This window comes from Haemaphysalis longicornis, unplaced genomic scaffold, assembly GCF_048455015.1.
Source record: "Haemaphysalis longicornis isolate Haplotype H1 unplaced genomic scaffold, Haemaphysalis longicornis Haplotype H1 scaffold_7, whole genome shotgun sequence".
Lineage (NCBI taxonomy): Eukaryota > Metazoa > Arthropoda > Arachnida > Ixodida > Ixodidae > Haemaphysalis > Haemaphysalis longicornis.
Genome location: NW_027526422.1, coordinates 179683074 through 179755162, shown reverse-complemented (window position 1 = coordinate 179755162; position 72089 = coordinate 179683074). Strand labels below are relative to the sequence as shown.

General features: G+C 46.4%; 1 protein-coding gene and 1 long non-coding RNA gene across 2 annotated transcripts; both read left to right on the top strand.

The window, feature by feature from the left end:
• Positions 1-25898: 25898 nt before the first annotated feature.
• LOC144145585 (uncharacterized) lies at positions 25899-57695 on the top strand. The gene is made up of 4 exons (XR_013317528.1): positions 25899-26369; positions 27253-27371; positions 31848-31942; positions 57217-57695. It is a non-coding gene; the product is annotated as an uncharacterized LOC144145585 (long non-coding RNA).
• An 11345-nt stretch (positions 57696-69040) lies between these two features.
• On the top strand, positions 69041-70517 carry LOC144146690 (uncharacterized). Its single transcript, XM_077678617.1, has 2 exons — positions 69041-69151; positions 69423-70517. Exons 1-2 carry the CDS (start codon positions 69041-69043, stop codon positions 70515-70517), a joined length of 1206 nt encoding a protein of 401 aa, XP_077534743.1.
• Positions 70518-72089: the final 1572 nt, after the last annotated feature.

Here is a 72089-nt window from a genome sequence, read left to right as displayed (position 1 = left end):
TTGTATGCAGGTGAGCTCCCTGCCGAGCTCAAAATATCCCCGGTGAATTTCCTTTCGTTTTCTGTCGCAAACCACAACCACCACCCACCTCTTCATCATATACGAACTTGGCAAGAAGGGTTCATAGCAAAGAAACAAGTGTATTATTTTTCATGTAAGAGAAAGTACCTGGTCGAGGTATGCCATTGGATGAATGTGTCCGGACAGTTTCTGGAGGGTGAAATTGTGGAAGCTCGTGAAACGATATCACACTGTCAAACCAAATGAGTGGCATGCATGTTGCAAGCACAAGGCACCGCAGACAAATCCTTTGGCCTGGTCATCACCAGAGACATAGTGAAGTGCTTGGAGAGTGTGGTGTTTGTTGCAAGGCAGCAAACCAATGTCTATGCACTCTTTGGTAAAGCTACTGGCATAGGAGGAACAGGGCACACATCCTTGTCAGCGAAATTTTACCTTTCCTCATAAACGTACCGGGGTATCTGCCACCTTGTCTGCTTTGCAATTTTATTCACGGTTGTGAGGACAGGTAGGCTGGCATTGTTGCCAGTAGTGATGGTCAACGCATTCAGTGCGGTTGATTTCCTAGCCGCATGCCGTATCTTGCCATTAGCCCACTTGTTGCCTTTTAATGCCCCAGGTGGGCAGGTACCCAAGAAATCGTAGCAAATGTGTTGGGTGAGAGTGTAAATTCTCGACGGTTGTAACGAAATCGCCAAGCATCTCCGGGTATGAGAATGCGGGTCCGCTCGTATTGGGAGGTATACCCGAACCGAGTCGGTAAATAGCAAAAGCTTTTGTGGTAGGTCGCTTAGCGCAAAAGTCATTTGGACCCACTTGGCGGCGACCACAAGAGCAATCAGTTCAAAGTTAAGGTGTGTCGACACCTGCGGTACTGTGAAGAAGAGCTGCATTGGCGATGCCATGAGTGGTGTCAACCCCGGCCACCGCAGAAATGTGCAATGGAACACTTTCCTGCCCATCTCCAGTATCACTTTTTCTTGGCAGCAAACTCTCTGCCCGGTCATTGAAAACAACATAATGAGTGAGTGACGACTAGTTCATGATGCTACAACTGCACACCTTAGCTCGTCATCTCTATCTTTTATTGTGGTCCCATGCTGCAGAAGAGTGGCGTACCATCCACCAGTGAAATCCTCGTGGCCCCTAGAGGGAGTGCAAAAGTTATACCAACAGTATAACTGTCTAACTGCACACCAACAGTGTACCGGTACAACATTGGCCTTCTTGCTCAAATTGATGCACTTTTTTGGGCCTGTATTATTCAACATGGAAAAGCACGTCATGGGTAACTTAAGTTATCATGCAGTGCAAGTCCTTACTTCATCTCATTCATCAGGCTTCGAGTATCTACTGGGGCACAAAAAAAGGAGTGGCAGCTCGTAACAGCATTAATTGATTCCGCATTCTCTTATTCACACCATGTTCTTACACACCATGTTCTTACACCCAGGCAAAGAGAGCAACTCGAGAAGATTAACCGCGAAGTTCTATGCGTTGTTAGTGACTTGCAAAGATACCACCCCCTAAAGATATATGCACATGGTGGCATGACTTTACTTGTGGAAATGTCTTAACCGCTGTCCAACGCTGCAACGTGAACCCCCATGCGTCGCATCTACACAGGGGTTCCCGCGAGGGGAGGTGGGAGTTTTTTAAATGCAGAGCATTTCTTTAACTCACGATGTCACCCGGCGTTGTTGGCGTTGGCGTGCCTCGGCGTCCGCAACAGCCGTTCCAGGTGCGCCCTCTCCCCCTCCACCACTCCTCCTCGCCTGCTCTCCGCTGCTTCTCGCGTGTTCTCTGCGTGCTCGGATCGCGTTCAGCAACAGGTGGGGCGCGCATGCGTCGTAGTTTGGCACGGGAGCAACAACAGTTGTGGCGTGATCGTGACGTAGTCGTGACGTGGTCATGGCGCGGTAGTGCCGTGATGGGGCGGTTCTCGGCGTTCGCTCTCGCTGTCAATTTCTTTCGAACCAGATAAAATCAGGTATGTGCGGGGCTGCTAACCACTTAATGACGACTCCTCACTAATTAAAATAATAATTATAACAACAACAATAACAACCAACAGCAACAACTGCAACAACATTAACGTAACCCAACCTACTTAACGTCGTGCGCCCCCCGAAAATGCTCTGCATTTGACCGTGCCCCTCGCGAGGGGGGTGTTTTCTGTGGTATGTACTGGTTAATGAGGCAGATAGCTTTTTTTACGGTTTCCAAAAAATGCACGAAGGAATAAATTTCGCGGTCGTCTTCGTACGACCAGGACTCTGGTACGACTGAAGGCGGCCTTTAATTTCGTTGCGTTCGCATTGCAATCTTTTTAGTCATTCCTCCGATTTTTTTTGTTCTCTTCTATGATGTCCACGATGCGTACAGTGGTTTGCATCTCTCATCAGTTGAATAGCTACTTTATATGCACCGTTATACGGAGAGCTCAGGAGCGAGCGCTGCTACATCGCCACTGCGAAGCTGCAGGGAACCTTCGCTGAGGCTTTCTTTCTCTAGGACCTCTACTTGCATTGACTATTCCCATTGCAAAAATATATCACAGGTGCTTTTGCGACGTTTTTCGAATTACAGCATGGTGCAGCGAGGACTTGCACTGCACAATAACTTAACTTAGCCATGACATGCTTTTCCATGTTGATTAATACAGACCCAAAAAAGTGCATCAATTTGAGCAAGAAGGGCAATGTTATACTGGTACACTGTTGGTGTGCAGTTATACAGTTATACTGTTGGTATAACTTCTGCACTCCCTCTAGGGGCCACGAGAATTTCACTGGTGGATGGTACGCCACTCTTCTGCAGCATGGGACCACAACCACAAAACTCTGAAAGACAGAGATGACGTGCTAAGGTGTGCAGTTGTAGCGTCATGAACTAGTTGTCAAGCGGGACCGGGGTAAGAAACGTTTTTCGAGAACTAAGCGTTGACCTACCACAGCTAGACCAGTTCATCAAGCTTTCTTACAACACAATTTTGAAAAGGCCTTTCCCATTCTCCTCTGACAAAAGTGAGACCGCATATTGCGAACAGTATTATCAGCAATTTGATAAAGCTCGATAATGCTCGCATTCACAGTATTTTGTTCTGCAAGTCAACGTTCAGTATTCTTGTTTTATGAAACTAAAAATGCATTACACAACCAAATTAAACTTGAACTAAGGCTCCTACTTTCCTTTATGGATGGAGCCAAATTTTATGCGCTGTGTGTCCGGCCGCTGATAAAACTAAGTTAAACTTAAATTACCCATATTCTACTGGGAAAAAAGCAATCATAGAGAAAAATGTCAGTTTTCCTCAGTCAGGTTATTCTTCATACATTATCACACGTGTATGCAATGGGGTTCAGGATCTGCTTTCATATAATTGAAAGAATCTGTGCTGGTCAAAAATTTTAAAAGTGCTCTTTTAGGCCCCGCCTTCATTACTTATTAGGACCACACCTTTTTTTACATAGTGGGTTTCACTTGGGTAACCTTTGATATAGTGTATTTATTATTTTATTTTTCCAAAGCCTGCCTTTGTCCTTCACTGGTTATTAGGACTACACTTCTTTTACATAGTCCACATATATTAAAATTGTGCACATGCACTCTGATGAGGTACTAAAAAGTATTTCCACATTGCTTACGAAACATGCAGTGAGGACTGTGACGACACCATGCCAAATTAAGGGTAGCATTCCCATCACAGCTGCACCCCTCTTGAATGAAGTTGTGCTGGCCCGATTTCTCCTGTCAAGTTGCTTTTGCTCTAATATAATAAATCCTTTGCTGCTGAATCACTCGTAAAATGCAGACCAGTAAACATAATGTTTAACCTTTAAAAATGACTGCGGTGCACACTATATTACAAATACCTTGGGGCACGTAACTCTGCTTGCATGCTTTAAACACGTGCTTAAAAGCCTGGAAATATTTATTAGAAACTTTGTCGCTGCAACATCACATTTGCATCGCTTTCTTTTCTTTGTCATTTAGTGCAAATTACTTCAACCGTCTTTTGTGCTGCACGGTCTGTGCGTCTTTTCGCTTTCATTTTTTGCATTACAGTGTGAATTATGTCAGCAAACAGACTAACACACACCACAACCTCCCTAGTATCAAGGTTCTGCATGGGTGGTGTGCACTTGTTCATGCATCATGTTCAGGCGTCACGCAGCACGCATTATTAAACTTTTGTTTCAAACAGTTTTGTAAATTTTTCGAACTAGGCACATTGCCCCTCAAAGCTCCCCGTTTCAGACCAAATCCTCCAAGTGCGTATGTGCCACGTAGAAAGGTACAACAATGATCACAACTTTTGTCCTAGCTGAGGTAGTACAGTTGTGTACAGAGTGATTTCAGCTGTGCTACCTCAGCACTATCGCACAATTCGGTTCCTACTTTTTTGTATGTTAACCGGGTGCCTTACGACATTTTTGTCGTGCTGAGTTTTTATAGCTTGTGGAAGTGCCACATGACTGACCGGTGTGCGAAACCCCTCCCCCCACCCCCGAGCCAACTAAGTCCATTTTCCGTGAACTGGCTGTATTGGTGGGGAGTGTTTATATGGACTGGACTGGCTGTATCGCTTGGACGTGTGTCTGCTTGCCTGAGTTTTGAAGGGTGACAAGCCGCAGTTGGCGTTTTATGTGCCTCTCCTTTGACACCTGTCAGCTTTTGTATTGCTCTTGGTCCCTATTTGTGATCATGAGTGTGCTTAAATTTTTCCTGTATTAAAGAAAAAAAGCACGGTTAGTAGAGCACCTGGCCGTTACAGTGCAGACCCAAAATCAAGTTTCAACAGATCAGCCGTGGCCATTTTCTTTAATTTACAACAACGGTGCCTTTTTGCAAAGTAGGGCACTTATGTCTTCCAATAAGAGGGTTAGGGTGTCGAACTTTTATGAATTCACACCATAAATACTCAAAATATAATGCAGACTACAGACAAGAATGTGGAATAAGCCTTCCTTGGCAAACTAAATTGAAAAAAAACCTTTATGCTATTATTATAGGACAGACTGAAGTGGGCATGCTTTGAAAAAATGAACAACACCCGTATCCTGTACATCCTGTTAAATTCTGATGCAAGGACAAGGTTTTGCTGTGTATGTACGATAGACTTGTCTTAATGCATGTGGAGTTGCATTTTACTAGCATCAAATCACAGAAAGAGTTATCGTGCCTTACCTTAAATAATTTAACTACACCGCCTGTCTTAGCACTTGCAAATGCATGTAACCACGAGCACTTATTTGAGCTGCAAATTTGCAGTACAGTATTGCTTATTAGTGAACCACAACTTCGCAGAAAGTGGCGTACCAGTCGACACTAGTGAGTTGTGCTCAGCCACTGTTTGTTTTCTTGCCTTGCACAGTGGCCCTTCAACTGTGCTGTACTCAATATGGGAAAAAAATTCTCTGACATGCATTTTTGTCCAAAACTGGAAAGGCTGTGCGAGGTTTTTATTTTTTACATTTTTTCTTTCAAAGCTGAAAGAGTAAATAGGGCCATCCGGGTCAGCTTGGTGGCATTCAGGCCAAGGAGATGCTCCACTATTGTGTAGAACCCCTTGGCCCCAGGCTGGTAGCACAGGTCAGCCACCCAGTGGAGGCAAAATGCAAAAAGGACTGCCTCCACTGGGTTGTCCACCTTTAACAGTTGGTCTTCCACCTGGACAGCACACGGCCCCGCCGTCTCGCCAGCAATGTCCATGATCGCTACGGGATGCTTGGCAAACATAGGTACCTGCAAGGAATGTTATTGTGCAAGGAAAAGATGGGTGATATCAGCAAAATTTCCATGTATATATGTGTCACTCACAAGCAGAGTGAGAGACCAAGAAGCACAGATCAATGCATGAAGCACGGGGAGTACAGATCTGCCCTTGAGAGTGAAGACTCTTTCCAATGCCGACACTGTTGCCAGGGGGACAAGTTATAGCACTGCTTGCTAGCTGTCGCTGCCTCAACAAGTTCTGCGATATTCCCCACCCCTTGAACGTGCTGTAGAAAAGAATCTGCAGCCAGTGCTAGCAGCGAAACAGGAGGAAATAGAAATGACTGCAGTAGTGAAAGGCTGACACAGGTGAATAACAAAAGGAGCGACAGGCAGCCAATGCCGCTGCTAAGTAAGCAAACATTACCACTGAGATGACTAGAGCGCCCAGCCCGGTTGGCATGGTGCACAAGGGTTGCACGAGAAGTGCCTTGTCACTCTGCTGGCTTCTGAAGCCGGAGCAAGGATTGCACATTTGGCAGAACCTCATGTATGCAGGGAACAGGAGGCGAGATGCTCTAACATTCTTAACATCTACCAACAAATTTTCAACTACGTTTTTAATGCAGCTGCTTAGTGTTGAAAACATGCGAATGAAGGCCAGCTGTGGACATTTAAAACATGCCAATATCTCAACACAAAGTGTTCTCTTTTTTTCAGCTACCACAAGCAAGATTGCCACCTTAAACGTTTTGCTAAAAGCTTTATTTGATGGTCAATGGGGTGGACTGGCATGCATAAAACTAAGGCAGAGGCAAAAGTCAACAATCTTTCTGTCGAGAAAAAATTAGGGACAAAATAGTTTAAAGAGTGCAGAAACCAGCTCAGGGTGAATGCTGCTTTGTGAAAGCATTAAAAGCACCACAGTTGTAATAAATTATCTATGTGATTGCAACTGGAGAGGTCTGGATGAACCTCGGAGTCTCCCAGACAGTTCTTGGCAGGGTGACCAGGAATGCCAGAGTTGTCATCACTGCAAAAGACACACACTGACCAAAGCGAGTCAATCAAGGCCAAATACTCGTGTAGGACCAGTTATGTTTTATACACAGATAATGCTCTCACACTGCCTCTCCTCCTGGTCCAATCTATCGGCCTTCTGAAGGAGATCTCTGGTGACTGGCTCGACTTTCTTGGCAGCCACATCGAGCACTGTAGGCATCAGGCGTGGTGCCAATTCAAGTATCGTTTCTATTGGGGCGTCCCCACCCATCCTCATGAACTCTCGAAAGATCTGAAATAAACACCAAAAGATGCAATGTAGCATGGAACAATCACCACAAAAGTTTATTATACCTCTTCTTTCGTGGAAAGTGCGGGATACTCTTCCAGAATTGTAGCCAACAGTGGGCGCTCCTCCGCAATCCATTTCCGTCTCGCCAGAAAGGTTCTCTCCATAGAGTCTGCAAGCCTAGCAGTGTTAGGGACGACCTTGCCAGCTTCCCTCTGCATTGCTGCAATATGTCCATTGATACTATGGACATCTTCCACACCTTCAACACTCCTTGCCAGCTCCTGCATGTAGGATTTAATCAAGTTGTTATTAAGGAAACACACTGGTGCAAGAAACTTTTTTTTTGCTTTCCAATCAATTTTGCGAAACTTCACGGGCTTGTTCAGTTGTTTTAGCTGATTTCAAATATCTAATTAGTTTTGATGTGAGGTAACTAGTTTCAGGATTAATTAAAAATATTCCTTGATTGTTCTTCAGAACAATAGCAAAAAAACTATTCAACAAAAGATTACCAGCAGGACATGAATAAATACCAGAAATTGTGGAAAATGAAATGTGCAAGCAGTTTTTTTAACTTACATACACGTTTACATCGATTCTAACTTCTAGGTTGGAACTACTCCTGCTAACCAATAAAAAATAACGCTAAATAAACTACTAAAACACAAAATGCGAAACCTCCTTCCCATATCACATGGTTTACACATTCAGCTTCACAGTGCAAAAGAAATTATCTTCCTAGCTGCACTACATGCTGGGATGTACCGCTTGAGAATTTCGAATCACGGCAATGCCACTAATGGCGAAAAAGTGAGGAATTATGGGAATTTTTTTTCTTTGTTGAAATCGGGCCTCTATGGCTTTTTAAGTACCTGGTATTGTTCCACGTATGAAATTTTCAGAGAAAAACTGTGCAAATCAAGAAAAAAGTGATACCATCAAAAACTGCTTTCTTGGCAATTTTGGCAATTATTATAGCTTAAGTGCCTTGTGTCCCTCCTTTTCTTTGTCCTCTGTTCAGCACTATTACTACAACAATAACAATATCTTATTGCATTTTACAATACAGACAGTAACGAAAAGGCTTTCTGCATAATTAGAGCAAACTGTCAATAAAGATGCCTCGCAAACAGATGCATGCAATTTCTACTCTTGCACGACGGGTTGACCTACAACTGGCTAGCCGATCAAAAGAAGCCCACGAAAATATGCAGATTCCTTATGGCCTCAGAACAACGTGCCACCCGTAGGCAGAAAACTAAAGGACATTATATTGTCATGGGACAGGACAATACCCGTGCCGGCATGGCCCAGCACTAGTGACGACAAGGAAGAAGATGGGTGCGAGGCGCAGCGAGCCCGGCCTCGGAACGCCTGCCTGTAAATATTCGTATAAATATATAACTTCATCGCCTCGTGGTTCGTGTCATCTGCTGCCACGTTACGTTTGGTGGAGTGTGCGGGTTTGCATCCCCATCCTGGCCCCAGCACCACATCGCATCGACGTGGACGCAGCCGCCAAGGACAACGGAGCCGCGCCGGGCCGCCCCAGCCCAGTCGAGACCAGAACAAGACGATGTCACCCTCCCCGTGTCCCCAGCCCGAAAGACCCGAATGAAGACCAGCCGAGACAAGCCAACGCAGACACGCCGACGATGTGTTCCCCCGCCCTTCCGTCCGACGTGGCTCAAGAACCTTCGTTGCTTCGTCACGGCTGACGCCATTGCTGCTTCTGGGCCAGGCATCATCATTCGTCACTGCATTTTTCATCTCATCCGCATTCAATCGAAAATTTGCCTCGTCGTCGACCGGGACGGAACGTAACATGGCGGCAGATGACACGAACCACGAGACGATGAAGTGATGTATTTACACGACTATTTACAGGCAGGCATTCCGAGGCCGGGCTTGCTGCGCCCCGCACCCATCTTCTTCCTTGTCGTCATTAGTGGTGGGCCATGCCGGCACGAGTATTGTCCGGTCCCGTGACAATATACACAGACCAATTTAGACAAGGGTCTGCAAAGTGATGTGATGTATTTACACGACTATTTACAGGCAGGCATTCCGAGGCCAGGCTTGCTGCGCCCCGCACCCATCTTCTTCCTTGTCGTCATTAGTGGTGGGCCATGCCGGCACGAGTATTGTCACGTCCCGTGACAATATACATAGACCAATTTAGACAAGGGTGTGGAATATCTCCTTAACACTCCTGAACTTTCGAGTGTCCTTTAAAGTATGTAATGACTCAGATGCCTCCACTGTTGTCTGCTGCCTACAAGCACCATTATGAAATTAAAGAAAGCTTTGAGACTATATTGAACGTACTGTGACATAAAACATGTGAAATGAGACATGACTTCTGTCACCTCACTTGCCTTTTTTCTTTTCTAGTGTAACAATATACATAAGGAAAATTTTGAATCTTATACCATCTGGTATGAGGGTGTCGCCAAACCCTGTCCCTCACTCCTAACCCCAACCTACATATGAGCAGTGGGTGGCAAAGCTGACCAGCTGTGACTTCTCCTCTCAGCGTAGCCTGGTGTAGAGGGCCCAGGTGGCCAGTGCAGGTCAGGGTATCCCAGACTAGAGGAAACATTTCACCAGGCGGGTGCCTCAGACATTAGCACCTAAGGCTTGCCTGAATAAAGTTTACGCCCGCTCCTTCTCCTTAGGATGCTGTCACAACACCTTTGAGCATGGTACAAAGCAGTCAGCCTTTTTGTGGTGCATATGTCTCCCAAGCATAAGAGTTCTGTTGCATGCACATTGTGCAGCAGCTGCATGCATGGTGCAGAATTTAATCCATGCTGAAGAAGCGTACCTTCAAATCACATCAGCCAGGAATTTTTTTTTACATTATGTGATAAAGCACGTACGCAAAGTATAACAGCCAGATTTTTGCGCATGCACGCCCATTCCGGCTTAGGTTGCTATCTTTCAACCTTTTTATCACATTACTCTTTTCGTTGGCAAATCTTAAACTGACTAACGCCCCTGCCCTTGTTATTCTTGTCCGTACAGATAATTAATGTTCATCCTAATGAGGTTTTAGCTTTATTCAACTACATTTCTGCTCACAGAAGGGAAACATCTAAAGCGATACGCTCACCTGGCGGCAGACCGCTTCGCTGTCTCAGGCTCTTCTGCAGCTCGCTCCGGTGCTTTAGTTGAGGCGTTGTCAATCTGTCTCTTCTGGCCAAACTTCTCTCTCTTTGCTGCCACCTCACCCTCATTCAACAGTTTGGACCGCTCAAATTTGCACTTGAAGCGCAAGGCTCGCTTCCAGTGGTCCTGCAGACATAGTGAAAATGTACTTTTCTTTCGTGTTCTGAACGAATCGCTTTCTTAAACATACTGCCTTGCTACCTAGGAATTTCACCTTTCCACCACACCAGGGTGGAAACTGAAGTGTTCTCAAAGGTAATGATCCCATCACAGAATATTTATCCTATTGTAAATGAACTTACACTGCAGAAACAGGAGTACACATTAAACTCAAGAATGCACGAAGAATTTCATCCGATGGTGACAATGAAATTTAACATCCCTCGTAAATGAATTTGACAGGGTAAAAAGAGTGAAAAGACAGGGACACAAGAAAGAAGACTTACATGCATGGGACTAGTGCCCATCCTGTGTATGTAATCTTTCTTATGTCACCATTTCTTCACTCTTTTTACCATGTCAATGTGTTATCACCAACTAGCCCAAATTTCTGCATAGGGTCTCACATAGGAATCACAATCTTTTCTTAATACTAAAATTGTGTCCCTACTAGAGCTGTGCACGGGCGGCAATTTCTAGGCGCATCCCTACCCGGCCCGATAGAGACACGGCCCAGGCCCAGCCCGGGCCCAAGAAATTTATAAAAATTGAGCCTGAACCCGGCCCGAGCACGACAAACTTCTAAAATATGAGCCCGAGCACGGCCCGAGCCCAGCAGAGTGTTGTTAAATATCATCCCTAGTCCGACAGGATATTAACATGAACTTGAAGAAGTTTGCTGTTAACCTAAAGAGCGTAAGCACAAAGCGAATACGACTACTTTAGATTTAAATTTCCTTTAAACTTGGACCGAACTTTGTACAACTTATCCTCACTTACAAGCTGTATTTTCGGTAGTCGTGTAATTTTATTTGCCACTTCATTTGCCAGCCTTCGAAATCAAGGCACACCCGAGGATACCTTAAATGATTCCGAGTAAGTGGATTTTTTTTATTATTTCAGTTCTTAAACAGATATTGCAGCTTTCGTTCTTCCATTCCTTGCTGAAATTTAGTCAGACAATGCGTCCGGTTTCACCATTTTATTTTTGTCTTTCCCTCTAGTTACGTTGGCAGCATGATTTTATCTGCGCTTCTGTTCTTTGTTGCCTTTACTCATGGCTCCAAAAAATTTCTTGCATGAAAAAATCATGGGCTCTGCTTAGAATATTGGTTCTTCCAACTGCACACACTGCGAAAACCAGGTCACGTTTGTTCTGTTTGTTTTAGTTTGAAAAGGAGAGAGAAAATACAATCATGTCGTAGTTTGTGGCTGGAGTGCCCTCGTTTTCTGGCCGGCTCTGTCCCACTAAGCTGATGGGACCCAGACGTTTTTTTTATTCATGTGAAGGCTTTCTAAGTGCAATCATCTTTTTATCACATCTTTTAATGGCGCGGTAGTGAATTAGCACTTCCTTTTTTTGTTTTATCTTTGCCTGAAATATCAACACGGAAACTTCATCTTGCCAACAATTTAGAATTTGCGGCACAGGATAGCTGGGCCTCAGGAACTGCCCGGTCCTCAGGAACTGCCCGGGCCGGATCAGACCGGCACGCTTCGACAAAATTTTGGTTCAAGCCTGAGCCCGGCCCGGGCCTGAGAAAATGTGTGCTAGAAAATGTGTGCTGAAAAAGAGCTACAACACTCGTGCTTTTGTGCACATCCAAGCACCTTTGAAATGTTAAATATAATCTTACAGTTTTGCTGGGTTGGCGACAGGAGGAGGAGGAGAAAGAGGAGGAGAAGGTGGAAGTCCAGTGGCTTCTGTCAGCCTCACCACTTTCATTTTGGAGCCCGAGGCGATCTTGGTGGTGTCATCATAATCAATATATTCTTGAAAATCTTCATCGAAGACCTGGAAAGTGTACACTAGCATAAATGGTCAGCAAAACCACTGTTTATACAGTGCAGTAAGCACCGACCAAAAGGACACTAAATAAATAATCGGTAAACAGTTTTAGTGACTAGTTGCCTTTTCTAATGCTAAGCAGTGGCAGCGCAAATGAGGCCGTGCGAGGAAATATTCAACAATAAAAACGTACTACGACCTGGCTTGCCGTGAAGGAGAGAAAAAAAAAAGTTTATCGGCGGCCGGGATCCGAACTCGTTGAAAGAAGCGCGCCTCGGTCGAGGATGTAACTAAACACACTACACCAAATTCGTCCATCCACACGCTCTGTTTCGTACGTTCTATAAAGTCTCGGTGAGGGGTGTTGTATGATGTTTTCACATTAAATGTAAGGCTGTGTCTAGCGTTCCGTCCAGACGGAACGGCAACTGTCACTAAAGTTCCGTCCAGAGGAAACACAACTCGCGTTGAGAGCAGTCTTTCTTGATTTTTACCTAACCGGCCAAACCGCTACAGCTCACTGACTAGCCAGAATCACTGATAATTATTAATCATTATTAATAAGACGGATCTCAAAGCCGCCACCCGACGCCCGCGTCCCAATAATTAAGAGAGAGCAGTCGGTCTTTATTTTTACCCAACCGGCCAAACCGCTTCCGCTCACTGACTATCCAGAGTTACTGTTAATTATTAATCACTGGTAATAATTACAGGAGGTCGGGCGTAACTGGGGATGGCTACGTCGGCCTTGGCTCCAGTGAGCGGGAGCGGTTCGGCCGCTTGAATAAAAAACCAAGAGCGACTGCTCTCATCGCGTGAATTGCAAAGCGGGCGTGAAGTATATCTATTACAAAACGCTAACCACGCCAGAAAAAAAAGTTTCAAGAATCGAACCAGGGACTACAGCGCCTCTGGACAGCGGCGGAACCGCTGCACCAAATCCCAGGACGAGAAATGGCGGCTAATCGGCTGGTTTTCATTTGGCGTTCCGTCTGGACGGACCAATGCCTGCCGCGTCACCCCAAAGCGTGCCCGCCTTGCCCTCTCCCACTGCGTCTGAATTCCGCGTGGTGGCGCCACTCACCGATCCTGCCGCTACCGATCTTCTCCCGCTAGGTGGCATGGTAGCAAACGATCCGCGAGCAAACCGTGCACTGAGCATTCCCTCTTCTTGGCAGTGAACGGTTCTTCCTGTTACGTATTTACTACAATACCTGCGAGCATACCTGCCGCTAAATTTGTGTAAGTAATACCTGCCCATTAAACAAGCGACGATGTTTTGCTCGTGAAATCTCAAACCGAAGAATACGATATTGTTGCCTCCCATTCTTCATCGTGCGGAATAAGGATCCGGATGTCTCCAACCATGAGTTTTCAGTGAACAAAGCCCTGAAAGCACAATGGGTAAAGAACATTTCTAGAAAGAACAGGGAGCCCAACTCAAAGTCCAGTACGTTACTCGATTGTCGGCAGTCTGCACTTTCGGCCGGAAGACTTTCAGAGTTGCAGGAAAAGATATATATGCATAGTATTTTCCCGCACTGTCCTTCGTACATGAGGCCGGCAGTGAAAAGAGAAGCAAGGAGCGATGTCAGCTCAAAAAAACAAAAAAGAAAGCGGGAATCCGCACCGGTAAGATCGGCAAGATATATCGAACGCAGCAGCTGGTGCGACTGCTGCATGCCATGAAGTTTCCTGACGCCATGCTTTCGGATCGTCGGTCGCTTACGAAGCCCCTCGAAGCATGCTTGAAACAGCGTTGAGCTCATCGCATCAATGCCAGTCTGCAGTGTGTGTCCCGACGAAGCTTTAGGTCATCGGCGATAGTTGGTGGAACTCATGTGTAGAAAGTTTATTAAGCCGCTGATGCAAACCACGCATTTTGATAAGACCGACAAGAATGCAGTGAGAAGGATTTATATTATACAAAGCCCCTCTCACGGAAAGTTCTGAAGCTTTGAAAATCATCCTTCCACTCCTATGTACTTCCAGTGTAACGTAACCAACTCGAACTTTTGTTTTCGCCATATATGCATGCATGCAAGCGTGCATACACGCATATATACTCGCAGTGTAATATAACAAGTCACCCTTTTGTTTTCACATGTTTCGTTTCTGTTCATTTATAATGGTTTTTAAGCTATCTGATGGCGTTTAATTTGTTTGAATATGTATCTATCTGATGGAGTTTAATTTGTTTGAATTTGTCATAAATGTATGTGTTGTCCGTCTGTCATATCGTTGCCCAATGCGACTGCACCGCTGCTGTTTCATGCGTGGAATAACGCAATTTTTCACAACATCGACGAGCAGCAAACTGTGTGGAAAAAGGATTACAGAAAGGTGTAGTAGTTGCTTATTAGAAGTAGCCCATAAATACGCCAAATAACGACAAAACCGATATACAATTGAAGCGGGCCGGTACACTGTACGGGCGAAACAAAATCTATTAATTCAATGATTGCTCAATAAAGCACTCTAGAAACGAGCGAAGTTGACTAAAATGACATCGAGAACACAGGCGAAGAAATTTTATCTTAGAATGTACTTCAGACGAAAACAAAATCGCGCACGAAAACCCGGTATGAGCTGACGCCGCAAGCGCCACCGAGGATCGGTCACTTACGCCACGGCGCGGTGGGTGAGTCAAATAGGCCGGCGATCTGGCAGCAATGGGAACTGGCGCGACGCCGTAGGCATCGTAGTAGTAACACTTCCTAATGTAAACACAAAAATCGTCTTGTGCGACTGGTGCATATAATAAGCAGAAGTCGCGCTAGATGCTTACGCGCTGAATCCACTACTAAAAAAGAAAACGATGCGGCCGCCGCAACCGAACACTAGGCATTTCTCATACAAGACGTGCGCTCAGTGCATGCAGCTTGTAAACGCGTACGCTGTCTACCGCCTAGATATTCTACGCGATAACGTGACCGAGTAGCAAAAATGCTTGTTAATACGTAGCTTTCCAGGGCTAGTGGTTAGAACAGTCAAGCCTATAGTAGCCACAAGAAATGTATTATGTGAACAACTAGCTTGCTTTACAGACGACGCGCGCAACATTAGCGCGCAAAATAGTGCGCGCAAAGCGCGCGCTGTTCCCCTGGTTTACTCCGTAAACACGCGCTTATTTACTAAGCTCGCGCAGTTAAACGGAAGACTTCGGAGGCACAGTTATAGACACTGAAGTTTTTTTTTTCGGGGGATGGTACACAAACCTGAATTAACACGGTGTCAGCAGGTTGAAGCTCCGGGAATTTTGAGAAAATGGCACTCTTCACATCTTCCAGCGAAGGTTCCAAGGAAATCATCAGTTTCCGGCAGAATTTGTCTAAAACCACTATACATTTGGACATTTCAGAACAAAGTAATTGGATTCAGGAAGTAATTTCATGAAATACAGCCGAACAGTTAGGCGAAGAGGCCAGGACGAGTATGTGAGCGGTTTATATATACAGACAGTCGTTCCATTTCACTTTTTCTAACCTAGTCGCCGAGTCATAACTCAAACTTATAATTATTAAACAGGAGTTTCTGGTAATATTTCTAAGGCCGTTTTGTTTTTCTAGCTTTTATTTCTTATATTTAATAGTTCAAGTTATAAGGAGCAACCTTTTCAGGTTGTAAAGCCGACTGTGCGGAATCAGATGCTGAGCGGCCTTAGAGGAATGTGCGCGGTAGATCTTATCGTCCCGCTTTGGCGTAAGGAAGAGTGAGTTCTTCCACGGAGAGAGAGAGGGGCGTGTCGTCTGGGGATGGAGGATGCGAAGTTCTGCTGGGGAGCTCCTACGGTGAGCATCGTTCCTGGCGGCCACTGCTCACCAAACGGTTTCACAAGGTCTGCTTGTTAAACTCACCTGTATTTATTGCCTCAGATGGCTTTGTTTATCTATTTTATGGCATAAAGGTTTATAAAACACCACAAAGACGAACTCCGTAGTTTAAAACCTGGTGGTTAAACAAAGTTGTAGGTGGCACTGTCTACAGCAGGAGTTGTCTGGGGAACTCGACCCGCCCCCGCGCTCTCCACTGGTTCCTCCTACGCGCTCCGCGCGACACTCGTTACCGTTATCTCTTCATCCTCTCGCCTTTTCTTTTTCGTTTTCTCTTTCCGTCTCTGTCTCTTTCGCACGATATGTTTTCCGGGCCGCTGTGGAGTGCTTGTGCTTTCCTCATTACGCGTCTATAAAGTTTTTATTTACATCTCGTTAGCCATGTGAGTGAACGGCAAGAGCAAGAGTGCAAATGACGCTCGCTCCTGTTCGTTTTCGACGACGTGAACGTCCCCTGCTTCCCTGCATCTCATCAAGCCACGCATCCCAGATATTTAGGATGTCGCTTGTCGACTGCCCAAGGTGTGCATTTCGAGGGACTTCAATAAGAAGGGTAGTGAACCACATGAGAGTGCACAGCTGTGAGGCAGACTTTCGTGTGGCATGCGGCAACGGTACCTGCGCGGCGTCGTTTCGAAGCTACTTTGAATACAAGCAACATGTGTACCGCGTGCACAGAAGTTCTGCGGGAATAGCACCACCGACTGCAAGTGGGTTCGCGGAGGAAAGCTCCACGTTTCCGTCTTCGCCCTCGCCTCCACCCACCTCGCGCTTATCGGAAGAAGCAGACGATATTTCCCATTACGGGCCCCTGAACGCCCAGACGACGAGCAATGACATCAGGAGACAACTTGTCCCTTTTTTATGTTAAAATAACCGAGAAGCTGAAGATTGTATACAGCACAGCTGAAGAGATATTCGCGGTCATGAGATCGCTCTTTCACCAACTCCTTGATGTTCGAATGCGGGAAAGAGTGAACGTCCTTCAGGAGGAAAACGTACCACCTTCGTCCATTGAGAAGGTGCAATCACTAATCAGGGCTGAAAACATCGTAGAAGACATTTTTTCTGGGCTCGAAAGTGTGCATCTCAGGAAGAAGTGTGTGAGTGAACATTTTGATTACACTGACGTAACTGAAGTGCATCTCCAGACTGGGAACTTCGCTGATTCGGTGAGCTACGTACAAGTACCCAACCTTCTGTCAACCTTTCTGCACTCAGAAGAAATGTTGGAATGTTTCATGCAGCCCAACTCAAGGTCACCACATATGCTGTCGGACATATTCGACGGTGGCTTCTTTAAAAACAGCTCACCAGTGACTCTAGTCACGACACAATATTGCTGCTGCTGTACACGGACGAGCTGGAAATAACAAACCCTCTTGGATGTGCTGCTGGAAAGCACAAAATTTTGGCAGTATATTTTTCTTCTGGAACTTGCACCCACGCCACCGCTCCAAACTGAATGCCATCCAACTTCTACTTCTGGCAACATACAAGGCTGTAATGCGGCATGGCTTGGAAAAAGTCGTGGCCCCACTAGTGGAAGGCTTGAACTTCGTCCACGAACATGGGATCAAGGGCAAAGACCTACATTTTTCTGTAGTGACTGTGGCAATCTGTGGAGGCAACCTCTCTATGCACCATCTGGCAGGCTGAAATGCTTGCTTCAGCAAAGGTCGCATTTGCCGTCATTGCTTAGTTCGGCATGCAGATCTGAAATGGCTGCGAAGTGAGGATGATTGCACTGAACGAACAAGCAGTGCACACAAGAGCCACCTGGAGGCATATGCCCTCGACCCAGACACGAATGGGTTTCTCTATGGCATTGCAAGTGTCCCTCCCCTGCAAGCAGTGAGTCAATTTCACATTTTCAGCCAACTTCCCCCTGATGCTATGCATGCCATTCTAGAAGGGGGGTTGCACGTGTGCTACGCCTTGTCCTGGCCGGCCTCATCAAAGACAAGGTTCTTTTCAAAACAGACGTCGACCAGGTTACAGCCTTCAATTATGGCTTTCATGATAGAAAGTCCAAGCCTGTCCCAGTAAAGGAGACGTTTTTATCAGGAAAGATAAACCTTAAAGGTACAGCTAGCCAGATATGGTGCCTCTTCAGACTACTGCCTCAACTGTTTGCAGACAAAATTCCTGAAGGAAACAATCACTCGAAGGTATATCTGTCTTATCGGCAAGTAGTCGACATCATCCTGGCTGAAAGGATTCCCAGGGACTGTGCTGCCTACCTCGAAGTTAAAGTTGCAGAATTCTTGGAGCTGTACAGAGTGCAGTACCCGTCAGCTGCTGTGACACCCAAATTCCAATATTTGGTGCACTGCCCGAAGTATTTGTTGCAGTTTGGGCCACCATGGCGGTTCTGGGGCATGCGGTTTGAAGCGAAGCACTCGTACTTTAAAAGCATCGCTTCTAAAGTGAACAACTTCCGCAACATATGCTGACTCACACTTTCAACGTGGCATCAGCTACTCCAAGCCTATGAACTCTCTGGGAGGATGTTCGACGGTCCACTCGAAACAACTGCAGCCAAGCCGTTGCAGGCAACAAGCCTTACACAGGAACAACAGGCAGCTGTTCCTGACATACCATCAGAGGCAGAGCTTTCCTCTGTGGCAACTGCTTGCTGGAACAGCTGCCACTACCGAGTCGGGGACGTCTTTGTGCACAGCATAGAACACGATGTTCCTCAGTTTCTCAAAATTGACAAACTTCTGGTTTACAGCAGCACATTAGTACTCCTTTGTCAGAAACTCACTACTCAGTATTGCAGTGAGCACAGGAGCTCTTATGTTGCGAAAGACGGCAATGGCTTTGTGGCAGTTATACCAGATCATGACTTTGACTACTACCCACTTGATCTCTACTACTACGCTGACTTGTGTGAAGTTGTGCCCCACTACGCAGTGCTTGAATGGTTTTTGTGTGTACAGATTGTTTTTTGGACCCATTATGCAGTTATTGGGTAGTTTTTGTGTGTACATATTGCTTGTTGTGGACCGATGCATTTTTGCTGAGTAGGTTATTTTTTGTTATAACCCCGTGTTTGTGTTGCAACTATGCACTGCCTTGCACGTCACGTTTGTTTTTTTCCGCTTGGTGGCAGTAGATTTTATTTTAAATGGTTCAAGCTTCATACCCTGCTACATTCTGAGATACAGCTAAGCACATCTTTCCTCAGTAATCGTTCTTGCTGTGTTATGTATAACCTTGTGTGTTCTGTGTATGTATTTTTCCTTTTTTTTCCTGTGTAATGCCCTGTGCACCAGACTGACATGAAAGTCAGAACTTAATTTTATCGAACATTGCCTTCTACTTATTTGTGCCAAAATGTTCAGATATTTTATTTGTTATTACCTTGGTTGTAGACTACTTGGTTGCTGGGTGTTTTCTCTTCTATTGGCGTTGTAGGTCACTGTGCGTTGTTGATTGAGTGATTACGAAGTTTAACATGCCGACGCAATGCAGGCGATGAGGCGCGCCATAGTGCAGGGCTCCGGATTAATTTTGACTGCCTGTGGATCTTTAATGTGTGCCAAAATCTCGAGCACACGAGTGTTTTCACTTTTCGCCTCCATTAGAAAAGTGGCCACCATGGCTGGGAATCGAGCGCGCTGTTCTAATATTGTTTGTCGAGGTGACAAACAAGAGATGAGACGAGGTGGGGCTTACTCGAACACCACATTTATTGCATCAGCTTCGGTATAAAACTACTGACCATGATAGGTGTGCCGTTATTCTACAGCGATGTGGTTTCTGGGGATAATTTGAGTCTTGTACTACCTGCATCTTTGGGCTCAGCAGCACAACGCTTCAGCCACTGAACCACTGTGGTGGTTAAAAGCTGTCTTTTATGCCTGGCAACCAGGCTGCTTCCTTCGGTGACCCGTGTGAAGCCTTTTAGAGTTATTTGACTCAAAGTAGTGGCCACAATGATTGTTTTCAAACTTCATCAAGTTGTCCCAAACCATAATGAGCAAGTTGTGCCTAGCCAAAAAACCGTTAGGGTTTTCAGCCTACTGAAGAAACTCGCGAATTGTGATGAGCTCAGGACTCGAAAGACATTAGAAGGTAGTTTAAATTTTGATATGGCAATATTATTTTCTCTGTTGGTCATTGCCTGTGACATATATATTATTCCCTTCCACGTGTCACTGTACTGCTTGAACAGTATGATGCCGAGTGAAACTCTGTACTTCCTCAGGTCTTACAGCCATAAGAAAAGAGAAGTCGGGAGCTTTTTCATGCTTTAAAGTATTCTTGCTGTGGTAGCCTTTAGCTGAAATCCTGCCTTCAGCTCATCATCAATTTTCAATAAAGTGATTCGGTCAGATACTTTGGGTCTGAAGTTTGTCAAGTAGATTAGCTGACAGTCACACAAATCCACAAACTTGACTTTCGATGTTGGTGGTTCATGTTTCGGGCAGCCATTATGAGCTTGGTGCTGGAGCCAATACCATGTTTATTGACTTAGTGTTACAGAAGGTGTGTATTTGCTTTTTGGAGCACTGATTTTGCAGCAAAGACATTTCAGTACCCCCCTGAGATGTTGCACCAACATGGTGATCGTGTTTTTCAAAAATGGCAAAAAGTGAGACGTACTTGAGGGAAACCGAAATAAATCATGTGCATCAAATCTTTATTTTCAACATCAACAGTTCTGGATGTTTGCTCGTCCTTCAGCTTGCTAGTCCTTCCAATACTGCAGTCGTTCTCCGTTGGCAGTATTCTGGTGCTAAACTTCTATGGATCACACGACAGGATCAGGGTAACTTCTTGCAAGTGCTCCCACCACTACAGGGTGGAAGGACAGCAGATTCCCCAGGTAGCACGTAAGCATAGATGTGCAGCAAGTGTAACTTCATGATGTCCCGTTTGAATAGCTACGTTGTCGACTGCCCAGATGCACATATTGCCCGCCTGAAATGAAGTTTGTTCAATTTCCCGGCACGCCTCTCGGTGGCAGATCCAGAGGGGTGCTGTGGGTGCTGGGACCCTCCCTCAGATGCTTACAGCACCCCCCCCCCTCAGTTTCCCCTTCTATGCCCATCTCCACATGTTTATCATCACCAGTCTTTTTTATCCGAGAACAATGAAATGTTATGTGCATTGAGTCAGGCTCAGAATAGGCGTTGTCGTCTTTGCACCACCTCACATTTCATGCGCCCCACAGCGATTCACTTGTTCTCACTCTGCCTTTCTCACTGCCAAGCGCTCTTAGTGCAGGAGCACGGCTCAGCAGCACCGATTTAGACAACAAAGAGCTGGCAAAAACTAAATACCCGAAATCTCTGCAACTCCTTATTTCGTGGACCATGTGGGATTGTCATGGAACAGCATTTTGCGCCTCCCAGTGCATCAGGCTTATGCACCAATTTGGAGGACTGGCACTTGGGCCATGGCCCATGGAGCAGCTGTAGCCCCTAGAAACTTGCCGGATCTGCCATCCGAGGCCCTCAGGTCATTTTTCTTTTTGCTATGAAAGCCTTGTGCAAACACACCGGTCGAATGCGGTGCCCTTTCGCTCTGGCGACAGTGTTTGCTAGCGAGACATTTTTCAAAAAATGTAGTTGTTGCGGTTGCTGTTTGTCACGTAATTATGTGCCCTGTTACTTTTTCTTGGGTGAATATTTTTTTTTCAGGTTTTAAAAGTATACAGTACTGTGCACGCCTGTGATCCCCTGTTTAGTGCAGTGTGCAGACGTTGGAGCTGAGTGTATCTGCATGAGGGGGAAGAAAGTTTTTTTCTTTTTTAACATAGTGCCTGCTGGTTAAACCAAATGGTTGATTTTTAACAAGACAAAAATATGCAGCGCCAATTTCACTGGCACTAAATCCTTTAAAATTATCTTGAATTATGTGTGTGCAAAAAGAATTCCTTGAACATTTAACGGTGTTTTAACATATAACGATGCGCCATGTAATCCACATAGCCTCTCTGGGGGTATGTCAAGCTTGTACTTTTGTAAAAATGGTTTGTTCATAGCATTAGAGGCAACTGTTATATCCGAACTTTCGTTTATGCTGAAGCGCAGTGAAGTGTTGCTAACTGCTGCGCTTTTCAGAAAGATTTCATGCAGGAAAAGGCGACTCTAGTGGTTGCAGTAGGCTGTTCATTTGCTATTACCATGCAAACAAAACTGTTGTGGCTTGTGTTGTAGCAGTTCAAGCATTTATGTTGGCGGCTACATCTACCACATTTATGCAAACATTTCTGCTTTGAAGGCTTGTTTAGAAGTTTGTACTGGGATGCTAAGGTTGCAATAACGTTCTTAGCCATAAATTTTGATAATGAATACTGTCTGTGATTTTGTAATTCCAAGGATGGAAGATGGCGAAGGCAGGCATGTGAATGAACTTTTGATGCCAGACCCCACAGTCAAGATGATGACAATGAAGGAATGCTACCTGGGAACACATAATCATAATAAAATCTTGCGTTAGTGGCTTGTTCTAGCTGCTAACGCTTCTTGGATGAGATGGTTATGTACTGACGCTCTTGATATTACTAAAGCCTAAGGTCACCCCCCAAACGCGTGTTTGCTGTACGTGTTAGTGGTGAAGGTGCAGGGTACCAATCCCCGTACCTCTCGCATTGCATTGTGGTGTTTAGTCTCCTAGCAATTTAGGTCGAACTGATAATTCTTCACAGTTTCATTCTGCTGGACTTGGATTAGTTTTTTTTCTGTAGCGAAGTCTGAGGCAAGCAGCAACTGATCAGACAGATGCACGTCTGTGAGGGTACAAGACTTTCGTTCCCCCTGGTCTCACTGACTTGCACAGTAGCACATTCCAAGAGCTTGCTAAATGCTGCTATGAACTCGGGTTGATCTGTTGGTTGCTGGATGAACCTAAGGCGTTTGGGCCTTAAAGCTGCCATTTCGAGGCTAAGTATTGTTTATACCTAGTTTTGTCCACTTAGTCAGTCCTCTGAGTAATGTTGCAAAACGGATTGGAGGTGTGTGGATGTCTTCAGCTTGTGGACTGCATGGGTACATGATTCTGTTAACCTGCTCCTGTATTGGCTGGCTTTAGGGCCCTTACAGAGTGTGGGAGCAAACAAATTGTTTTTCCATCATAGTCAGCTGTCGGCAGGTAATGCGAACAATTTGGGCGCTGGTACAACATTGCAATCATAATCTGGGGGATGTAACTCAGTAACACTGACACTGGTTTCTTCACTGCGTAATGAAAACCAGTGGCCAGCCCAGTGTAGGAGGCACACAAAACTATCCCTCTCTGGTGGAATGGCCATGGCTGCTTTCTGGCCACACAGATAGCTCCACATTTATGGCACAAGTATCTTCACCTGCTTTGCATATGTACCACTTTCATTGGCACTGTCACAATGAGGTATAGCTGTATTTCACACCACGCTACCCAATAAACTTCATAACGTTAAACTTTTCTTTGCGGTGCCTTTTGTATTGTTGGAAAAAGACTGGGCGAACCCTAGTCAGCGCTGCCAAATAACTGCTCTTGCCTCGAAAAGAAAAACATGACTGGACGCCTTTTTCTTTGAGAGAGAAGCTTCCCGTTTAGTGTTTGTCTCTTCTTTTTCCGTTTTGCGAACCTAACAGAATCCTTAGAAGGCTGCGCACTATACTTATCACCTTACCGTTTCCCTTTGAATTCCGAATAGTGCACGCCCGGAATGTACTTTGTGCTATAGTCTCAGGCGATTAACACGGAGAATGAGCAGCAAAGCGTCCGCCGTGCACTAGCTGGCCCCTAACTGTCGAGCGGAAGGTTCGCAGCAGCTGCGCCTCTCTTAACGCCTATCGCCGTTACGGTTGCAGCCTTGATTGATTGTTGGGTTTTACGCACCGATGCTACGCAGGCGATGAGGCGCGCCGGAGTGGAGGGCTCCAGATTAATTTCGAACACCTGGGGATCTTTAACATGCGCCGAAGTCTCCAACACACGTGTGGTTTAGCTCATGGGCTCCATCGGAATAGTGGCCGCCGCTGCCGGGAATCGAACGGTTGCAGCCTTGTTAATTTACACGGCTGTGTTTACACACACAGCACAAGATTAGCATGAGACGGACAAAAGCAGTGCAGGTGGTCCAGCCAACGACATTTTATTTCCACCCGGAAAAAAACAGAACACTACGCATCTTTACCGCACATGTCATTGTACTCGGTTGACGTCGGCGGACAAAGCGGAAAAAAGAACAATAAACTTTCCCGGGCACGCTCCGTGCTCGACTGGATTTTGTCCTGCAGGCACATATAAAGAAATCTTTGGTTTAAGTGGCGACTCAGCAATGTCCGTAGGGCTGGTGGGGGGACGCAACGAAACCGCGCACTCTAAACAACCGAGACAACCGAGATACGATGAAGAGTCGTCCACTGACTCCACCCCCCCCCCCCCCCCGTCGTTCTCCCCTCGTCGCCGGAGGAAGAAAATTCTCTCCTTCTGAAGGCTTCCGAAAGAGGGCGCGCAACGTCTCATCATTGCAGGGGAGGAACGGACGGGCGCTAGGGAGGAAAAGCAGGATTTCCTCCTTTTTCTCACCCTTATTTCTAAGAGTGTATAAGAGAGAGGTGTATCGTTCGGTTCCAAATAGCGGGATCCCTTTTGCAATGAATATCTCTACTGTGGAACACTTGTCATAAGCGGTGACCATCGATGGTGGCAGCTGCATACCAGTTGGTTGAAGAAGTTTTGTTTGTTACATTAACCCTCATTTATTGCCATAAATAGTCTCATTTCTATATTTTATGATATAAAGGGTTATAAAACCTGTCAAATAGCTGTTTACGTTGATTTTAAAAATATATAGGGGGCGCTGGTTGCAACAGAAGTTGTCTGCGAAACGCCTGCACTCCATACAATTTTTTCATGGCAAAAAGGACCCATGCTCTCCATTGTTTTTTTTTTCTAGTACGCTATAGAATCGTTCGGAGAAGACCATTCTCTGGCGTGAATAAAGTGCAACGGCTGCCGGATACGAGAGCTCACTACTGCGCCACACCGCAGGCGATTCGGGGAATCGGAATCCCCACCAAGACTGCAATCGCCAAAACGCACCGCAAAAAAACTTTTTTGCTGACGATATGACCATGGACGAAGGGAAGAAAAATTGAAACACTTCCCGCAGTCAGAATCGAACCTGGGTCCCTCGCGTTAAGAAACCGACATCTTTCCGACTGCACCATTCCGGTGTGGTAGAAGCAGAGAGGGGTGCATAAGCATTAAATTATAATAATTCACTCCTGCGTCTAAAGAAGATGGTGGTTGAACGCTAAGGGGAGCCGCCATAGAATTCCCGTATCAGTAGCCTGCGGACCCGCGCGCAGAAACCGTGTAACCACGATACTAATCATCCAAAATAAATAGGGTCCGCCCGCTTCACGGTTGGTTAGTTTAGTGTTGGGCCTGATTCGGGAATGCTTCGTGTTCCCCCATCGTTGTCGTTTGATCGGAGGGGCAGTTTGTTTTTACGGTAGCAAATTAAAAGAAAAACTCGTTAAAATACAAGAGGCAATTTACGCATTCTCACGGAACTCCCGAGTAGCGGGAGCGTGGGAAAATAGCAATAAGAAAGTCGCCATATCATTAACCCGGAAAGGAGCGAGAGAGAAAACGAAGAAGCATGAGGTTGGAGAAGCAAAGAGAGGACAGCCTCTTACCACAGAATACGATATAAATTTACATCTTTCTCAGTGCGTGTTACGTTGAAGGGACGGCACAAGACCGACATGATTTGCAGAAGAATATACACGGGGCGCATTTTCCTTGTCACAATTTAACGTTGCACGCACATAAGACACCTTCGTAATCGCTAATCTTGAAGCAGGTATAGCAGAAGTGACAAAGCTTTGAATAAATAACATACGTCACACAGCACTTATCTAATTCTCTGATAGTCACGTGTCATGTTTTGGTGGATTCTTCATAGAATGATTGTCGTGGGTGCGTTTTACTCTAACTGTCATTTTTCTATCGTTTAACCGTAAAATCGCCGAGAGTCGAAATCATTGAACGCTGTCGTGTTATTCTTTACCATTCTACAGCGCAGTTCTACGCGCATGTTAACGCTGCAAGTTTAGAGGCTCGTGATGAAGATCGTTATTAAGATTTGCATTACCCATTGGACGGAGAAGCTTTGACTTGTTTATGGTAGCGAGCGTAGTGTGTAGAAACGCGGTTTTGGGGAACTGCGTCTACAGCCCGTCATTTCTGAAGCGTCGCGGTTGATCGAAGTGGTGTGCGGTGTGTAATAATGGCCCTGAACGTGAACCAGGCCGAAGTGCTGGCTGTTCGGAAGATCCAGGAGCTCAAGCTTCGCAGCCTCGACCTGCGAAAGTGGCTTCTGCTTCGGACCCTGCTCAGGACAACCGCCAAAATACGGCACAACTGGGAGGTAGGTTGAGGTTACGTTTCTAGCCTTCGATACTTTAAATATTTTGTGATGTTAGTAGGGCAGCTCGCCTTTTTTTGATCCAACTTTTCGTCACGACAGAATTACTGCAACTTGCGGTGACGGAGCTTCTTGCGCGGCGAATTGCTTGTAGCAGATCCGAATAATGGTTGCGACAGTAGAACGCCGAGGGGACGAAAGTATCATGATTGCTCTTTCTAAAACCGCCATAAGAGTCCAACGATAAGGGTCCTGAACGTATGCGCTCCCCGCAAGTGTTAAAAGCAGTCCGGTAATTCTTCTTTTGAAATTGCGCTTAAGTTCAGTGAAACACAAATAAATTTCCGTGCGTAGGAAGCATTCGGATCCTAAAAAAAGAAATCGGTTGTGAAACAAATGGCACAATACTTAGAACAGAAAATGTAAGTAGATGCCGGTATGAACTCAAAAATGCATCAAGAAACTGTGGCACTCGGCTCTTGGAGAGTTCAGTATTTTGTGTTTCTCTATTTATTTTGGCCTAAGTTGAAAACGTCGAGTTGTCAGTGTTTCTTGTCACCGTGTTTTGGATCGTATTTTCTTTTTCTTGAACTTTGCTGGTGCTTACAACCTCTCCTTCGTTTCGGTGGGCTGAAGTTCGCCACATAGGATGCTCCCGAGTTCAGTAATCGGTTCGTGTGATTGGCCGATTCTGCGGAAATTTGGGGGACATTAACTGGCCGTTACGCTAAAGCGGTTGCGTGGAGGAAGGGTTTTTCGTCGAAGAGCGCATCTGACATAGGTGCGTGAAATGCCAGGAACGAACGGGCTGCTAAATAGCATATTTGGGCGGCGAATTAAAGTTTGCATAGAGCAACACCTCTACTATTATTTTTGTTTTTTGCAGTGCTAGCCTGCCAGCATACATCAGCGGGGATGTGGAAGTGGCGCCGGAGCGAAGTGAGGCTCCCAGCTGGGCAGGAGTTCGCACGCAGCCCTATGAGCCGCATCAACTGCCCACTTTCTGTAAGTACTTCCGCATGCTTTTGAAAGAGTACCAAGTTTCAGCTAAAATAAAATTTTTATGGTGTTTATTTCGGTACCTTGTGCTACCAAATAAAACATGTGAACATGTTCTACCAAAATATTAGTATATCTGACAAGGCTAATCAACAGTATTGCCAAGGGCACGGGGGATTATCTAGGAAACGTCATTGGGAGGTAGGATTCATGGCTTGAAATAGCCCTAATCGTAGCAGTATGTCATCTGAAGAGGAATACACAGAACGCTGTGTACGATATTGTCCACCATCGTCACTATAAGGTTTCTAGTAAAGTGATGTACAGGTGCCGTTATAAATAATTGGAAGAAGGATTTGTGAATATTATCTTACTTGAGTTGTTACAGCCACTACCGGTTTACAAGAAGCTTTTTCTATTCGACAGAACTTCTTTAAACGCGCACCCATGTAGCCAGGTAGTTTCCGGAAGAATAACTTGCTGTACATTTACGAGACCGCGTTCCAATTACTTTTAGCTGAACCTGTACACGGAGGATTAAAAGAAAAGCGAACAACGAAGCGCACAGCCTCCGACACATGCTGCACCATCAGGCTGCAAAGTGAGTACACTGCGCGCATGCGCACTTCTTCGAGAGCGTGTGAGAGTGTGGCTTACATTTATGGGAAATGCTTGATCAAGAAATGATGCGGGTCGCTTACTTTGAGGCACCGCTTCAAGCTGCGTCGCCACTGAGTACGATGATCGTTGGTCATCATTCTAGCAGCAATCAGGCTGCTCTGCGCTTGCTCCTGAATTAAGTAGATAACAGGATGCTCAGTGCCGACATTGCATAAAAAGGCGCCTAAATATAAATGACCGATGTCGCTTCTTTATCAAGTATTTACCCGAACAGCAGTACACACCCTCCAACGCTCTGAAAGAACTAAGCATTCGCGCAGTTATGGACAGTGCAGCCAGACGGTGCAGCATGCGTCGGAGGTGGTGTGCTCCGTTGTTCGTATTTCTTTTAATCCCCCCAGTACAGCAGCCTTACCTTTCGTAACTACCAAACTGGCCCTATTTCGCTCACTTAAATGATTTTAAACTGGTTCACCTAAAAGCCGTGGCTTTTATTAGGGTAACCTTATTTCACCTATCGTACTGTTGCCTACATTAACGAAGCCAACAAAAAGTAAAACGAATAAAAACCGTACTTTTGCCGGGCTCTAACTTTAATTGGCTGTTTGTAATACAAAACCTATAACGAAACCACTGCACCGTTGTGACCTAAATTCCGAACTGTTCCATCCAAGTTTGAAAAATACGTATGTATGCTCGGGGGTGGATAACTACACTCTATTAACAAGGAAGTAAGAACAGAGGCACAGCCTTTTACAGAGACAAAATCCAAAAGACAGAGCGCTGTCAGTCTTTTGGATTTTGAGGCTTCGTCGGCGTATGGGGGGGGGGGGCGTTCAATTTTTAGGGCACCACACGTTGCTAAATTCCTGTTCCAGCTAAACGGAGTGACCGGGAATTGGTATGTATTATAAATTGATTCATCACTAACTACGCTGCTATTTAAAGGGGCAGAGGAGTTTCTGGCTCGAACTAGGCATTTATGAAAAGTATTATCTCCTTAATTTAGAAATAATAATTTGTATTTCTCGGGTGTGAAAGAAATTAGTTTCTTAGCGTTTGTTTCTTGCAAAGCTTTCAAATACAGGTGCATGAGATTGGCAGAATGCGCGCTTGGCCCTTGTTAACAGCGACGAGAAGGTCAAATGAATTATCTCAACTCTACTAATTTTCTTCCTCACTCCATGATTGGCTTTATATCAGGATTGTCCACTCAGGATATTCTTCTTCAACTATCCCGGGAAGTTATTACCCCTCCGTCAAAATGGACACGGCGGCTGTACTTGCCGTAGACCTCACGAAGGCATTTGACCGGGTATCACACAAGGCAATCTTGCAAGGGCTGGCAACAGCCTCCCCTGGAGAACGTACTTAGAACTACGTCAGGGACTTCCTCACGTCTCGCACTGCAATTATTCAGGTCGGAGACGTCACATCAGACGTTGTTGAACTCCCCTCAGTCGGCACTCCGCAGGGCGCCGTACTGTCTCCGCTTTTGTTTAATCTCGCCCTCCTCAACATCCCCAAGAGGTTGGAAAGAATCCCGCACCTTCACTTTAGCCTGTACGCGGATGACATTACACTCTGGGTACCGAGTGGTAGCGATGCCCTCATAGAAGCCCTACAAGCTGGTGCACAGGTGGTTGTCGAGGAGGGGGGTGCGGCAGGACTCAACTGTTCACCTCAGAAATCTCAGCTCCTTCTACCCGCGAAGCGTAGATCGGAAGCTCCACCGGACACAAAAATTCAGATTGGGACCAACACCGTCCCAACAGTAGGAAGTGTTAAAATTCTTGGTCATTTCATACAGCGTAACAGATCACACTCAATTTATATCACAAATTACATCGCATGTAAACCAAACTTTCCGCCTAATTCGACGAATAACCACCCGCCAAAAAGGACTTAAGGAGAAATAAAGACTCCAGCTCGTACAGGCTTTCTTGATAAGCCGCATCACCTACTCACTCCTTTATCTTTATGTAACAAAAACCGATCTGCAGAAAATTGCCTCATTAGACAAGCTTATTAGGCGGCGTTACAAGTGACCATGCACGCATCCACTGCTCGACTCGAACGTCTGGGGGTCTATAATACCGCGGAGGAACTCGTGGAAGCACATCATATTAATCAACTGCGGAGGCTTTCGGCCACCTCCACCGGAAGGCACATACTAGATCGTCTGAAGCTGCACGCCCCTTTAATAACTGATAAGACTTCCCATTCCTCGCGATACGCATGCGTGTCTTATAGTCCGCCCCATACCGCGCAATATGCACCCCATTCATCACAAAGGTCGCAGGGAGCATAGAGCACGAGAGCTGTGCCGGCGCTTTCCAATAAATACAGGCATACTTAATGTCGACGGGACGGACTATCGACACCACGCCGCATACGCAGTGGCAGTAGTCGACCGACCAAATTACTGCCCCCCCCCCCCCCCCATGTCGCCTCCCTCTCCGTCTGTACCACCTGTCCCGCGATGGCGGAAGAGACGGCAATTGCACTAGCCTTAACTCAACGGCCAGCCCCTGCAATCGTAATCTCTGATTCGAAGACGGCCGTTCAAAATTTCGCCCGGGGTGTAATAACCCCGCAGGCCCTCCAAATTATCTCCAAAAATCCATCCAACACCCCGATAGAACTGATCTGGACCCCAGCCCACAGCGGTGTGGGGGGTAACGAGGCGGCCCATGCTACTGTTTGAGAACTCACTATCCGAGCGGGCCCCAGCCTTGTACCCTCTCACGGTGCCAGATCGGCTCGAGATAGCCTCCTCAGCTATCACGACTTGGTCCTACACTACCGTCTCTCCCGCCGCGCGTTTCCCCCCGCTCATGTCAGCCTTAATAACTCCCAGGAACGCACATGGCGGCTCTTGCAGACCGACACTCTTCCATGTCGTGCAGTGCTGCACCATATTCACCCCCCACTATTTACCTCCCCCAACTGCCCTTCGTGCGGGGCTCTAGCCACCGTGTCGCACTCCATGTGGGCATGTCCTAATGATCCCTTCCCCTCAATAGCGTGTGACGAGCAGTGGGAGGGGGCGCTGGGTAGCTCGGATCCGGGGATGCAAATCTCCCTGGTGAACCGAGCCACCGCTGTCGCCGCCAGGCTCATGACACCGGCCACCCCGCCCTCTTAACTGCCTTGTACAAAAAGTTTTTCTCTCTAAGGGAAATGATGTTTTTCGCTCACGTAGGACAGCGCAGATGCCATGGCGAATGGTTATTCCGCGTTTCCCGCACGCAGGTGCCAGCTCACATCAGCGGCTGCGTCGGCGGGACAGCTTTGTCGTTTGCCGTTGCGACGGTTATTTTGGGCCTGTTTTGGCCAAGCTTCGCGTCGATTGCGCGCTTCCTTCGCAAGGCTTTATTAACATGTTCGAAAGCACCACCTGGGTAACCAGGACCCGACGGAATTAAGTGGTCGTACGGCACACATACGTTAAGGATGTGCTTGCAGGGCGGAAAACAAAACGTAGACGCCACATACAGACATCTAGCCGCATGAGAAACGCTACCTTTTGTGCACTGCTTGCCGCGAATGGGACTCCGTTTGCTAAATTCCTGAATACTATTTCGGTTGTTTTAACAGGTATTACAAAAGGCGAAAGGCTCAACCGGTTCTGATAAATACCGATTTTAAAAGTTCCCTCAACTTTCTCGCAATTCTCACAACTGCTAGACTAACTAGTTTAAACCGGTATAAATGGGAATCACTAAGCTCAAATGCTCAATTGTTTTCGTTTATGCGCTTGTGTCGCGCGGTGGTGAAGCACCGAGCTACCACATCAGGGTGGCTAGGTTCCACTGTCTCACCCTTCAGAGACGCTCCTCTCCGTTTTCTCTCTCCAAGCTCACGGCCGGGCTACAGCGGCGGCGTCCACCGCGCGAGCCCGGCCATGGCCGACGCCTCTGCTGCGTTCGGGAGGCCGCCACCGCGAATTCCAGGTAACGGCTGGCAGAATCTCTGGGTTCACTCTTTGTAGAGCCACGTGTGTGAATTCAAGTGAGGTCACATGGGCAATTGTTTTGAGTGTCGTTTAAAGCTTTGGTTTCCAACCAGCTTCGAGGTTTGGATGGGAGCCAATTTTTTAGGAAAGACAATACTGTTTATTTTTATTGTGTACACTTTTAAACCGGTTTGATGGGATCCATGTAAACAAGAAAAAGGACCGCCAATAGACACAGGGTGTTTCACGTGGATTGTTGGTCGGAGCAACCTATTTTCAGGTGATGCAACCTAAAGAATCAGAGTGGCAAGGGGATGGGATCACAGCTGTAAAATGTGCGCTATACATAGATTCACAAATGGCTATCCAATGGGCCTCCTATAGGAATGAAAATGCTGCCCTAGAACAGGCCAAGCTCTTGCAGGAAACGAGTACCTGGTTAAAAAATTCGCCTTGGTTTTAACGGCATACACGCCACCCGACCCTGACTTCATGAGCCGGAAAGAACAGGGGTTGCGTTTTCCTCCTGCTCTTCCAAATTGCCGCCGGTACCGGGACGGTTTGATCCACTTGGGCGAAGTGTCCCTGATCCTGCAGCGCTGCCACTGCCCGTTTCCCCATAAGCGTTCGCCCGAAAACAGTGACGTGCCAGTCACGAAATGCTCGGCTTATGCTAAACGGCAGGGGTTTGAGGGCGATAGCCTTTATTCGGCTACTCGAGGAGGAAGAGGAGGAGGACGAGGAGGAGGAGGAATATACGTTTAATCGAGCAGACAGTGATTTTGGTTTGACCGCCAGGTGGGGTCACCTTAGTCCAGGAATCCAAGGGTCTTACTACCTGTCTCACCCAGTCTACCAGATGTTGTTGGTGCTCTACGCGAAGATTCTGCTCTCTGCATGTGTCTGCGCGTCGCTCGGTTCATCAACTGGCCAAAAGTTAAAGCCGATTCTTGAATCACCCATTTAAGAGGAAAACATTTTTCAATTTGGTAAATGTTAAAATACGCTCCCTATGTGTCAACATTGTTCAGAATAAAGATAATATTACGCTTATGTCAAGAACAACATCTATAGATAACTTTATTTGCAGTGCTTTTAGATGCGACGCAGCTTATGATCGAGCCTGTTACCTCCGCCGTTGTATGGGCGCCGCTGTGCGGCGTCCACACCCCCACTGTGCATGCCTGACAAGGCACCGCTGATGATTATTGTGGCAGTATGCCTCTAGGGATTGGCCAACCAAAGAATCTATCACGGGATAACTTCGCGTTCAACCACCGTCGTCATCTTCCCGTAGGGGAACCCTGAGTGCCACACCCCCACTGCGCATGCCTGGCCAGGCACCGCTGATGATGATTGTGGCAGGATGCCCCTAGGAATCCAAAACATCCATCACGAGATAGCTTCACGTTCAACCACCGTCGTCATCTTCCAGTGGGGAACCATGAGTAGTAATCGAGGCATTCCTCATCTCCTCTCCACACCGTCATTACTCCTTTCGTCTCCTCTCCGGGATTGTGCAACGAATGGCAACACCTGCGGCTCTGCGCGCGATAATGCGAAGCAGCTTAGGGTTAGAGACGTGACGGTAGCCGCTGCATACTCCGCTGGGGCGCCACTATATCTCCGTGGTATAAATGACGCGCGCGGGCACTCCGCTCCCCTCATTCTCCTCCCACAACACCGCGATCGAACTGAAAACTAATGGGAACTTGAGCCGACCCCACAGCTGCTTCGCAAACTACTCAGGGGTCCCCTATGGCAAGATGGTGAAATTTTTTAATTGCTCTATTTCTGCCAAAACAGGTTCGAAAACGTGTTGAAGAAATGCTTTATCAACAAAATAGCAATGAGGCTAGCTCCCAGACCTCGCGCTTCCCTCTCGGGCGATGAACCCCAACAGTGCCAAAAGACGGCGCAGCACTGCGAACCCCGCAAGCGTCTAATAGAGGAGGGCAGCTGTGTGAGTGGTTGGCGGATGAGGCCGGGGAGGCATTTAGTGGCAGGGGCGGCCGAAGACTTGTCTTTCGAGGACATTTGCAGCCAAGTGAGCAGATACGCGGTCGCTTTTTGTGAAATCCCGTGGTTGGGTGAAAATCATAGGTCGGGTTGCCGCGCAGCCGGGGCCAGCCGCCCGTCGGTGGAACTAACCCACTCTACCGGAACGAACGCGTAGATACCCAGTCGGGTCCCGTACGTACGGAATGCTGAAGCTCTGCAGTATCAAGTTAGTCTTGGGTTGCTGCTCGCCGTGCGAAGAACGTGAATAGACTTCCCATTTCTGCTCCCTCTCTCCTCGGATCTGCTGTCAGTGTGGGGAGAAGCCGGGTCCCCCCAGCTCTGCTGTTTCTCCAGCCTTGCACCAAAAGTGCAAGCTGCGCCATTTTTTTTTTGGCGTGGGAAGGGGGGGGGGCGGCACTGCGGCTTGGCCGCGATGTTTTTGCAACTGTTGCGGCAGCCATAGACACGGCAGTACGCATTACAAGATCGACGTTTTTGCAAATACAACGACATTACTTCCCAGTGGACGGCTTCTTCGGACCCATCAACTTTCGATTCTGGATGGCGCCGCTGCGGTCAAGCTCGAAGCCCCAGCGCAAAAAATCTATAGCTGACGACGGCCTACGGCAACGAGTATTTACTATCACAAGTATATACAAGTGACTGAACGACATCGGAGAGCAGAGTTGAAGAGTTCGCGTCAAGCGAGGCTCTTTCCTCACCCTAAAACACCGAAACCGGGTACTTTTTACGGAAACACGCCTCAAAAGGGAGCAGAAAAAAATGGCAGCATCTCTACTCCGTGAATGATGGCGAGGGTGAGGAGTGCGGGGACTCGAAATGACATCAAAGTTGCGCCCCGAGTGACATTCGATTTGAGCCATGAGTTGCGCCTTGATTATTCCCTAAATGAAACTGCAACTCACGGCTCAAATCGACTTTCGCTTGATTTTCGCATGATGGTGGTGTGCGCACGGATGGACGCGGACGGACATTAGGAGGTCCTAAGCTACTCCGCACCGTTACAGGCGAGGGAGTAAGTCGTTTGACTTTCGGGTACTAACTCACGGTCGTAGTCCGGTGGGTAAGACAACTGACACTAACCATCTCTGGTCTACCAGACACAGGCTCGAATCCTCCCGGTACCTGCATGATTTTTTGCGATTATAAATGCTACAAGAACGGACGCGGGCGGACATTGTACGGTCCTAAGCTAAAGAGAGCGAGGAAAACGTGAATTATTTTTTGCCGAAAATAGGCCACCAAGGAACTAATCCAGTCGGCGCTCATAAATGTGCACGGGACCTAAGAAATTCACTTCACATATTGTTATGACGTTCTAACGCAAACATGGGTGATTATAAAAATAGTTGCCTAATAACCGGCTAGAAAAAAGCCTAGAAAACTCTAACGGCTCGTCACACCAACCCCAGAGTAGCACGGAAGAGCACCTGAAGAAATGGGTTCTCAGGAACCAGTTTCTCCGATGCATGACAGAACGAATTCCTGGTCAAACTTCTCTTTCCCCGGGGAAAGAGCAAACAATGGAGGACAACCTGTAACGCTCAACCAACTTCCTCTTTGCCGTGGGGTCATAATTGAGCATGCCCTCTTCACGTGGGCGCGCCGTCGAATACGCCGAACTTATCAAAGGTAAGAAAAGTCAAGTGAAAAACTGCAGGAGCAGGTTGAGTGCCCTCGCGGAAATGAGGGTTTCCATGTGCGAACACAACCGTTGACAACTGAACAAAGCCGGCCGCGACGCCAGGCCTTCCACGAAAAACATTGGCATGCGAAATTTCTGGCATCCTAAACAACTGCCCTTTCACATCTATCGCCCAGCAAGCCGGAATAGGGCACCACAGGCCTCAGAAACACACACACACACACAAAAAAAACACGTACCAGGCAAGCGTTAGTAATTTTATGAGACGACTTGAATTTAACAAACACCCAGAAATGTTCTCGGTTTTCGGGGCAGTATGTCAGGAGCTCACTGCAAGGAGTTGTTTACGATGAGCTACTCCCCCACAAGTTCATTACTACCTCACCTAAGTGCAATAATTTTAAAGATTGGCGAATTATAGAAAAATTTACTTTGTCGGAATTTAAAGCAGCTTCGTGAGTCAACAAGTGGGAAGCGGTGAGTTTCCGCCCCAGAGACAGACGAAACGCTTTATTTTCCTGATGCTGAGTAAGATGAGCCAATTACCTGAGTCGTGAGTACAGCGATACCTGGTAAGCGTGCGCGATGTCAAGCGCATGACGTTGTTGTACTCACTTAGGTATACCACGCCGCGAGAAGGGCGGGCGAAAATTAGGTAAACGTCATGGCATTACTGCTAATCTGGTGTTCCAGGCGTGGACGTCTTTTAACAAAAAAAAAAGCCAATATAAGTTGCATAATTTTTTAAATTTTGCGCTTCTCTGAAAAAATACCTACAAGCGCCAAAAATGCAGTTATCAGTATATTAACAACACCTCAGCATATAAGTGATACGATGAGACAGAACTATGGGCACCACTAGCATTTGTTATTCCCAGGGCTGGTGCAGTTCGGTGGCCGCTAATCACACAAACAAGTTATTTTTACGACAGATGTTGCTCGATAGTGGCTTTGGAGACGCCACTGCTTGATAGGATGTTTTTAACATGTCCAACATTTGTTTGTAGTTTGCGACAAAATTTGTGTCGTCGTTATCGGAGCAAAGAAGGCCCAGTAATGAACCAAACTTGTATTTTGTCTTCATGGCCTCTTTAATAGGCCGTTACTACTAATTACGATGAGGGCGCACTATTGAACGGCTGCAATCACATTTAAACGCCCATGACCTTCCAATGTTAACAGAAATGCTGCTAAGAAGTCCCATTCAGCCGGGAGACATGCAAACTTTAGTCAGAATTCAGAACTTTTAGTAATCAAGTTAATAGTATTTCAGCAGAAGACTGTTTACACTAGAAAATGCGCTGAAATTCGTTTGACAAAAGGGGTCTATGGAACGTAATTTTCGGAGGGCTTCTTTTAAAATGTTTGATTGTAGTTAACTGAGATGTCTAACAATCGCTGAACAACACTGAATACAAGTATATACCTTGCTGACTGCCAAAGAACAAGCACTGCATTAAGACCCCAAAGAGACAGCTTGGAGTACAGCAAGACAACAATAGTAAGAAAACTGAGCTTCAAATAAGAAACATGAATTCGGTAGTTTTCGGAATTTTTAATTGCACTGTTAGGAGTGGATAGGTCATGAAAAGTTTGTAAATTGTTTCGGTGTACAAATTTTCTGGCTCGTGCCAGCAGTTCACTGGCCACAAAGAGTTCAACACACAAGATTTCTTTTCCCGTGAGGTGGTGATATCTGATTACGAAAAGCCTGCAGAATGACTCGCTTTTATTACTGTAATCAAATATTTGACCTCACACTTGAAAGTTAAGCTTTTTCTTTTAGTTTTTTGCGGATCAAAAACATCTGGTGGGGCCAAGAAACCTTTGAAAAATATTTTACGTCACAGAAATTGGACTCAAGTAGTGGCATTGTTGTCGAGTCTTAAAGAACGGAGCTTATCGGAGAGACTATGAAAAACCTATCACCCATGTCTTCTGATAAATGCAACCATAAATTTAGCGCCAGCAACTAGTCGATGTAAGCCTTGCATCCACATAAGAGGATGTACGGAATGTCTAAGAAGATAGGAATATTCCAATAGGCCTACCAAATTGTCGATACCCTAATATGTGCATCGAATTATAGACACCAATGTATCAAAACTTTAGTAGGGAGCGCCCCTTGAGATTCCTGGCGTCCTTTTCTTTTTAGGTTTTTCTGGATATATTTCTAAGGCCGGTCAATAGAAAGTATCCCAACCCTTTCGCATGCTTTGTGGAGAGACGACAACCACTACGTTCTTCAGGATAGAAGCAGGCTTATACCGCGCTTAAACACGGTACCTGAAATTCCGAACAGAACGTAAGGAACGGAAAGCCATTAAGAGACCTCCCAGTTGTGTCGAATCCGGCGAGCGGAGATGACAAGAAGCTTCAGTAACAGGAACTTACGAAGGTCCAAACTCCGCTCCTTCAGCTTGTTCATCCGCTCCACCGCCAGCGCTTCCAACTCGTTGAGGTTCATCGCCATTCCTACCGGAGGGAGCACCAAGCAAGAACAACTTCAGCGCACCGCGAACAGCACGAGAGTGACCGGCCACGTGGTCAAAGTCCTGTACATCCTCCCCCAAGTTTCCAAGTAGACAATCGGCGATAACCGGAACTAAGAGAAGGAGGGTGGAAAGGAGGATACGTGCAAAACACACCTGGCGGACACTTCCTTTCCGGCCGTCCTTCCTCGAAACCCAATTTCACGCTGATAAAGAGTTGAAGCGGCAGTGTGTGAGTAGGGTACACTGAGAAGTCAGTCCGTCCGCTCAGCAAAGGTGGGGGCCGAACTCTGGTCATTATTGGGCTAACTTTTTTTACATGATTCGCGCCACTGCCTCTGGCTTCTTCGCATAGAATATATTGGTTCCAGATAACTCTACTGCATGGTAATATTTTTCACTAAATATGCTGCTGAGCGTGCTTCACAAGGGTCTTTTAAGAACAAAACAGTTTAAATAAACCGGGCTTAGGCTCAAATTTATCGCAAGTGTCAATGGACATTTTTCCAGTACCAGTCCATTTAGCGGCCGCCACGGTGAAATAAAATGGCAGTAAGGCACGCCCCCGAGAAAGTTTGGCTTTCGGAGAACTCATGCACAAAATGTCCTGGTCCTGCAGTCCCTCCCGCACTGACCCGTCACCCGTACCTTTCACATGAATGTGCACGTTCCCGTGGCTACACTGCAGAAATCGAAGCGCCCCTTTTCTGTTTTTTTTCCTTTTCATTTTTGTTACCCCCTCACTGGTAGTCACGTGCTGGCAGCCTGAAACGTCTTTGCCCCCATTTCTTAGAAAGCCATTATTGTGTGCACGTACTTACTCCGGGCTACAAACCCACCACAAGGTGTCCAAAGTGGAAAAACAAAACAACCTGCACTTTTGTTTATTTTTCCCCAGGCACCTGCCAAGAATGGCAGACCGGCAGCCCGAGCATGCGCAGATCGCTACTGAAGAAGGTCCATTGAGAAACACTACTCGCCCGCCTTAAAAATTGCCTCTACCACTTTACATTACAACCCTATATAATGGTGCGGGCTTGTTCGAATTTGTAAATTCATTGTCGATGGTCTGCAAGGCAGGCAATAACATCTCTTGTTGTTACAACAAAGTCACGCGGCTGCCGTGCGTGAGAAACACAAAATCTCATCTAATGTCGCAATCGCAGGAATACTACATAGCCTAGCTAGTAGGAAGTGTTAGTGTAGCGCTTTGTGCCTTCGCGTATGTCAAAAGTTAAATTTTAGCGGCGCGCTAAGTCGGCACCGCACGGGGGGGGGGGGGGGGGGGGGAGTGTTTGGTACAGCGTTTTGTCTGTTTTGTTTTGCGGCCCGCTAACGCTTTAGGCATATAAACGGTTGCTCCGGCAAGGTCCTTCCGTTCCGACCAAAATCATTCCGGCGGGCGGAACGCACGGCTGATGGCGGAAGGGGTTTATGACGCTACGGCACACCGCGCACTCCGGCGCCGCTAGAGCCATCTTATTGGCCGGCGAGTCCAATGACGTGCGTCCAATGCTTTTACTTTTTTTTATGAATGCGTGCTCAATTTGACGACGTTTGTTGTGTGCTTTCGGGGTTGAGAGGCTGCGTTATAAATTTATACGGACTTCAGTAGTGTGAGAGCAGTCTGAAAAACTAGCCTGACCTGGGCAATGGTCCTGCTTGCGCGATAAACTCGCAGTGCCCCGCGTCGTATGTTGCACCCGGGCTTCAATATTTGTGGAAAGCACAAAGCTACATAACAAGCTACCAGCCGGCGCCCGCGCGACTGCGCAAAGGCAATTGTAGGTAAAAATCGTCGGCAGCTGATTTTAAGCAATGCACGTACATACCCCGGTTTGCTTGTTCATATTTGTGGCCTTTGTTTAGATACCCTTATTTATCATCGCTAGGTAGCTACTCCAGGATACTGATTATTAAAACCAAACAAGCCGTGGACCTTGTTAGGGGCGAACAGAGCTGATAGTACAGTGAAGCTAGAAGCATCTACTTCATATCGTAGCATCGCCCCCGCTCTTCCGCCTCCCTCCCGCCTGTCATAATCGACCTGCAGCAGTAGGGCACCGCGGGACGCTGCCGCTTCCCATCATTTATTAACCCTCCACAGGAATTTCGATCAAGGGTCATAACATAGTTTTAAACCTCCAATTTAACTACCCAACAGCGCTTGCGTGAGTTTATTCAGCTTAGATTTGAAGTGACCCCAGTTTGCGAACTGTAGTGAAGCATTCAGCCAACTAGGGCGGGCGGATCGCCCATTCCCCCCCCCCCCCCCGCCTTTCTACCAACAAGTGTCCATCTTCCACCGCGTCTCCCTCACACAAACCCCTAAATACTCCACAATACAGTAAATATTTTGAAATGACTCTAAACCACTCATCAAGAAATGAGCATGACCAAGACCTAGGAATACCCATTTACGCTCCAAACAAAAAATACGATGCGTTGGGTGCACGTAACACTTTCGAAGAACCAATCAAGGCGCAAGCCATTCAACACACTGCGCACCTAGAGCACCTCAACAAGATGGCCGCCGGCAGACACCTATTAGACCGCCTGCGCATTTTATATGAGAAGACCATCGGCCACAAGATCTCCACCACCGTGGAGAGAGCTGTGAGTCCAGGAACTTGAGGATATCCGTACGTCGTTTGTATTGACACAGCCACGTGGAGATACGGTTTCAGCCGCCACCGACTGCTCGAGCAAAGTTCTTGTCCCCCGCTCCACCCAATCCAAACACCCGAAGGAGGACGCAGAACTGGCCTTTGCCCTAGCCCTATATAGCAGCTACCCAAGTGCGGAAAATGATTAGCGATTCCCATCAAGCGATCTGCAAAAGGAAGAATTTCCAGCGCAAGGCGCAGGGTCTTTACCCGTCATGAGACGAACCAAAACACCAAAGCCACCTTGATGTGGACCCCCACACATGTGGCACTACAAGGCAATGAACGGGCCAACGAGGCTGCTCGTGATCTCACCCACCGAGAGCCCCAGCGCACATTCCAGAGACAACTCCAAAGATTGCGTCTGTACTTGCCGAGACGTGCTACAACGGTTAAAGACGAAGCCACACGGCTGTTGACCCCTCTCTCACCAAGAAGCAAGAAGTGGCGTGTAGGCGTATCCAAATGATCACTTATCCTAACTCAAGGATCTACTGGCCCTTCCGTTTTGAAATACACAACGCTGGATGTAAACACTGCCATAAGCTTGCGACCTTGGCTCACATGCTATGGGAACGCTCCAGTATACAGAGACATGGGATCGAAAATTCGAAAGGACATTTCTTATCACTAATAAGGAGTAGCGTCACTAAATAAAGGCTTTTAGAGTATCGGCACTCTTTTCTCTCATTATGTGCTGCCAGGATTTTCATTGGTCGGTCGGCACCACGTGATCTTTGTTTACACATGGGCGCAGCCATTTTGTTTTTGGGCGGCTCACCTCTCTCTCTCTCCCTGCAGCGTGGACTCTAGACCGGCCCGTCACACTCTGTCCGTCACAACCGGCGGCGATTTCGTTGGGAGAGACGGCAACACTGCAAGCGACAAACAAAATGGCCCCCATACGCTTCCGGGTGGACGAAGTGGCGGTACTCTTAAGCGTAGCTTATTTAGTGACTCCAGTAAGAAGCGATGGGAAACCGTGGAGCACAGCAAAAAGCCTGAAATCAAACAGTTGCCCATCTAAAGGAAGACATCGCCAGGAGCCAAGGCATCTTTGCTGTCGTCTATAACGCCACATGCCTGAATAGGCCTCTCCTTTCAACCGAACAAAGTCATTTTATCCTCCACCAGACAGATTGGAGTTCTGAATTTTCTAAACTAGCCATAGGATTTACTTCAAGTGAATTTAGAGCTTCAAAATTTTATGAGGTAATTGCTTATTGGGCATATTTCAGAAAACTTCAGTGACAGAGACAGATAATAGAACATTCGAAATAAATTCAACAAAAACCAAATGTAATGTCCACATGTGCCCAAATGCCCAGCTGTCAGTTGTACCACTGATGACGGCCTCTAAAGATTGGAATCCTCGAAATGCACCCAGCATTGTTTGTGAAACAGGGACCACAAGTTTATAGTGGTATGGGATCACAAAGGGAAACGCACATGATCGTGGGGGTGCAAAAAAAACATCTCGTGGTGCGGCACCATCCGCCCACCAGTTACGTATCCAGGATTTCATTTCGGGGAGGACTGGGGCCAAAAAAGTTAATGGGAGAGCATGAAAGGATGAAAGTGCAAAAAAATACCAGCCAGAGCACGAAATTTCTTACAAAAAATACCTTTGTTATCTAACTCAACAGCCCGCAAAAACAGTTTCAATTGCCTGCACAGTGGACGAGCAGATATCACCCTCATACAGAATATCCACAAACCTCTAGGGACTACGCCTGTAACTCTTCTGTTGGAAAAATATTTGAATACTTGGTACACACACAAATCACCACGCACCTTGAACAAGCGGTCAGTATCCCTATGCCATGCTTGGCTTTTGTAGCGGGCTGTTTACTCAATACGCGCTGTTACAGCCAAAAAAGGCAAAGACAAATTCTGGAGGCTCCATTATATCACCCCTGCTTTGCAATGCTAATTACTCCACTCACCCATAAGACTTCACCAAACGTCAGACCTTCATTACACTTTCTACGCCAACCTCATACTGTGGACAATTTAGGGTCAGTTGGAGCCAACACGACACCCAACAGCAAGCTATAGATATTATAAACGATACCTCATACCCAAAGGGCTACACTGCCAAGCCGAGAAGCTTGCACTACTGATGCTTCGTTTACGCACGCGAGATAGACCTGCCGAAACCCCACCAAATTCTACACTAGTGATTCAAGACACTCCTACCCCCCAAGTTTCTGCTCTGTTTAATCTTGGCGTTCCTTTGCATCATGATGGCCCGAGTGCTGCCCTTAGCCTACAACTCACTAAAGCACGTTCGCTACTTACTTGTCTTACTCAACGTCCAAGACACCAACACGCAGTACTCAAAGTGGAGAAATCATGCAAGCTCAAACAGGCCCTGCGGTTTAGTCGCATCACCTTATACTCCAGTCGAACCCCCTGAATTGAGAACATTTGATATGTTAAGGGTCTTTGAAACCAAGAAATTGTCCTGGAAAGCATTTTTTGAGGTATAATTTTTTTATTGATTTGCAGTGTTTCCTCGAACAATTCCGTATTTGCAACAGTGCCACGTACCTATAAAAGCCATAGAGGCCCCATTTTAATAAAGGAATAATTATTCTTCTCTAATTCTCCTCGAGTGGTATTGCAGTAATACAAAATTATTGAGAGGTACATCACAGCTTGTAGTGTAGCTAGGAACATCATTTATTTTGCACTGTGGAGCTGAATATGTAAGCCATGCAATATGGGAAGGAGAATTTGCATTTTGTGTGTCAGTAGTTCTTCAATTAGCATTATTTTTAATTGCAACTTAGGAGGAGTAGTTCAAACTTAAAAGTTAGAATTGATGTAAACTTGTATGTGATTGCAAAACAAAAAACTGCTTCCCATGTTTTATTCTCCACAACTTCTGGTATCTATTCATGTCTTTCTCGTAATCTTTTGCTGAAGTTTTTTTCTACTGTTCTCAAAAACAATCAAAGATTTTTTAATTAACGCAGAAACTAGTTACTTCACATCAAAATAATTAGAATATTGAAATCATCTAAAAAAACCGAACAAACCTATGAAGTTTCATCAAAATTGGTTGGAAAGCAAAAAAAAAGTTTCTAGGACCAGTCTGCGTCATTCAAGGAAAGCCTACAAAACGGCCTGCCCATTTTTACACCCGCACAAAAACTCTTGGGCACCCACAACACAAACTCACTCAAGTTCACCTTGAACTTGCAGGTAGCATAATCAGAAGTTCCAAGCAGGAAAATTGACCCAGAATGCAATACTGCGGTGACTAAGTAAACCGTTACAAACATGGTGAAGGGCGCTGAGCACGAGGTCGCGGGATCGATTCCCGGCCGCGGTGGCCGCTTTCTGATGGAGACGAAAAGCAAAAACGCCCGTGTGTACGAGATTTCGGCGAACGTTAAAGATCCCCAGGTGGTCAAAATTAATCCGGAGCCCTCCACTACGGCGCGCCTCATCGCCTGCGTTGCGTCGGCGCGTTAAACCCTACAATCAATCAAACACGGTGAAGGTGTGTTGGCTATTGAAATAAACTTTACATGAAGGTTTGTTCACCACGCATAAAAATAAAGGTAGAAACAAGGAGGAGGAGCAAAAATACTTAAAGACAACAATCAGTGTACGTTTTGCTGCTTTTCACTCAACTTAACATTTTTAGGCTGTCATATATCCCAAAATGTAACAACTGAAGGTAGCAGACTGACAAATGTTGATTTTCCTTGCTCTTAAACTGAACAATAATGCACATCTGTAGGTCTGTACATGCTTTATGCCAGATTGACTTCTATCACACCAGACAAACTATTTCACTGCGATCGCTAATCAGCTATAGTGTCAGCGCTCAGATTTAAAAAAATTAAAATTCGGGATTTGATGGCAATAATACACATGTATAAAATGCGATCCCAGTACGCATGCCCGTCCCCAGTGTGTTTTATGGTTCCTGGTGAAGGTGGGCCCTGTGAATGCGTTGTGGCTTTTTGCTTAGAAATTAATATTGGCATGACAACCTACCAACTCAGGTGGATTAGCCAGCAACGACTACAGCTGCCAACAGAAGCGATTGGCTGTTTCACCAAACTGAATTTGGCTGCAACTTCACACACCCACCCACAATTCTCCCGAACCCATTGGCAGATGCAGAAGCACAGCAGACACACCACAATGAAACTCCCTTGGCTGTACACATCGTCGGGTAAGATGCGAACACGATACTCTACCGAGTACGTAAACAAGCTGCAGCATCGCAGTCGTCTAGCCCGCAGAATCGACATGAACGGCTTCACAGGCGCGATCCAGAGCAAAAGTTCTAGTTTGCTCATGCTCCTCGACTTCGCAGAAGCTAAGAGACATTGCTACACCGGCTGCAGGTTGGAGTAGCATTGACCTGGAAGTATCTCCATACAATCGGACGCGAGGACTGGTTGGACTGCCTTCTGTGTGGTTGTCCTGAAATTATCGAACATTCGTTTAGCGCTTGAACATAGTACTCTAGAGAGCGAAAGATCCTTGAAGCAGCATACTTACTACGTTTGGAAACTCGCCCTCTGTCCGAACAAACGATTTGGGCACGTGGACTGGCAACAGGAAACAAAGCCTGGCCCTTAAAGCCCTGCTTATATTTCTTAGCGACTCCTATGTGGATTGTCGGTTCTAGGTTGCTACGAACTTTGACTGCGGAATAATGTCTCAATTTTTTTATGGAGGATAATTATATGGTGAAAAGTGGACTGTAATAATCTGATTCAGCGCCCCGTTGTATGTGAGGGGTTTATTGGTTGTACTGCTTGTACATAGTTCATTTGTGGATTTCATTGTCATTGCTCATACCTTCCATATTCATTCCTTCCTCTTTTTGTCTCCAGTTCCCTCCCTTCAGTGGGAAATAGCAGGCCCAAGTACAGTTTTTCCGACCGGCCTCTTCTCCCTTTCAATAAACATTTACTCTCTCTCTCTCTCTCTCTCTCAAAGGGTGACAATGACGATGACCGCTGTTAGAAGCTTATGGCCTATTCCCTTACCCTCATAACAAACCATATTCTCACATACCGACAGAGTGGGACTGGCGACTGACAATGAAAGGTGCTGTCAAAGTTCACAGTGAATTCACCAGTTCCTATCGGCTGTGATGGTAACATACCCACTTGAAGGAACACTCTGTGGCGTTCATTTTATTTATTTATGGCAGAATTTTGCGACAGGGCATTAAAGTAACAGAGGGATAAAAAGCGAAAGTGACGGGATGCAAGCGGCTTCATGCACTACATAATAGAGTATAGGTCAGCCTCTGCAAGAAATTCCAGCAGCTGCTTGTGGAGAGGACTATGCGTTCAATTGACACAAGTGCTTTTGCATTGCAAACCCATAGAAAATGCTTCGGTGTCTTCAAACTTTTTCTTCTGTCACTGACACATATAGGTCTGCACACTTTAACACATTTAAAAGGCTTGTTAAGAGGTGTTCAAACAAAATTTGTTGGGGGAATCACATTAGAGTTTCGAAAAACATGTTTATTTTATGTTCAACTACACCCAAACCATCTTTTTTTTGTCCCAACAAACGACCCCTGCCCGCGCGTGCGGTGAGAGTGTCAGATGGTGTCATATTCAGATGGCAGATGGTGTCATATTCGGAAGTGCCGGCGCTGCGGGGATCGCTCGGCCTGAAGATCTCATTCTGTTCCCGTTCAGTTACGGGCTAGAAGGTCCTCTGGTGAATGGAGGGCTCACACAATCTTTCCTTAGAATAGGATAGCCTGAGGGAAGTATAAACGCAACAGGTTCACTCGCGGCGAGCTTTAGAAAGGGGTTCTCCCCCGACGACTCATGGACACAGGCTCGAATCCTGCCGGTGCCTGGGGATTCTTTTGCGATTGTAAATGCTATGAGCGCGGACGCAAGTGGACATTGTGCGGTACTGAGCTAAGAGAGCGAGGAAAACGTATTACATTTTTTTTTGCCGCTAATAGGCCACAAAGTAACCAATCAAGCCGGCACTCATAAATGTACACGTTACCTAAGAAATTCACTCTACATATTACTATGACGTTCTAACGCAAACATGGTTGATTATAAAAATAGTTGTATAGTAACCGGCTAGAAAAAAGCCTTGCGAACTCTAACGGCTTTTCACTCCAACACCAGAGTAGCACGGAAAAGCACCTGAAGAAATGGGTTCTCAGGAACCAGTCTTTCCGATCCACGACAGAACAAATTCCTGGTAGACCTTCTCTTTCCTCAGGGAAAGAGCAAACAATAGACGACAACCTGTAACGCTCAACCAACTTCTTTGCCGTGGGGTCATAATTGTCCATGTCCTCTTCATGTGGGTGCTCCGTCGAATACGCCGAACTTCTCAAAGGTCAGAAAAGCCAGGTGACAAACTTCAGGAGCACGTTAAGGACCCTTGCCGAAATGAGGGTTTCCATGTGCGAACACAACCGTTGACAACTGAACAAAGCCGGCCGCGACGCCAGGCCTTCCACGAAAAACTTCGTCATGCGAAATTTCTGGCATCCTAAATAACTGCGCATTTCACATCTATCGCCCAGCAAGCCGAGAAAGGGCACCACAGTCCTCAGAAACACACACACACACACAAAACACATACCAGGCAAGCGTTAGTAATTTTATGAGACGACTTGAATTTAACAAACACCCAGAAATGTTCTCGGTTTTCGGGGCAGTATGTCAGGAGCTCACTGCAAGGAGTTGTTTACGATGAGCTACTCCCACACAAGTTCATTACTACCTCACCTAAGTGCAATAATTTTAAAGATTGGCGAATTATAGAAACATTTACTTTGTCGGAATTTAAAGAAGCTTCGTGAGTCAACAAGTGGGAAGCGGTGAGTTTCCGCCCCAGAGACAGACGAAACGCTTATTTTCCTGATGCTGAGTAAGATGAGCCAATTACCTGAGTCGTGAGTACAGCGATACCTGGTAAGCGTGCGCGATGTCAAGCGCATGGCGTTGTTGTACTCACTTAGGTATACCACGCCGCGAGAAGGGCGGGTGAAAATTAGGTAAACGTCATGGCATTACTGCTAATCTGATGTTCCAGGCGTGGACGTATTTTAGCAAAAAAAAAGCTAAATAGGTTGCATAATTTTTAAATATCGCGCTACTCTGAAAAAATACCTACAAGCGCTAAAAATGCAGTTATCAGTATGTTAACTACATGTCAGAATATAAGTGATACGATGAGACAGAACTATGGGCACCACTACCATTTCTTATTCCCGGGGCTGGCGCAGTTCGGTGGCCGCTAATCGCACAAACAAGTTATTTTTACGACCGAGATTGCCCGAAAGTGGCTTTGGAGCCGCCACTGCTTGATAGGATGTCTTTACCATCTGCAGGATTTGTTTGTAGTTTGCGACAAAATTTGTGTCGTCGTTATTGGAACAAAGTAGGCCCAGTAATGAACCAAACTTGTAATTTGTCTTCATGGCCTCTTTAATAGGCCGTTACTACAAATTACGATGAGGGCGCACTATTGAAAGGCTGAAATCAACTGTAAATGCCTGTTGCTTTCCAATTTTAACAGAAATGCTGCTAAAAAATCCCATTCAGCCGGGAGACATGCAAACTTTAGTCAGAGTTCATAAATTTTAGTAAACAAGTTAATAGTATTTCAGCACAACACTTTTTACACTAGGAATTGCGCAGAAATTCTTTCTACAAATGGGGACCTTGGAACGTAATTTTTCATAGCGGTTCATTTAAAATGTTTGATTGCAGTTAGTTGAGATGGGTAACTATCGCTGACAACACGATATACAAGTATATGCCAAGCTGACTGCCCAAGAACAGGCACTTCATTGAGACCCTAAAGAGACAGATTTGGGTACAGCAAGACTACAATAATAAGAAAACTCAGCTTCAAATAGGAAAGATAAATTCGCTAGTTTTCTTACTTTTTTAATTGCACTGTTAAGGGTCTATAGGCCATGAAAAGCTTGTAAATCGTTTCGGTGTACAAAGTTTCTGGCTCGTGCCAACAGCTGACGGCCCACAAAGAATTCAACACGCAAGATTCCTTTTCCCGTGAGACTGTGATATCTGATTACGAAAAGCTAGGAGAAGCACTCGCTTTTATTTCTCTAACCAAATATTTCCCTAAAACTCTAATGTTAAGCTTTTACTTTTAGTTCTTTGCGGATCAAAAACGTCTTGTGGGGCCAAGCAACCTTTGAAAAATATTTTACGTCGCAGGGGTTTGACTCAAGTTTTGACATTGTTGTCGAGTCTTAAAGAACGGAGGTTATCGGAGAGAGTATGGACAACCTAACTATCCCCCATGTCTCCTAGCAAACGAAACCGTAAATTTAGGGCCAGCAAGTAGTCAATTTAAACCTCGCATCCATAGTGGAGAAGCTACGGAAATGTTTAAGATAGCAATATTCCAATAGGCCTACCAAGTTGTCGATTCCGTAATATGTACATCGAATTCTAAGCACAATTTTATCAAATCTTATGTAATGATCGCCCCTTAGGATTTCTCGCGTTGTATATTTTTAGGTTTTTCTGGGTATTTTTCTCAGGCCGCTCAGTGGGAATTATCCCCACCCTTGCCCATACTTCGTCCAGAGACGACAACCATTACGTTCTTCGGGATGGAAGCAGGCTTATACCGCACTTAAACACAGTAGCTGAAATCCCGAACAGAACGTAAGGAACGGAAAGCCATTACGAGACCTCCCAGTTGTGTCGAATCCGGCGAGCGGAGATGACAAGAAGCTTCAGTAACAGGAACTTACGAAGGTCCAAACTCCGCTCCTTCAGCTTGTTCATCCGCTCCAGCGCCAGCTCTTCCAACTCGTTCAGGTTCATCGCCATTTCGACCGGAGGGAGCACCAAGGAAACCAACTTCAGCGCACCGCGAACAGCACGAGAGTGACCGGCCACGTGGTCAAGGGGCCCGTACATCCTCCCTGAAGTTTCCAAGTAGCCAATCGGCGATAACCGGAACTAAGAGAAGGAGGGTGGAAAGGAGGATACGTGCAAAACACACCTGCTGGACACTTGCTTTCCGGTCGTCCTTCCTCGAACCCCAATTTCACGCTGATAAATAGTTGAAGCAGCAGTGTGTGAGTAGAGAACACTGAGAAGTCAGTCCGTCCGCTCAGCAAAGGTCGGGGCCGAACTCCGGTCATTATTGGGCTAAATGTTTTTACATGATTCGCACCACTGCCTCTGGCTTCTTCGCATATAATATATTGGTTCCAGATAACTCTACCGCATGATATTATTTTTCACTAAATACGCTGCTGAGTGTGCTTCACGAGGGTCTTTTAAGAACAAAACAGTTTAAATACACCGGGCTTAAGCTCAAATTTATCGCAAGTGCCAATGGACCTTTTTCCAGTACCAGTCCCTTTGGCGGCCGCCACGGTGAAATAAAATGGCATTAAGGCATGCCCCCTAGAAAGTTTGGCTTTCGGAGAACTCGTTCACAAAATGTCCTGGTCCTGCAACCCCTCCCGCACTGACCCGTCACCCATACCTTTCACATGAATGTGCACGTTCCCGTGACTAATCTGCAGTGGTCGAATAGCCCCTTTTCTGGTTTTTTCTTTTTCATTTTTGTTACCCCCTCACTGGAAGTCACGTGCTCGCAGCGTGATCAGCCTGAAACGTCTGTGCCCTTTTTCTTAGAAAGCCATTATTTTGTGCACGTACTTACACCGGGCAACGATCCTACCACAAGTGTCCAAAGAGGAAAAAAAAGAACGTGCCCTTTTGTTTATTTTGCCCGCCGCGCCTCCCAAGAATGGCGTACCGACAGCCCGCGCATGCGCAGATGGCTACTGTGAAAGGTCATTTGGGAAACACTTCTCGCTCGCCTCAAAAACTGCCCCTACCACTTTCCAGTAAAACCCTATATGATGGTGCGGGGCTTGTTCGAATTTGTAAATTCACTTTCTATGGCCTGCAAGGCAGGCAATAACATGTCTTGTTACAAAGTCAGGTGACTTCCCTGCGTGAGAAACACAAAATGTCATCTAATGTCGCAATCAAAGGAATACTACATAGCCTAGATAGTAGAGTGTTAGTGTAGCGCTTTGTGTTTTGCGTACGTCATACGTTAAATTTTGGCGGCACGCTAAGTTGGCACCACACGGGGGGTTTTAGTACAGCGTTTCGTCTGTTTTGTTTTGCGGTCCGGTAACTCTTTAGGCCTATAGGGCTAGTGCGCTGCTACTTGAGCGGCACAGGCAGCGCCTCCTGGCATCCGCGGCGGCATATTTTGTTCGTACGGGGCTGGCGCGGTCAGCCGCATCCATCGGCGCGAGTACCACAGAACGGTGCCTTTACGGGCGAAAAATAAGCAATTCTGCCTACTTTTGTGTTTGCCGATGACTCAACGGTTACAAAAAATTCCCCCGCATTTCCCCGAGGGGGAGAATGTGAAAGTGCGAATGCAGGGTTGTCGGCCCGCTTGCGGCGCTTGCGCTCGGCCCCCGCAGCCCACCGCCTCGCCGCCTTCTCTTCCATCTCTTCCATCGGGTTTGTAGTATCACGTGTACACCACGCAGTTATCAAGCCGCTATAACGCCGCTGAGTCGCCAACGCACGCCGCTGACGACGTAGTTTGAATGCGTTAAAGATATAAAGCGCGTCACTAACACTGATATCACCGTCGCGTCCGTGGCTTGGTCGGTAGAGCGTCGCGCTGCGGCCGCAAAGTCCTCGGATCGAAACCTGGCGCTGGATGCTGTTTCTTTTTTAAATATACAGGAGCACTGCGGACGCCGACGCCGCCGCCGCCACCGCCGCCGGCGGTGGATGGTTTGGGGTCGCTAATAAAGTGCATTCGCACTTAAAACAAGTGTGGAACATTGCGAAGAATGAATTATGTTGGCTTTTATGCGAATGTATTAAGCAGAGCGCAGGCTTCGCTCCGAGAAGCCATCTGACCACCTCAACACTTGGTTCCAGCATTTCTTCGTCAGCAGCGCCTGTCGGAGCATACGCTGGCTCTAGATTTTTGTGGCTGCCCTCGTACGCAGGAACATCAGTAAAACCGTATTTCACATCACGAATTTGTGCGGGTGCCTTTTTCGGGTGACGTGTACACTAATTTCGATGTTCGACAGTTTCAATAGCGCTCGTCGTGCTAACATATAAATAAGCGTTTTATTTGCTGCTGTGTGTCCTACGCTGGACGCACAGATGACTTATCCCACGCACGTGGCAACTTCGTGGAGAATTTCTGCCCGGCTGTCGTGGCTACTCATGGAAAATCGCCGTCGCCGTCTCAGCCGCGGCTGACAGCCTTCCAGCAGCTTCCTCGAAAAAGAAAAAAAAAACGCTTTGGGTTTTCTGACGAGCACAGAAACGAATAAATGGATTATGTACGTGAAATATCAACAAAATTCGAGAAATTTGGAGAATTGTACGTGTATACGGATTCCTATGCCGCTTCTGTTCATCTTCAGGGTTTTAATTGCAGCCAGATTGGTGCTTCTGACTTTTTCTTGTTTTTGTTTGCTTTTCTGGTTCGTGTTATTTTGGAATCATTAAACAGGTGAGTGCGGCAAATTGTTTTCCTTTTTGTTCCATTAGTTCATTTCTAGCTCTATTGGTTTTTTAGTTTTTCTTATACAAATAACATACATTCACGTTATTATACCACAAATGTTTTAATAATTATGCCCTTTTGTGCGAATGCAAGGCGTTTGGGTTTCGGTGCGTATTAATAATTTTTTGTTCTTCGGGTTGTATTTCCGGGTTTTTTGTAATTTTGTTTTATTAATCGCGTGTTTGTTGTGAGGTAGACTTCTCGATATAGCAAGTTCGTTTTTATTCTTTTTTTTCGGTATGTATTTTAACTTCACTCGACAAATGGTCTACAGTTACACTATACGACGCGTTAACTTCGATCTCCCATTGTGCGTTATTGTGCAAATGCCAGGCATTACACAGATTGGGCTCTGGGGTATTAGGAAAAAATGCTGACGGATTAAAATTTATATTCCTTATTTTTTGCTTACTCCCAGCCGCACTTGCATTTTAAGCTATTCGCTTGAATCATGCCATGTTTCCAGGTTTTATAAAGGGTTCTGTTTCGGTCTGAATTTATGCGTTGATGCCGAAGACATGGTTGCTGGCGTCTAGTCTTTTTTTTCCCCACAGGTCAAGTCGCCTCTTTTTAAAGTATTTCTCAGGGCTTCCTATTTATTCTTAGCCGCCGACCAGTTCACGCACGGCTCCCTTCGCGTAGTCACGCTGGCCCTGCGCACAGGATACGCGGACCGGCGAAGCGCGTTATGAGCGAAAGATGCCGCGCGGATCGACAGGGGGCGCCGCTGGTTCGAATTCAGTGGCGCCACCATACCAGCGCACGAGGCCTATACCAATCCTACGCATAAAGTGATTGAATTCGTTATTCTGGACCTCTTTTTACCAGGTACCACACCAAATCGAATTTTCATGTATTGACACGCACGAACCTAAAGAGTATTGAATACCAAGAAGAGCTAACTGTGACTGAAATGTTTGTATACACTGTTAGTTTTGTAAAAACAGCTTTTTCGGGTCATCTCTGCCCTTTTTATTCCATTTCAGCGTACGTGTATTACAGATTATTGCAAAGTTAGGATGGCATAACTTGAGTTATAACCGTTTTGTGTCCTAATGGACAAGTATACTTAGAGATATGCTATCGAATCTTTCAATGATCCTTTTTCCAGTGGCGATCTGCGCATGCGTGGGCTGCCGGTCCAACATTCTTGGCGGGCGCCTCTGAAAAAATAAAGAAAAGGCGTACCCCACTTTTCTGCTTCTAGCGCTAAACGTTTTTTTTTCTATTTCAACAGCTCGTGGTGTGTTCGTACGTGTACACAACAAGCGCTTTCTAAGAAAAGGGCGAAGAAATTTGAGGCTGACCACGCTGGAAGCACATGCCAGCCAGTGAGGGATTCACGGAAATGAAAAAAAAGTAAAGAGAAAGGGGCGCTTGGCCACCGCAAACTAGTCACGGGAACGACGCCTCTTACTGTTACTTTCACATGAAAGGAACGGGCGACGGGTGGGAGGTACTGCAGGACCAGGACATTTTGTGGACGAGTTCTACGAAAGCAGGAATTTTTGTGGTGTGTGAATTTCTCCCAATTTTAGTTCGCCGTGGCGGCCGCTAGAAGGACCGCTACTAGAAAAAGGTCCATTAACGATATGCGCATGCGCGGGCTGCCAGTCCGCTGTTCTTGGCAGACGCCTCGGGCGAAATAAGCAAAAGGGGGCCTCGTCTGCTTGCTGTTTGGGGCGGGGCTATACCTCCCAGGGCTGCGCGTTTTTATTTTCTCTTTTCGGACAGTTCGCAGTGCGTTCGTACGTGCGCGTAACAAAGGCTTTCAAAGGAAAAGGCAAACTTGTTTGAGGCTTACCACGCTGTGAGCACTTGGCTACCAGAGAGCGAGAAACGAAAATGAAAAAAAAAATGGAAAGGGTGCTTCGGCCATTGCAGATTAGTCACGTGAGCTTGCGCCTGCTACATTGACATTCATGTGAAAAGCAAGGTGACAAGTGGGTGCGGGAGGGACTACAGGACCAGGATATTTCTTGCAGAGGTTCCCTCAAATCCAAACATTTTTGTGGGCATGCCTGACTGCCAGTTTATGTTCGCCGCTAGGAGGACCGGTACTGGAAGAAGGTCCATTGTTAGCCTTATCATCAAACAAGCATATGCCAGCTTTTCAGAATATCACCTTGAAAACCTTGCACCACGTGAAGACAGAAGTTGAAGTCGCCCTTTCCCACCATTTTTCCCTCGCGCCGCTGTCTGAAGACGTGCCAAGCTTATCTCCCTAACATGACCCTGGGGCGGATTTCCCTTTAGGTCAACCTTGTCGAGTTAGAAAGAAAGAAAAGGGTTCGGGATCCGCGCAAAAGGCGACAAGAAACTTCCTGTCTGATCCCATCTCCCCCTTCATCCTAGACGAACAGGTGGGGTATGCATGCCGGGCGCACCAGCCAGTGCCTTCCGTTTTAGGAATGACACCTTTTTCAGGTTAAAATTTTATTTATAGGCTCCGTGCGCTGGTATGGTGGCGACACAAGCGCCTGAACAACCAGCGCCATCTACGGCCACTGGAGGCATTTATCGGATGTTGTGGTCGTCGCTTGCGCCCTTCCCCGTACGCCCGTGCTACGCTCTGATGACTGATTGCTCAAACCAGCGCGCTCGTTTTAACGTTTTTAGAGAGGTGGGAGATATTGGCTCGTTTTCTTTTTTGTCTAAGAAAACTTCAAAACGCGGTCGCCAGCTACACGCCGCAAACGATGTTTACTGCGTCCGGGAGGAGCTAGCGAACGCAACGGACCCGTCCGATGTTTCCAGCAATGGCGCGGGGCACATAACAGGCGTGACCCTGGGCTGCTACTTTTAGTTAAAGGCGGGTACAGTGAATGGTTATGAGTTCTGTTGTAAACACGCGGCTCACGCATCTCTGCACTTTATTATGAGTTCAGTGAGTCAAAGCGAGGTAGGCGGGGGAAGCTGCACGCGCAAGGCCGGGTGCCACGGCTCGCGTAAACATGCTGATGCAGTTGCTATGTTCGTCAACTCGTAACGGTGAGCACCGGGCAGCTATTGCCAAATTTTAGCGCCGGTATCAACGCCGGTGTTCCAGCTCTGCCCGAATCAGCGAAATGTTAGTCGTATGGAGAAAGATAAAAAAGCAGCAAGTTCAAGACAGTAATTACACATAATGCTAAATAGAGAAAGAAGCACAAATAACCCAACAAAGCACAAAATGCGACAGGAATGTAGCATTTATTAAAAGAAACCAGCACGTTAATAAAAGAGCAATAACGTTCTCCTGTTGGTTCTTTGCTTCACTTTCTTCTCGTGTGTGCGCATAGGAATCTTATGTGGCCGCACGGCGCCTTTCTTTTTCAGTGGCTGCAGACCATCTATTCATAAACGACACACTCAACTTGCATGAAAAACACACCATCAATAGCGAGGGAGGGAACGAAACTTACGGATATTGCTCCAGAAGAAGTCAGCATTCGTGATTTGACCAAACGCCATTGTGTTTGGGCTTTTTCGGGCTTTTTTACCTCTAGGAAAGATATGAACGCTGGCTTTTCCCGGCACTGAACGATTTCTATACTGCGGTACACATCACATTCGATGTTTTTTTTTTTTTTTTTTACATTCACAATACTCGCGTTCCCGACTGCTCCGGCTGCCTTCACCTGGGACGCCGGTCATCTACTAACAGCTTCGGAAAAAAGGCGCGCGGCGGCGCCACCGCTCCTGGAAAGTGCGAATACCGTGTGGTCAGGTAAAAGCAGGTAAAAGTACGTTTACGACGATTAAACGGGGGTCACTGACCAAGTCAAACAATTCCGCTTGGCGTTTCGGTACCCGTGCGGGTATACGTTTCACAATGAGCTTGTGTCGTGGAAAACAGATATATTTTGGGCATTAGCCGGCGCAGTGAATTCGCATGGATATGGTGCAGACTGCGGACCGGTCTTTTGATAGTGTCTGGCGTCGTCTGAATTGATGAGGGACGCGAGCAGTAATGGATAATTCGGCGGACCGAATATTGTAGGCAACACTTAAAAACTTTGAGCGCGAGAGGAGATCTTTCACGCTGATGAGGTCAGAAAGCAGCTTGCTAGTGGGCACGTACGTGATGTGCACATGGCGTTTCTTGAAAATGCATGAAGAGCTTTACTGATGTATGGGGCGTTGGGAATTGCAGCACGTTTTGACGTAGTCCTTGTGTACGCTTCTGCCTGCTGATCTCGATGCGTATTCTTGCTTGTCGCCTCCCTTGCTTCTCTTCGAATAAAATGCTCAAAAGAAGAACTAAAGGGAGATTTTGGAAGTGTACGCCATTACGAAAACTGATAATTGTATAAGCATGCCGTCAGTGACCCTCACAGGAAGCGAGGTCCAGATGCTCCCGCACGCGGGAACCCTTGCGCCGCGAAATAGCTGTTTTAAATAATATTTCTCACACACACCAGACTTTCTTTTTACGTGCCGTCGACTATGCTTCCCTAAAATTCTGTGTCATGTTATGCACTCTTTACAAAGATGCAACCCACCCTTCTAATATCTCGTTACGAGGTCACAGTATCTGCAAATAAAAAATAATAATAAAAAAAATGAATGAATAAATGAATGAATAAATAAATGAATGAATGAATAAATGAATAAATGAATGAATAAATGAATAAATGAATGAATAAATAAATAAATTAGCACAGTTTAAGTTAGCACAATACTAATAAATTAGTATTAGCACAGGTCATTCAAATTTAATGACATTCAATAGATTAGGTACGGGCTGGGCTTATTTTCACCCAAGTTTCCAAATTACCGCACAGATAACGTAAAGGGCGCTCGGATAATAATGGTGACTAGTGTAGCAGGTTTTAACGGTTACCATGAAGCTTCGGCTTACTTTCCGTTTCTCATGCAGGGTTCGGTGCCAGCGCTTGAAAGTTACGGCACTTACGGAAGAGAATGATACCGTCTTCGACCGCAGTTTACGGAAGATCATCGTGGTTTCACATATCTTCACATTTCACTCACCTGTATCTTGTTTTTCACGCCTAACTTCTGCGTAAAAGTGTCAAGTTCGGGGGAGATCATTTGGTTTCGCACAAATTCACATTGCACTCATCTGTAGCTTGTTTTTGAAGCCTAACTTTTGTCTAAAGTGCCAAGTTCATGGAAGATCATTTTGGTTTCAAACATCTTCACATTTCAGTCACCTGTTTCTTGTTTTCCACCCTTAACCTTGTCTAAAAGTGCCAATGTCTAACACTCTTTTTCAATATGTGTATAACGAAGATTTGTATATAATTGGAAATACTCGTGACAACACCTGTTGAAGTAAAGCAAAAAAGCCGATTGTTGACATGTTTTTCTCGAATAAATGAGGCTTCACAAATGGAACATGTTTTAGATGACATTATTCATGTAATTTAGATGGCAAATAAACTAGGTATTATCAGCCAGCCACCAAAGCGCACCGCAATTTTTTTACTTCGTCAGCAGTTCTTAAGTTGTTTTTCAATGAATGCGGCCTCGTTTATTTGATGATAGCGGTGTGCAACCTTGGTAAAAGTCTGTCGAAGACGCAGCGGACAGAATAGACGGAGTCCAGGTGTGTTCGGAGGAAGCAGGTACGTGAAATGAAAGCGCGGAAAAAAAGGGAATTCGTTTGCTTTGCGCTGCTGAGCACAAGGTAGCGGGTTCGATTCCCGGCCGCAGCGGCCGCTTTTCTGATGGAGGCGAAAAGCAAAAACGCCTGTGTGTACAAGATTTCAGGGCACGTTAAAGAACTCCAGGTGGTCAAAATTAATCCGGTGCCGTCCACTGCGGCACGCCTCATCGCCTGCGTTGCGTCGGTGCGTTTAACCCTAAAATCGATCAATCAATCAATCAATCAATCAATCAATCAATCAATCAATCAATCAATCAATCAATCAATCGATCGATCGATCGATCGATCGATCGATCAACGAATATTAGTCGAGGAATTATCAATGAATAAAAAACAAATTGATTAATTAATTATTAATTAATTATTAATAATTAATAATTAATTAATTATAAATTAAATAATTAACTGGGTAATTGATTTTATTGGATAATAGATTAATCGATTCATCAAATATTCAATTATTCAAACATTCAATCAATGGATCAAATAATCAATTAATCAATAGTTCAATAAATCCACCAATTAACCAATTATTCAATCAAAAGTTAATCAATTATACAGTCAATCAATCAATCGAATACGTTCGCGCGGCACAAACTTGTAACGCAACCAGAACGGCTAACTTGCGCTACTGTATGTACCCGTCAGAACGATGTCACACTTTTCGTACAGACACTCAAAGTGACGTTGAGACTGTGGCTACCATTTCCTTGACTGCGCTACACCAACATCGGCGGTTTTCCGTAGAATAGGACACTTAAGGCTTCAGCCTTAAAGGTCTACTGACACAAAATTTTGAAGTCATGATAACCTCGGAGATAGATTGGTGTGAACACAAATACATTATCTGTAAAATATCCGCGGTAAATACAGCCTAGAGCATATCTAAAGTCATTATTAAACGGGAGGTAACGCAACCGAGCGGCCAGCGCAGGTCTTCGCAAGATCGGTATCTGCTTGGATGGGGAGTAAATAAACAACATCCAAACATGACACGAGTTATCTGTTGGCCGCTTCCGTAGTGCCGGGGTTTCCCGCCGGCTAGCAGCTCCGATCGGAGGTCGGTGCTTGTGCGCCCTAGCTGCAAACGATTGACCGTTGGTGGCGGAGGCGCCACGATTTCTGTGGCTCATCGGGCTGCTGGCCGTGACCTAAGTTCTACAGCGATTCCAGAAACTCTATTCTTATTGCTTTTTATTAAACTGGACAACAATTTTTTTACACCGTGCGCTGGACGCGCAAATGTGCCGGGCGCACGGCAGGCGCACAGAGGGAGCCACGTATACCATAAACACGGTGACTGGGCGGGCGGCGGCCGCAGCCGCGAAGGGGCCCAGGAAAGCGCAGGTAGCCCGTTTGAGAACTTTTTACCGCTCCACTAAATGGGACTCATGGCGTGAACAAAGCTGGAGATACGAAGAAGGATGGGATGGTAAATTTCATTAAAAATCGTCATCTGCACCGCTTACGACGGCGGAAATCGAAAATCTGGAGCAGTGTTAAGCCTAACATCTGTAGGCAAACCGGCCGGCTGCTCGTAGCGCGCGTCTCCCCATCCACTGCCTTGAACGTCGCGGGTCGTGCTCTAGCCGCGGCAGTAATTTGCACTTGCGGCGTCTGCATGGCGTCCACGGTCGCTTTTTAATTAATCCGATGCCGAGAAGATCACTACATAGGAGCATCAGCAGAAACTGCCGCCGATGAAAAATCGACGATGCTACGGCAGCTCTGCTCTGCGATATCCATCCGACAGTCACGTGGGCAGCTTTGTTTATACAAAATCCAGCCTTTGCGGCACTCGCTGAAACCGAAACTGCGACTGGCCGCATTAAAAACGTTGTTAATTAACCAACCATCGTGAGCTAAAGCAAAGAAGGTTCTTATACGTATACTTGATAAATAGGTGATTAGCTACTTATCGCAGCAACAAAAAATGAACAAGATGGAAAATTTCTGTGTCAGTGCCCGTTTAAATACAGGCAATATACCGATTTTTTTCCCCAGAAGCAGTACAAGGGCTCTGGCTCAGAGCGATTCCTTGTATGGCAAATACTCACAGAAAAAAAAACGGACCACCTCCACTATCGTGAAACCTGGCGAGTGGCGAAAGATGCAGTGTACAAGTATATTGTTGGCGCCTTGGCACTTTTGCCCACGGAAACAAAACCGATGGTGTGTAGAGGTATACAGCTTTGCTGTAAAATTATCGGACACTTAGGTCTCTTACGTGATTTGCAGGTGAAACCCCGTGACTATCCCAGACTGCTTCAGTGCTGCATCGTGTTTGTGGTGCTGTCACCTTCACCAGTCATGCGGCACGCATCTGGATAATTCTTGCCCACCACGGCACGGTACCAGCTAGGCGCTGTAGTTACCAGACTTGGCTGTGGCTGTGGCGACCTGGGTTCAAATCCCATTGAAACCCAAATCGCTATGTATGTATATTTTGTGTATTTTTTTACCGTGGCCGTAATTTGACTTCATTCGTGTAGCTGCCAGCAGCTATACGGTCTCTTTTAGCGTTTGATGAGACATCGAGTGCTTTCGCCTTAATAAGCATGTTAATTTGTGCGAATTGTGTGTTTCATGTTTTCGTGTTGTTTTGAAAACAAAACATTGTTTTTTTCACGTCCATCAAAACTTTACGAACAATTGCATCTCCATTCTCGAACGTGCAGCTGTATGCAGTAATCCTATGTTTGTTCTGAAGCGCAGCTGTGATACAGCTCCCTGTGTACGTGGTTTTGCGGCGTCCCTCCCCATCGTCTCTCGATGTAACCGAGAGGTGACACCGAAGAGATAGCGAGAAGGAAAGCGGAGCGAGGAGGAAAGCGAAGAAAATGGTGGTGGCGAAACGTGGGAAGAAAAAGTTTTAGAGACATCTACGTTTTGATACGAAGATGTAAGGCGTGATAGCGATACTTCCGACTACCACGGAGCGTTTTCGTATCGTAGCTGCTGCATTTCCGATCTATGTTTCAGCAGCACTTCAAGTCATCGAAAATAGAGAGTAGCAACGAGGGCTTTTAATCGACGTGGCTCGGAGAGTCAAATGCTTTCTGCGCTACTGTGCCTAAAATGTGAGCGCGAAAGATTGCGCATGGGAGGTGTTGGTAAGCTTTGGCCAAGAGGCGTCAGTGTCAGTGTATCAAAATGTTTATTTTGTGTTGTCTAGGCTGGGTTGAACAATATTGCCTTTTTTCGAAAAGAGACAGAGAAAGGGAGATCTTCGTTAAGGAAGAAATACTTGTGGTAGGAACATGGGTTAAAGAGATGCAGGGAGCTCAAACGTGGAACCTGAGTCTACGGCACCAGATGCACCAGCTCCTTCCCTTGCCTTTTTATTCAGCTCGCGCTGATGTTGAGGTAACAAGCTGGTCAAAGCTGCCTCCCATGTCTCAAAGAAGTGGAATTTGTTAGCTTGTCAAAGCTGCATTTTAAGTCTTAAAAACCGTCGTTAACCTTCCTGGGAATTCTTTTGACCACCTCAGAGCCACGATATTAGAACCGGGTTTCGCTCTCACCATTATAGACTAATCCGCGAATCGTATATCATTTACAAGTTCAAATCCGCATCCTCAGCCATTGATGAAAGTTTTGGGAAATTATCGTCTTTGGTGGGTACCCAAGCCATTTTCACCATTTTCCTTTCTTTTTTTTTGTTTCATTTGCCCTACCGAACACTGTCAGCCACCACACGTTCCCACCCCTCCCCACCCTTGTCTGTCTCCCCTTTTTTCCGTGGAATAGTAGCTGCATTCCCAGTAGGCCTCCGCTCCCGCGGTTGGCAGCCCCCTTTGGGGGGTTGATTTGTTTCGCGAACGCGCCGTCCGCGCGGTCACTCCCCATTTTCTTAGATGTTGGGCGGTTCCCCCACCCCTCCGCTTCTTGGACTGTCAATCATTACTCAGTTCTTTGCATGCCTCCATCATGCTGTGACATGCTTTTATTGTATACACAGAAACTTGTTGACCCTTACTGGCGACCGACTCAATAGTTGCTTCCACGCAGGACATACCTAGTTACTTCCTACCTGGCTAAATAATTGGTTGCGTTGCTGGCACGTGCGCTCTTCTGTGACTTCGGTGAACTTGTAAAGTGCCCTGACCTTCCCCACACCGCCGGTAATTGGTGTTTTCAGGAATGGATGTGTCACCGGCGGCTTCCGTTCTGTATTTATTTGTTGTTCGTGTACTTTGCATTTCGTGTGTCGAGACGTTCCCTGCACCATGCATTTATTCGTGTAATTCGTATGAAAAGTGTTTTTGAACAGCTCCTTACCCTGTCTTTTTTTTATGGATAAAGTTGAATATTCCTGGGCTTTTTAGAAAAGAGTTTGTCATCATGTATAGTGCCACATGTATAATGCCCTCCCGTCCCTCTTCCCTCGCCCCAACCCGCCAATGTTGTTAAAGAAAGGTTACACTGCAGCACACCCTCTGCACCTATATAATGGTGCGTGCTCCAATGGTGTATGTTACTCAAGATGAAGACTGGTCCTCCAGTCGAAACATCACTAAACCACTGTTTTTGTTTTTGATCGTGCGTCTACCATTTTCTCAAGTATATATATATATTTATATAATACTAAGGTAAGTAAAGACAGACAGAGGAGAAAAACATTTAAGAATTAGAGTTTACGGACGTTGCATTAGGAGGACTTCCTTTCTTCAGAGTAGAGAAAAAGTTGCTTTCAGGGTTATATAAATAGAGAATGTAGCAAGGGCGAGGGCACGGTAAGGGAGAGTTTGTACAATGGGTTAATGGTTGGTGGGCAGCAAAAAAATTAGAGCAGTGCAAGAGGGACAAAAGATAAAAATCAGTCACATGGTACGAACATGATAAAAAGAAGCAAAAAGAAACAACAAAAAATGTGACAAGATAATTCCCCTTTCCTCCTGGCAACAGTGATGAAAGAGAGGGGTCAAAAGAATATATGCCTGTGCGCAAATTTGGCCCGGGAATCGAAAAAGATAACAAAGGACTTGCAGTCACGTGGAACGAACATGAAAAAACGAACTCAAAAAAGAAGAAACAACAAAAAAGGATTTAACAAGAATTTAACAAGGTGATTCCCCTTTCCCCCCATGGCAACATGGGAGAAAAAGATGGGTGAAAAAAGATATGCCCTTGGACGCATTTGGCATGGGCATAAAAAAAAGATAACGAAGAAATCAGGAGAAGAGCGCGGGAGGAGAGTCGAATCCGGCCGTGCTGGTACGAACATAAGAAGTACGAAGAAAAAGAAAATAACAAGGTAATTGCTATTTTCAGTGTCCCGTGGCGACTGGGGGCAGGAGATGGGTCAAAAAAATTCCCGCACCTTCCCGCGACGGGAACACGAGTAAATGCAGAGCATTGGGGCCTCAGTACTGATTGAAGGCAGTGTTGCTTCCATCGCTTCTTCCGTGATGCTGGAGTAGCAGACACGAGTAAACGTGGGCACGAGCGTCAATTAAGGAAGGAAGGAGCAACGCAGTGACTGAAACACGAGCGACCGCTAGCCGCTATATTTTCAGCGCGCACAGTAGAGGGAGACCGGTACGGGGGGGAGAGCAGGCATGCGCAAGCAGCGCGCGCCTTTCCACGTCCCAACACGCTGCTATCACGCACCTGTTACGTCGAGACCGCGACGGAGCGAACGCGCTGACTACGACGCATGCGCGCGCCAGCTGCTGTTGAGAGAGAGGAGGGAAGGAGAGGCGGACCTGTTGCGGACGCGAAACTGTTGACACCGTCCGACGCAGGAACAGGCGAGGCTAAGAAATGCTCTGCATTTAAAAAAGATATGCCCATGTACGCATATGGTACGCATCTGGCCATACACATCCGTTCTAAGAATTAGAGTCAGGTGATTGAAACTTGAGCGAGTATACTTCGCATCTGGTGGTGGGAGGAAAAAGTAGAGAGCACAAAAGCAGTCTGACAGGCAGTTTCGACAGGAAATAGGTGTACATTCCTGTTTAAAGAGCAGCAAAAAGAAGGAAAATTGATAGGAAAAGAACAGACAGGGTCAAACAAGTCATGAAGAGAAAGATAGCAGAAAGCACGTGACGGGCACCTAGAGGTACACATCTGGTCGGCACATGGTACTAGTTCAGGGAACGCCGATGCGGTCAGCATATAATGTGAGAAAACAGGAGTACAAAAAAGTAATGGGAGAGGAAAGAAATCACACACGCTCGCATGCACAAGTCGATTACAAGGTGAGAGTATCAAAGCTAACACTGGCGCCGCAGCCTTCTACCAAAAACCTAATGTGGTGATTTGGTTTATTGAAGCCACTGTGCTAAAGAACGTGGTCCTAGCACGAAGCTATACCCGTCTACTGGGGGTCGCCAACTGATGGCAGAATATTATCGAGGGAAAGAAATTAACAGACGGGTACGTGCCAATTAATCGAACGCCGTTTTATCGAAGGTATGTCTGTTTCATCGAAACCGTTTCATCGAGCGCCGTTTCATCGAAATGACGTCGCCAGTTTTATGGAATGCTGTTCGGAAGCTGCAGTCGCGATGTGTTGCTGCTAGAAAAGCTCAAGTTTTCTCGTTATAAAGAGATGCATGAAGCATGGAGGATTTATAATTTAGGGCCGCCTAAGAAAACCGCGTACTTTTAAACAACCAGTCTTTGTCATTGCCACTTCCCGGACGATTACAGGCAACATGCACTAAGTTGAAGTTTCTCCGGGTGATGCTGCCTTTTGTGTTGTGATTGCTGATGTTGGTTATTTTCTTTCTTTTGGTTTTCTAGAACTCTGTTTATACAAATTAGTCGCTCAAATTGCCAGTGGGCTCACATTTTCAGGACGCACTAAAATTTATCGACCAGCTGGCAGAAATCAAAAACGTTTACTTTGTAAGGAAGGTATGAGGTGTTTATATAACTGCAATGTACAATGACATAAACATGTACAAAGACGCTGTAACTATTTATATTGATAAATATTTGCTCTAAAAAATCATTTACTGGTCTGTTTTTTGGGTGGTTAGAGATGCGTGCTCGAGGGCCTCTTCTTGGCTAGCATAGCCTTCCTCTGCTTAGGCTGCTGCTGTCTACGCAAAAGTTCTTTCAACCAGTCGTCCGTAGCATTTTCTTCCTGTTGCAGGTGGCTGAAAAACCACTCAACGCCAGGATGACAGATTCCGACAACTTTTTAAAGCCTGCAGTGCCAACCTTCCTCAGATATATTTTCTCCTGGCGGAATTGAGGTTGCGCGCGGGTCGCCAGTCCACCGGGAAGCTCGGGCAGCTGGCGTAGCTTTCCCATGCGAACCAGCATACCAGCTCCGAGGCGGATGGAGGAAACTCCTTCTTAAGCTCGTCAAACGCCTGCAGCCAGCAAAATTTTAGCAATACGCGCAGTAAATTTGTTCTATTGACGTTCGTGGCAGGAAGGTCAAAGGGCAGGTTTGGCGGACGGAGGCCGAACAATTGGTGTGGCTTGCTGAGGCTGAGACACTTATGTAGATGCCAGTATCTAACCAACTCATGAAAGGTATACGTGCCAAAGTGCTTGGCCCCATGCTTCAACAAAATAAATCAGCGGTTTCTTGCGCATTGAAATGGTCATACCAAAACGATCACAATGAAGATAGAGGCGCTAAAAAAATAATTGCATTTGTGGCGGTTCAATGTGCACTAAAATCTGTGCTCTATTGTGTCAGACCCAATTCGATGAAATTTCCTTGATGAAACGTTCTTCTACCAAACGGCGTTAGATGAAACTGCTTCTATGAATTGGTGTTCGATGTAACGGCATTGGGTGGATTGTCTGCAACCCATGAACAGGCATAACACTATCCTGAGGAATGCATATTTCCAGCATATGAATAAGAAGGAGACAGGGGGAGGAGAAGGGGAAAGCCTAAATTTTAATTGGATAAAAGACACGACAGTTTTCCACAACTCTCGTGTATGCCTTATAGCAAATATTTGGTAGGCTGAAGTTTCATTTATCTTAATTGGAATCGCTATATCTGATTTTGTTTTTGTGAGAAACACTTTCGCCCTGAATTAAGTGGCATCTTCTTTGTTGCAGTAGTATTATCTAGTTATTGTATACCATAATGCATAACACTTTATTATGTGTATTTTATTTATTATAATAGTGTTCATTTAGTTCCTAAAAGTGCTGTTCTTATTGTGTTCGAATGGATCGTGCTTCTTTGCTTGTTTCCCATTGTCCTCTACCCACTGAATGTGAACTTCACAATTAAATACAATATACAGACATCCGCTACATGTTTACTTCTCATTTATGCTCAACGTGTTCTAATTATGCCATATATGCTGACAAATACACATTGACTCGTTTAATCTTCTGCGGGTTACTAAGATTAGTGTCAAGTTATGCATGTGCTCCCCTGCCGCAGCCAAGCTATAATTACGTCGTAATAAGCTGTAAGCGGTAATTACCAGGATTACAGCTTACAGATCTAACTACAGCTTACAGCTGTAATTACAGGGAGTTTGTCTACACGTTTCTAAAAAAACTTAAGGATGGAGGCTCTTGTCTCATCCCATTGGGTATTTCTGTCTATCTTCGCTTTTCGCTGGGGCGCTTGGCGCGGCAGGAGGCCCTGCACTCGCGTTATCTTCAGTGGGGACACGTCGCACACGTCGTATTTCTTGCAATCGAAGCGCCTTTCATTACACCTACAAAAAATCATGGTTAATTTTTCTTTCTTTCTTTTTCGCTTTATTTCATCTCAGTCTACTTGCTCTACCCCTGACCATCATCTACCCGTGGAGATCTGAACTTTTGCTACAAGGCATTTCCAAGTCAGTTGAACCGAGTTTCATTTGATTCAAATGCCACTCGTCAGCTACTGCATGTAGTTATTCACAGACATTGGGAAGAAAACCTCTTTCAGTCGAAGCAGCCCCGCAATCAACCTTCGAGGTAATTAAAAGGTTCTGAAACGCGCACGTTCCTACTACCGGGCGCCGCTAATGCTTGCCTCAACTAGAAAAAACGTAATTACGAGTAAGAATTCGTTGGAAAAGCGCCTGTTCTCAAGCATTTTAACTTGTTCTAGTTATTTATAACTCAGCCTACAGTTGCAAGGAACCTCGGAAGTCTCCCCACCTGTTACGCGCAAAACAAAAAACAAAAAAAACACGCACGAAAGCGACGTTGCCGTTTATGTTTCGTAAACGAACCAACCTAACTGCGCGATTGCAAACAATTTTATCATCTAAACTGGTTTTTCGGCCAAGCTTAGCATTAAAATAAATTTTTTGTGAAGTTACGAGTACGAAACTGGGCAGCAGTGGCGACACAAAAACTGGCGGCTGAATACGAAGCTATCAACTGCCTTCGACATTTTGTCGTGTAGATGGCAGGAACTCCTTTCAGTTGCAATGACATTTGAAATTTCGCAGCCCATTTGACCAGAATGTCGTTTGAAACATTCATGCAGCACGGGTAAATTTATGCGCACTGTAGTGTCAAACTTTTCGTGGCGCCCTGCCGACGGCCACCAGCGGCGTCGCCCAAGCTGCGGCTGAAGGCTGCGGCGCGACGCCGCTGGCGGCCATGGGCAGGGCGGCGCAAAAAGTTTGACGCTAAAGTGCATGTAATTAAGTACCCACATTCCGTACGCACGACCGGAAATCCCGACGAAGGAAGGCAGGGTGAGTCAAGGACGTCTCCTCCTTTCCCGTTCTTCATCCGGTCGTGTGTGATTGGCTGCTTTCGAAGTTAAGGGATGCTGTCCTGTACCCGCTCTTTCCCCACGTGTCTCATCAGTCTCGTGCTGTTCGCGGTGCGCTGAATTGCGTTTCTCCGCAGGTGCCGTCGTCAAGCTGCCGTAGCGATGAAAGTGTGGAAGCTGAAGTGGCTGACCATGCGGAAGGCCTATGCGATGAAGAAGCAGACGAAGCGTAGCGTAAACCTTCGTAACTGGCTCTTTCTGCAGCGGCTGTTGAAGGCGCACGCGGGATTCCCGAGAATTGTGAAGTGCACTAATGTTTTTTTTTCCTGAACTAGGGGAGCGTTGGGTCTCTCCTTTTCGCATTATATCCCATAGGCTCCGTGCAGTCAAGTTTTCGGCGGAGGTCGCGACACCTGACGGCGCGCCGCGCCAACGCTGGGTCGGCCACGAAGCCAGTCGTGGCCAGTCGTCCATGCGGGCAGTGTTTTTCTATTGTTTCAGAGCAGTTTTTGTCAGCGTTTGGGATCGGTTTGGCCCATTCCCGGCAGCAGCATGCTTCAGGGCAAGGAAAATGGCAACCCGCCAGTGCGACAGGCCGAGAAACGTAGCAATAGCCGCCGATACTGCTGCGTGAAGGACTGCCACAGCCGAGAAGGAGAGCATGGCGTCAGCCTGTACAGGTTTCCCGGCCGAAAGTGGGAGCAGGACCGCCGGACCAAATGGATTGCGGCAGTACGAAAATTGAAGTAAGGAGAACGCTTGTTTGTTATTGTCTCGACCAGTGCCTAAGTGAATAGCATCCTCCGTCACGCGATTGCGTGGCGGGGGGCAAATGCATATTGTGATAGGTGTTTATCGTGCCCGAAAATCGTGAGCCACTCGTACTTGCCCAAGTCGCATTACACTTGCGACGAAGCGACGCGAGTTCTGTCGCAGCGACCAAACCACAAAAACGATCGCCGCGCGACGAAGCGACAGAATTCCCGGCGCTTTCGCCCGCAAGTGGGAATGGGCCCTCAGTGGTGCGAGTAATGCTCGCATTAGTTAACAGCTACCGGGTTTTCTTTACAGCGATCGTGACGGCTCGGAATGGAACCCCAACGAGGCTTCCAGAATATGCTCGAAGCACTTCGTTGGCGGCGAGAAAAGTTCAATCTCCTCCCATCCCGTGTACTTCCCCACGATATTCCCACCAGCGTACAAAGCGCGCCCAGTCAACTCGAAAGCAAGCGTGTCAAGGTATAAAAGGTAAGCATCGCAAACAAACATGTGGCGCTCGCCTTTACGGACCCTCGTCCTGCATAACAAGAGCGAACTCGCTTTGACGATGCTATTTGGTTCCCAAGGTGGCACAAAAGGAACTCAGCCGCTCGCGACCTCCGAGAAAGCGAAGCGGATGCAGACAGCGATGCAGCTATGGATTCGGAATGCCTTGAGGAATGCAGCGATTCGGACTCTGTTCCAGCCATGCACAACTTGGAGCTGCTGTGCGCCGTGGCAGAAGCGTCGCGCCAAAAGCATGACCAGGTAACGTGTTCATGAGAAGTAATAGCGTAAACATGCAGTAGCCGACACAGCATGGAAAAAAAGGGGTGTACAGATAAAATTAGTGGCTATACGAAGCTTTGTCACATAAAGTGAGTGCTGGTAGACAAAAAGCTGAGCCCTCCGCTGCTTTTTTCAGGGTGCCTCAATTGTGAAAAATTTAAGGCTGCATGGCTGGCCAGGGTGCATCCAGCACTCACTGCTGTTTTTTTCCTCACCAGTAACCACCTGTTGTAATCTTTTTCTTTTCAAGGTCTGCCAAACCGAAGAAAACCTGTTACTTGAGAAGACCTTTTCGGTATTTTTGTTCACAATCGATGGGAGTGATGCCTGTTCGCAGGTTTCTCACAAAGCTGTTTGTGAAGTAGAAGTGCAGTGTAGCCCGTGTGTGGTGTCCCGGCACAGTGGGTCCGATTACCGGACCAGCTGCTTCACAGGCTACGACAGCGTGAAGTCTTGTGCTTCGGCAGTGAAGGATCTCTGTGGAGTTTCAATGGATGTTTTTGCGCTTCTGCTGTGCCTTCTGACTACTCGTGCCGAACGGTCGTGTGACCCTCCCCTCTGTGACAAGCTGCTTTTGTTTCTTATGAAGCTCAAACTGGGCATCAGCTATTCATCGCTTGCAGTGCTATTTTCAGTGAGCAGGACGACTGCTTCACGCCACTTCAACAGCATCCTGCGGTCACTCAGCACTGCAACACAGAAGTGGATCTACCGCCCCCCCGCAAGTGTCATCAAAGCCCGGCTACCAGAAAGTTTTAAGTTGCACTACCCACGCTGCTCAATGATAATTGACTGTACAGAGGTGCGTACAGAGCAGCCGAGCAGCGTGGAGCAGCAAAGGGGCCTTTATTCACACTACAAGGGAACTTACACTGCGAAATTTCTTGTGGCTATAACACCCTGCGGCACAATATGCTTTAATTCTGAAGCATACGGTGGAAGGTGTTCGGATGCATTCATTACAGTGAACTCTGGATTCTTGGATTTAGTCGAACCAGGGGACACGATATTGGCCGACAAGGGCTTTCCAGGCATTCAGGCAGGCCTTGATGAGGCAGAGGCTGTGCTTGTGATGCCGCCTTTCCTGCACGGGCAGGGGCAGTTTACCGAAAATGAAGTGCAAGAAACGTACAATATTGCTCAAGTAAGGATCCATGTAGAACGAATGATCCAGCGAATAAAACTGTACAACATCCTGAATTCTCAAGTGCCGACAGAGCTGCTTCCAGCAATGAGTGATGTCTTTCACATGTGTTGCGTTTTGGCCAACCTGCAGCCCCCTATCCTGGAACCAAATGAGAATGGCAAGCAAGCAACGTGCAATGCCGCTCCTGCTGTTGACTAGGTTCAGGTACTGCAGTCCTGATGCATGCTTTTTTTAATTGTGACAATAAATGCAGGTGGAAACCTGAGGTGCGTGTTTCTTCCCTCTAAGCATAGAAAAATACAGAGCATTTCACACACTTTTATTATACACAATGCACAAAGTATTTACATGTGCCTCATGGCAAGAGCTGGCAAAAGCCACACAAAGTAGAAATCTTCAAGAGCTCGCACTGCTGTGCTAATAAACACTTCATCTCTCTCAATAAGAAGAGTAATGCTCTGGAGGTTTGAATACACAAAAAAGAAGCCCGTGCTCATGTTGCAGACATACATCAGCAACTGCACTTGCGTGTAGTACTTATGGCTCTTGAGCAACGTGAGCCGACCATCTATGTACTTCACGTACTTCAGAAAGGAAACCTCCTCCGTTGCATCAATCAACATGCTGTCCTTTCTACTGTGAGGGCACTTTATCTCAAGAAGGCAAGGGCTGCCTTGGTATTGCAGCAGGCCGTCGGGGCTCCCACACAGCCATGGTTGCGATTGCTGAACCACGAGACCGGCCTGCAAACATTTCATCAAAATACAAGGCAGTTAACAAACTTGGAACCTTCGTCAAGCACAGCGATAAGTACCTCCACAACTGCTGTGAAGACCTTCTCCTCGAATGCCTTCCTTGCCACAGGTTCCATTTTAGTTCCTGAAAAAAAAGGGGGTGGGAGTTATTGCATCCCCATAAAAAACAACTAAGAAGCATACCATGTTCTGTTGCGGCGCACGTGAAGTATGGGGCATTTATCACTGCCTCCACCAGTTCCAATGGACCTTTCCGGGTTTTCATAATGGAGTGTGCTTTTGAACAAGTTACGCGGATCTTCCGCTCTTTGTGCCACCTGTTTACATTGAGAAAAAGAAAAAGATAGGTACAGAGTTAATGCGTCTACGCAACAATTGTGCTTGCAGAGCTCACCTTGCATTCCGTGCCTGCCCTTTAGTGAGCGCACAAAAATAAACAGCGTCAGTGCACTTCACGTTGCTTTCATAGTAGTGGGCTGTTTCTGGGGGCAGCAATTTGTGATGCTCCTTCTTCCTTATTTTCATTTTTGGGAAATGGCACTCAGCCACAAGTGCGTGGTAGACGGTCGTCGGTGGCTGGATCAATTCAGCGAGGACGGCACAGTCTTCACTCGTCGCATCCTCAACGAACTTCTCAGTTCCATTTTCTGCACAGCTCGTTTGGCTTACATGCCTCAAAACATTCACCATTGGGCATTCAATGTCTGGGAAATGTTCTAGGACGTATGTAGGGTCTACAGCTACGGGCTCTTTCTTGCCCACAAAGGGGTGCTTGTTAGCTGAAAAAGAAGCACGCAAAAATTAGCGCTCTCATTTTCAATTTATTTGATCGTAGGCTGTCATATTATGCTCAATATAACATTGCCAGGCGTTGCAAACGCCGCTCATTCTAACACAAAAAATTTCGAAATGTGCCTGCTGCACCTACGTCCGCTACTTACGACCAAAAAGCTCGGCGATCGATGACTTGTCGTAGCCACGGGCGCCTTTCGTTGGTTTGCCCCACGCTTGAGGT

What these genes read in the sequence shown, in the direction of transcription:
- LOC144146690 (XM_077678617.1), top strand. Translation starts at nt 69,041, where the DNA reads ATGGATTCGGAATGCCTTGAGGAATGCAGCGATTCGGACTCTGTTCCA. An exon ending in CGCGCCAAAAGCATGACCAG is followed by an intron (nt 69,152 to 69,422) that starts GTAACGTGTTCA and finishes TTTCTTTTCAAG; the next exon opens with GTCTGCCAAACCGAAGAAAA.